Genomic DNA, 72,089 nt, shown 5'->3' with positions numbered 1-72,089 from the left:
TAAAGAGATGTCTATGTAACTATGTATGTATAAAGAAGAAAGAAAAAAAAACCACGGTTAGGTGGTATACAATTATGGACGGACTGCCTGCCGAGTGCAGACACAGAGGTAGCCACAGCCGTGAACTACCGTACTGTACTGTGTCTGCTGCTAATATAGACTGGTTGATAAAGAGATGTCTATGTAACTATGTATGTATAAAGAAGAAAGAAAAAAAAACCACGGTTAGGTGGTATACAATTATGGACGGACTGCCTGCCGAGTGCAGACACAGAGGTAGCCACAGCCGTGAACTACCGTACTGTACTGTGTCTGCTGCTAATATAGACTGGTTGATAAAGAGATGTCGTAGTAGTATGTATGTATAAAGAAGAAAAAAAAACCACGGTTAGGTGGTATACAATTATGGACGGACTGCCTGCCGAGTGCAGACACAGAGGTAGCCACAGCCGTGAACTACCGTACTGTGTCTGCTGCGACTGGATGATAAATGATATAAAAAATATATATATATCACTACTGCAGCCGGACAGGTATATATTATATATTATATAATGACGGACCTGCTGGACACTGTCTGTCAGCAGAATGAGTTTTATTTTTATAGAATAAAAAAAACAACAACACACAAGTGAAGTCACACGACGAGTGTTTAACTTTTTCAGGCAATCACAATATAAGTATACTACTAACTATACTGGTGGTCAGTGTGGTCAGGTCACTGGTCAGTCACACTGGCAGTGGCACTCCTGCAGCAAAAGTGTGCACTGTTTAATTTTAATATAATATTATGTACTCCTGGCTCCTGCTATAACCTATAACTGGCACTGCAGTGCTCCCCAGTCTCCCCCACAATTATAAGCTGTGTGAGCTGAGCAGTCAGACAGATATATAATATATATAGATGATGCAGCACACTGGGCTGAGCCTGAGCAGTGCACACAGATATGGTATGTGACTGAGTCACTGTGTGTATCGCTTTTTTCAGGCAGAGAACGGATATATTAAATAAACTGCACTGTCTGGTGGTCACTCACTATATAATATTATGTACTCCTGGCTCCTGCTATAACCTATAACTGGCACTGCAGTGCTCCCCAGTCTCCCCCACAATTATAAGCTGTGTGAGCTGAGCAGTCAGACAGATATATAATATATATAGATGATGCAGCACACTGGGCTGAGCCTGAGCAGTGCACACAGATATGGTATGTGACTGAGTCACTGTGTGTATCGCTTTTTTCAGGCAGAGAACGGATATATTAAATAAACTGCACTGTCTGGTGGTCACTCACTAGTAAACTCTCTGCACTCTCTACACTTCTACAGTACTCCTCCTAGTCCTAAGCTCCAGTAAATCTCTCTCTTTTATAATCTAAATGGAGAGGACGCCAGCCACGTCCTCTCCCTATCAATCTCAATGCACGTGTGAAAATGGCGGCGACGCGCGGCTCCTTATATAGAATCCGAGTCTCGCGATAGAATCCGACAGCGTCATGATGACGTTCGGGCGCGCTCGGGTTAACCGAGCAAGGCGGGAAGATCCGAGTCGCTCGGACCCGTGAAAAAAACCATGAAGTTCGGGCGGGTTCGGATTCAGAGAAACCGAACACGCTCATCTCTAATTACGATCGCCAGAACGAAGAAAAAACCTCGTAATGCCGTGAGTAAAATTCCTAACTGCATAGCAAATTTACTTGGCGCAGTCGCACTGCGGACATTGCGCATGCACATTAGCGACTAATTGCTCCGTTGCGAGAAAAAAATAACAAGCGAACAACTCGGAATGACCCCCATAGTGTCAATCATTAATAAATGATTGTGTGTGTGTGCACTGCTACTGTCTGTCAGAGGCGTCACTATGCTTGTTACATCCCGTGCAGGTGAAATACCCCATGCTCGTGTTCGAGGTGTGCCACTTAAATTGGGGGTGTGGCCTCGCTGCCCAACCCTTTTATCACCCCGGGTATTCCAGAGATGCTGTTACAGTGCACCACCTGGTTCCTGTCACTGAGGAGTCGGCATTTTGGTGTCACACAGGTGCCGCCCGCACTCACCACACCCCTGTAGTGACGCTAATGCTGTCTATATGCTATTTCTTTTACATGTGCACCGCAGGTTCCTGGATACCAGGGTATGCTGGCACTTGTGGTCAACTAAAATCTCAGGTTCATAAATAGTCAGTGAGTCAGTGCGGACGGATGCAGCTCGGATCAGTAACGCAGCAGAAGGTGTGACGCCCCCTGCGGCATTACCATATTAGTGCTATCACTGCTGCTGTGTGACGCCCCCTGCTGCATTACCATATTAGTGCTATCGCTGCTGCTGTGTGACACCCCCTGCTGCATTACCATATTAGTGCTATCACTGCTGCTGTGTGACGCCCCCTGCGGCATTACCATATTAGAGCTATCACTGCTGCTGTGTGACACCCCCTGCTGCATTACCATATTAGTGCAATCGCTGCTGCTGTGTGACGCCCCCTGCTGCATTACCATATTAGTGCTATCGCTGCTGCTGTGTGACGCCCCCTGCTGCATTACCATATTAGTGCTATCACTGCTGCTGTGTGACGCCCCCTGCGGCATTACCATATTAGTGCTATCACTGCTGCTGTGTGACGCCCCCTGCTGCATTACCATATTAGTGCTATCGCTGCTGCTGTGTGACGCCCCCTGCGGCATTACCATATTAGTGCAATCGCTGCTGCTGTGTGACGCCCCCTGCTGCATTACCATATTAGTGCTATCGCTGCTGCTGTGTGACGCCCCCTGCGGCATTACCATATTAGAGCTATCACTGCTGCTGTGTGACGCCCCCTGCGGCATTACCATATTAGTGCAATCGCTGCTGCTGTGTGACGCCCCCTGCTGTATTACCATATTAGAGCTATCACTGCTGCTGTGTGACGCCCCCTGCGGCATTACCATATTAGTGCTGTCGCTGCTGCTGTGTGACGCCCCCTGCTGCATTACCATATTAGTGCAATCGCTGCTGCTGTGTGACGCCCCCTGCTGCATTACCATATTAGAGCTATCACTGCTGCTGTGTGACGCCCCCTGCGGCATTACCATATTAGTGCAATCGCTGCTGCTGTGTGACGCCCCCTGCTGTATTACCATATTAGAGCTATCACTGCTGCTGTGTGACGCCCCCTGCGGCATTACCATATTAGTGCAATCGCTGCTGCTGTGTGACTCCCCCTGCGGCATTACCATATTAGTGCAATCGCTGCTGCTGTGTGACGCCACCTGCTGCATTACCATATTAGTGCAATCGCTGCTGCTGTGTGACTCCCCCTGCGGCATTACCATATTAGTGCAATCGCTGCTGCTGTGTGACGCCTCCTGCTGCATTACCATATTAGTGCTATCGCTGCTGCTGTGTGACGCACCCTGCTGCATTACCATATTAGAGCTGTCGCTGCTGCTGTGTGACGCCTCCTGCTGCATTACCATATTAGTGCTATCGCTGCTGCTGTGTGACGCCCCCTGCTGCATTACCATATTAGTGCTATCGCTGCTGCTGTGTGACGCCCCCTGCTGCATTACCATATTAGTGCTATCGCTGCTGCTGTGTGACGCCCCCTGCTGCATTACCATATTAGTGCTGTCGCTGCTGCTGTGTGACGCCCCCTGCTGCATTACCATATTAGTGCTGTCGCTGCTGCTGTGTGACGCCTCCTGCTGCATTACCATATTAGTGCTATCGCTGCTGCTGTGTGACGCCCCCTGCTGCATTACCATATTAGTGCTATCGCTGCTGCTGTGTGACGCCCCCTGCTGCATTACCATATTAGAGCTATCGTTGCTGCTGTGTGACGCCCCCTGCTGCATTACCATATTAGTGCTATCGCTGCTGCTGTGTGACGCCCCCTGCTGCATTACCATATTAGTGCAATCGTTGCTGCTGTGTGACGCCCCCTGCTGCATTACCATATTAGTGCAATCGTTGCTGCTGTGTGACGCCTCCTGCTGCATTACCATATTAGTGCTGTCGCTGCTGCTGTGTGACGCCCCCTGCTGCATTACCATATTAGAGCTATCGTTGCTGCTGTGTGACGCCCCCTGCTGCATTACCATATTAGTGCTATCGCTGCTGCTGTGTGACGCCCCCTGCTGCATTACCATATTAGTGCAATCGTTGCTGCTGTGTGACGCCCCCTGCTGCATTACCATATTAGTGCTATCGCTGCTGCTGTGTGACGCCTCCTGCTGCATTACCATATTAGTGCTGTCGCTGCTGCTGTGTGACGCCCCCTGCTGCATTACCATATTAGAGCTATCGCTGCTGCTGTGTGACGCCCCCTGCGGCATTACCATATTAGTGCTATCGCTGCTGCTGTGTGACGCCCCCTGCGGCATTACCATATTAGAGCTATCGCTGCTGCTGTGTGACGCCCCCTGCTGCATTACCATATTAGTGCTATCGCTGCTGCTGTGTGACGCCCCCTGCTGCATTACCATATTAGTGCTGTCGCTGCTGCTGTGTGACGCCCCCTGCTGCATTACCATATTAGTGCTGTCGCTGCTGCTGTGTGACGCCTCCTGCTGCATTACCATATTAGAGCTATCGTTGCTGCTGTGTGACGCCCCCTGCTGCATTACCATATTAGTGCAATCGTTGCTGCTGTGTGACGCCCCCTGCTGCATTACCATATTAGTGCTATCGCTGCTGCTGTGTGACGCCCCCTGCTGCATTACCATATTAGTGCTGTCGCTGCTGCTGTGTGACGCCTCCTGCTGCATTACCATATTAGAGCTATCGTTGCTGCTGTGTGACGCCCCCTGCTGCATTACCATATTAGTGCTATCGCTGCTGCTGTGTGACGCCCCCTGCTGCATTACCATATTAGTGCAATCGTTGCTGCTGTGTGACGCCCCCTGCTGCATTACCATATTAGTGCTATCGCTGCTGCTGTGTGACGCCTCCTGCTGCATTACCATATTAGTGCTGTCGCTGCTGCTGTGTGACGCCCCCTGCTGCATTACCATATTAGAGCTATCGCTGCTGCTGTGTGACGCCCCCTGCTGCATTACCATATTAGTGCTATCGCTGCTGCTGTGTGACGCCCCCTGCGGCATTACCATATTAGAGCTATCGCTGCTGCTGTGTGACGCCCCCTGCTGCATTACCATATTAGTGCTATCGCTGCTGCTGTGTGACGCCCCCTGCTGCATTACCATATTAGTGCTATCGCTGCTGCTGTGTGACACCCCCTGCTGCATTACCATATTAGAGCTATCGCTGCTGCTGTGTGACACCTCCTGCTGCATTACCATAGTAGTGCTATCGCTGCTGCTGTGTGACACCCCCTGCTGCATTACCATATTAGTGCTATCGCTGCTGCTGTGTGACGCCCCCTGCTGCATTACCATATTAGTGCTATCGCTGCTGCTGTGTGACGCCCCCTGCTGCATTACCATATTAGTGCTATCGCTGCTGCTGTGTGACGCCCCCTGCTGCATTACCATATTAGTGCTATCGCTGCTGCTGTGTGACGCCCCCTGCTGCATTACCATATTAGTGCTATCGCTGCTGCTGTGTGACGCCCCCTGCTGCATTACCATATTAGTGCTATCGCTGCTGCTGTGTGACGCCCCCTGCTGCATTACCATATTAGTGCTATCGCTGCTGCTGTGTGACGCCCCCTGCTGCATCACCATATTAGTGCTATCGCTGCTGCTGTGTGACACCCCCTGCTGCATTACCATATTAGTGCTATCGCTGCTGCTGTGTGACGCCCCCTGCTGCATCACCATATTAGAGCTATCGCTGCTGCTGTGTGACGCCCCCTGCTGCATTACCATATTAGTGCTATCGCTGCTGCTGTGTGACGCCCCCTGCTGCATTACCATATTAGAGCCATCGCTGCTGCTGTGTGACGCCCCCTGCTGCATTACCATATTAGTGCAATTGCTGGTGCTGTGTGACGCCCCCTGCTGCATTACCATATTAGTGCTATCGCTGCTGCTGTGTGACGCCCCCTGCTGCATTACCATATTAGTGCTATCGCTGCTGCTGTGTGACGCCCCCTGCTGCATTACCATATTAGTGCAATCGCTGCTGCTGTGTGACGCCCCCTGCTGCATTACCATATTAGTGCTATCGCTGGTGCTGTGTGACGCCCCCTGCTGCATTACCATAGTAGTGCTATCGCTGCTGCTGTGTGACGCCCCCTGCTGCATTACCATATTAGTGCAATCGCTGCTGCTGTGTGATGCCCCCTGCTGCATTACCATATTAGTGCTATCGCTGCTGCTGTGTGACGCCTCCTGCTGCATTACCATATTAGTGCAATCGCTGCTGCTGTGTGACGCCCCCTGCGGCAATACCATATTAGTGCAATCGCTGGTGCTGTGTGACGCCCCCTGCTGCATTACCATATTAGAGCTATCGCTGCTGCTGTGTGACGCCCCCTGCTGCATTACCATATTAGTGCTATCGCTGGTGCTGTGTGACGCCCCCTGCTGCATTACCATATTAGTGCTATCGCTGCTGCTGTGTGACGCCCCCTGCTGCATTACCATATTAGTGCTATCGCTGCTGCTGTGTGACGCCTCCTGCTGCATTACCATATTAGTGCAATCGCTGCTGCTGTGTGACGCCCCCTGCTGCATTACCATATTAGTGCTATCGCTGGTGCTGTGTGACGCCCCCTGCTGCATTACCATATTAGTGCTATCGCTGCTGCTGTGTGACGCCCCCTGCTGCATTACCATATTAGTGCTATCGCTGCTGCTGTGTGACGCCCCCTGCTGCATTACCATATTAGTGCTATCGCTGGTGCTGTGTGACGCCCCCTGCTGCATTACCATATTAGTGCTATCGCTGCTGCTGTGTGACGCCTCCTGCTGCATTACCATATTAGTGCAATCGCTGCTGCTGTGTGACGCCCCCTGCTGCATTACCATATTAGTGCTGTCGCTGCTGCTGTGTGACGCCCCCTGCTGCATTACCATATTAGTGCCATCACTGCTGCTGTGTGACTCCCCCTGCGGCATTACCATATTAGTGCTATCGCTGGTGCTGTGTGACACCCCCTGCTGCATTACCATATTAGTGCTATCGCTGGTGCTGTGTGACGCCCCCTGCTGCATTACCATATTAGTGCTATCGCTGGTGCTGTGTGACGCCCCCTGCTGCATTACCATATTAGTGCTATCGCTGCTGCTGTGTGACGCCTCCTGCTGCATTACCATATTAGTGCAATCGCTGCTGCTGTGTGACGCCCCCTGCGGCATTACCATATTAGTGCCATCACTGCTGCTGTGTGACTCCCCCTGCGGCATTACCATATTAGTGCTATCGCTGGTGCTGTGTGACACCCCCTGCTGCATTACCATATTAGTGCTATCGCTGCTGCTGTGTGACGCCCCCTGCTGCATTACCATATTAGTGCAATCGCTGCTGCTGTGTGACGCCCCCTGCGGCATTACCATATTAGTGCAATCGCTGGTGCTGTGTGACGCCCCCTGCTGCATTACCATATTAGAGCTATCGCTGCTGCTGTGTAACTCCCCCTGCTGCATTACCATATTAGTGCTATCGCTGCTGCTGTGTGACTCCCCCTGCTGCATTACCATATTAGTGCTATCGCTGCTGCTGTGTGACGCCCCCTGCTGCATTACCATATTAGTGCAATCGCTGCTGCTGTGTGACGCCCCCTGCGGCATTACCATATTAGTGCTATCGCTGGTGCTGTGTGACACCCCCTGCTGCATTACCATATTAGTGCTATCGCTGCTGCTGTGTGACGCCTCCTGCTGCATTACCATATTAGTGCAATCGCTGCTGCTGTGTGACGCCCCCTGCGGCATTACCATATTAGTGCAATCGCTGGTGCTGTGTGACGCCCCCTGCTGCATTACCATATTAGAGCTATCGCTGCTGCTGTGTGACGCCCCCTGCTGCATTACCATATTAGTGCAATCGCTGCTGCTGTGTGACGCCCCCTGCTGCATTACCATATTAGTGCAATCGCTGCTGCTGTGTGACGCCCCCTGCGGCATTACCATATTACTGCAATCGCTGCTGCTGTGTGACGCCCCCTGCGGCATTACCATATTAGTGCAATCGCTGCTGCTGTGTGACGCCCCCTGCGGCATTACCATATTAGTGCAATCGCTGGTGCTGTGTGACGCCCCCTGCTGCATTACCATATTAGAGCTATCGCTGCTGCTGTGTGACGCCCCCTGCTGCATTACCATATTAGAGCTATCGCTGCTGCTGTGTGACGCCCCCTGCGGCATTACCATATTAGTGCAATCGCTGGTGCTGTGTGACGCCCCCTGCTGCATTACCATATTAGAGCTATCGCTGCTGCTGTGTGACGCCCCCTGCTGCATTACCATATTAGAGCTATCGCTGCTGCTGTGTGACGCCCCCTGCTGCATTACCATATTAGTGCAATCGCTGGTGCTGTGTGACACCCCCTGCTGCATTACCATATTAGTGCTATCGCTGCTGCTGTGTGACACCCCCTGCTGCATTACCATATTAGTGCTATCGCTGCTGCTGTGTGACGCCCCCTGCGGCATTACCATATTAGTGCTATCGCTGCTGCTGTGTGACGCCTCCTGCTGCATTACCATATTAGTGCAATCGCTGCTGCTGTGTGACGCCCCCTGCGGCATTACCATATTAGTGCAATCGCTGGTGCTGTGTGACGCCCCCTGCTGCATTACCATATTAGAGCTATCGCTGCTGCTGTGTGACGCCCCCTGCTGCATTACCATATTAGTGCAATCGCTGCTGCTGTGTGACGCCCCCTGCGGCATTACCATATTAGTGCAATCGCTGCTGCTGTGTGACGCCCCCTGCGGCATTACCATATTAGTGCAATCGCTGGTGCTGTGTGACGCCCCCTGCTGCATTACCATATTAGAGCTATCGCTGCTGCTGTGTGACGCCCCCTGCTGCATTACCATATTAGAGCTATCGCTGCTGCTGTGTGACGCCCCCTGCGGCATTACCATATTAGTGCAATCGCTGGTGCTGTGTGACGCCCCCTGCTGCATTACCATATTAGAGCTATCGCTGCTGCTGTGTGACGCCCCCTGCTGCATTACCATATTAGAGCTATCGCTGCTGCTGTGTGACGCCCCCTGCTGCATTACCATATTAGTGCAATCGCTGGTGCTGTGTGACGCCCCCTGCTGCATTACCATATTAGTGCTATCGCTTCTGCTGTGTGACGCCCCCTGCTGCATTACTATATTAGTGCTATCGCTGCTGCTGTGTGACGCCCCCTGCTGCATTACCATATTAGTGCAATCGCTGGTGCTGTGTGACGCCCCCTGCTGCATTACCATATTAGTGCAATTGCTGGTGCTGTGTGACACCCCCTGCTGCATTACCATATTAGTGCTATCGCTGCTGCTGTGTGACACCCCCTGCTGCATTACCATATTAGTGCTATCGCTGCTGCTGTGTGACGCCCCCTGCTGCATTACCATATTAGTGCAATCGCTGCTGCTGTGTGACGCCCCCTGCTGCATTACCATATTAGTGCAATCGCTGCTGCTGTGTGACGCCCCCTGCTGCATTACCATATTAGTGCTGTCGCTGCTGCTGTGTGACACCCCCTGCTGCATTACCATATTAGAGCTATCGCTGCTGCTGTGTGACGCCCCCTGCTGCATTACCATATTAGTGCAATCGCTGCTGCTGTGTGACGCCCCCTGCTGCATTACCATATTAGTGCAATCGCTGCTGCTGTGTGACGCCCCCTGCTGCATTACCATATTAGTGCTATCGCTGCTGCTGTGTGACACCCCCTGCTGCATTACCATATTAGTGCTATCGCTGCTGCTGTGTGACGCCCCCTGCGGCATTACCATATTAGTGCTATCGCTGCTGCTGTGTGACGCCTCCTGCTGCATTACCATATTAGTGCAATCGCTGCTGTTGTGTGACGCCCCCTGCGGCATTACCATATTAGTGCAATCGCTGGTGCTGTGTGACGCCCCCTGCTGCATTACCATATTAGAGCTATCGCTGCTGCTGTGTGACGCCCCCTGCTGCATTACCATATTAGTGCAATCGCTGCTGCTGTGTGACGCCCCCTGCGGCATTACCATATTAGTGCAATCGCTGCTGCTGTGTGACGCCCCCTGCGGCATTACCATATTAGTGCAATCGCTGGTGCTGTGTGACGCCCCCTGCTGCATTACCATATTAGTGCAATCGCTGGTGCTGTGTGACGCCCCCTGCTGCATTATCATATTAGTGCTATCGCTGCTGCTGTGTGACGCCCCCTGCTGCATTACCATATTAGTGCTATCGCTGCTGCTGTGTGACGCCCCCTGCGGCATTACCATATTAGTGCAATCGCTGGTGCTGTGTGACGCCCCCTGCTGCATTACCATATTAGAGCTATCGCTGCTGCTGTGTGACGCCCCCTGCTGCATTACCATATTAGAGCTATCGCTGCTGCTGTGTGACGCCCCCTGCTGCATTACCATATTAGTGCAATCGCTGGTGCTGTGTGACACCCCCTGCTGCATTACCATATTAGTGCTATCGCTGCTGCTGTGTGACACCCCCTGCTGCATTACCATATTAGTGCTATCGCTGCTGCTGTGTGACGCCCCCTGCGGCATTACCATATTAGTGCTATCGCTGCTGCTGTGTGACGCCTCCTGCTGCAATACCATATTAGTGCAATCGCTGTGCAATCGCTGCTGTGTGACGCCCCCTGCGGCATTACCATATTAGTGCAATCGCTGCTGTGTGACGCCCCCTGCGGCATTACCATATTAGTGCAATCGCTGGTGCTGTGTGACGCCCCCTGCTTCATTACCATATTAGAGCTATCGCTACTGCTGTGTGACGCCCCCTGCTGCATTACCATATTAGTGCTATCGCTGCTGCTGTGTGACGCCCCCTGCGGCATTACCATATTAGTGCTATCGCTGGTGCTGTGTGACGCCCCCTGCTGCATTACCATATTAGAGCTATCGCTGCTGCTGTGTGACGCCCCCTGCGGCATTACCATATTAGTGCAATCGCTGGTGCTGTGTGACGCCCCCTGCTGCATTACCATATTAGTGCAATCGCTGGTGCTGTGTGACGCCCCCTGCTGCATTATCATATTAGTGCTATCGCTGCTGCTGTGTGACGCCCCCTGCTGCATTACCATATTAGTGCTATCGCTGCTGCTGTGTGACGCCCCCTGCGGCATTACCATATTAGTGCAATCGCTGGTGCTGTGTGACGCCCCCTGCTGCATTACCATATTAGAGCTATCGCTGCTGCTGTGTGACGCCCCCTGCTGCATTACCATATTAGAGCTATCGCTGCTGCTGTGTGACGCCCCCTGCTGCATTACCATATTAGTGCAATCGCTGGTGCTGTGTGACACCCCCTGCTGCATTACCATATTAGTGCTATCGCTGCTGCTGTGTGACACCCCCTGCTGCATTACCATATTAGTGCTATCGCTGCTGCTGTGTGACGCCCCCTGCGGCATTACCATATTAGTGCTATCGCTGCTGCTGTGTGACGCCTCCTGCTGCAATACCATATTAGTGCAATCGCTGTGCAATCGCTGCTGTGTGACGCCCCCTGCGGCATTACCATATTAGTGCAATCGCTGCTGTGTGACGCCCCCTGCGGCATTACCATATTAGTGCAATCGCTGGTGCTGTGTGACGCCCCCTGCTGCATTACCATATTAGAGCTATCGCTACTGCTGTGTGACGCCCTCTGCTGCATTACCATATTAGAGCTATCGCTGCTGCTGTGTGACGCCCCCTGCGGCATTACCATATTAGTGCAATCGCTGGTGCTGTGTGACGCCCCCTGCTGCATTACCATATTAGAGCTATCGCTGCTGCTGTGTGACACCCCCTGCTGCATTACCATATTAGAGCTATCGCTGCTGCTGTGTGACGCCCCCTGCTGCATTACCATATTAGTGCAATCGCTGGTGCTGTGTGACGCCCCCTGCTGCATTACCATATTAGTGCTATCGCTGCTGCTGTGTGACGCCCCCTGCTGCATTACTATATTAGTGCTATCGCTGCTGCTGTGTGACACCCCCTGCTGCATTACCATATTAGTGCAATCGCTGGTGCTGTGTGACGCCCCCTGCTGCATTACCATATTAGTGCAATTGCTGGTGCTGTGTGACACCCCCTGCTGCATTACCATATTAGTGCTATCGCTGCTGCTGTGTGACACCCCCTGCTGCATTACCATATTAGTGCTATCGCTGCTGCTGTGTGACGCCCCCTGCTGCATTACCATATTAGTGCAATCGCTGCTGCTGTGTGACGCCCCCTGCTGCATTACCATATTAGTTCAATTGCTGGTGCTGTGTGACGCCCCCTGCTGCATTACCATATTAGTGCAATTGCTGGTGCTGTGTGACGCCCCCTGCGGCATTACCATAGTAGTGCAATCACTGGTGCTGTGTGACGCCCCCTGCTGCATTACCATATTAGTGCTATCGCTGCTGCTGTGTGACGCCCCCTGCTGCATTACCATATTAGTGCTATCGCTGCTGCTGTGTGACGCCCCCTGCTGCATTACCATATTAGAGCTATCGCTGCTGCTGTGTGACGCCCCCTGCTGCATTACCATATTAGTGCAATTGCTGGTGCTGTGTGACGCCCCCTGCTGCATTACCATATTAGTGCTATCGCTGCTGCTGTGTGACGCCCCCTGCTGCATTACCATATTAGTGCTATCGCTGCTGCTGTGTGACGCCCCCTGCTGCATTACCATATTAGTGCTATCGCTGCTGCTGTGTGACGCCCCCTGCTGCATTACCATATTAGTGCCATCGCTGGCATTACCATATTAGTGCTATCGCTGCTGCTGTGTGACGCCCCCTGCTGCATTACCAATTTAGAGCTATCGCTGCTGCTGTGTGACGCCCCCTGCTGCATTACCATATTAGTGCTATCGCTGCTGCTGTGTGACACCCCCTGCTGCATCACCATATTAGAGCTGTCGCTGCTGCTGTGTGATGTCCCTGCTGCATTACCATATTAGTGCTATCGCTGCTGCTGTGTGACACCCCCTGCTGCATTACCATATTAGAGCTGTCGCTGCTGCTGTGTGATGTCCCTGCTGCATTACCATATTAGAGCTGTCGCTGCTGCTGTGTGACGCCACCCTGCTGCATTACCATATTAGTGCTATCACTGCTGCTGTGTGACGCCCCCTGCTGCATTACCATATTAGAGCTATCGCTGCTGCTGTGTGACGCCCCCTGCTGCATTACCATATTAGTGCTATCGCTGCTGCTGTGTGACACCCCCTGCTGCATTACCATATTAGAGCCATCGCTGCTGCTGTGTGACACCCCCTGCTGCATTACCATATTAGAGCTATCGCTGCTGCTGTGTGACGCCCCCTGTTGCATTACCATATTAGAGCTATCGCTGCTGTTGTGACGCCCCCTGCTGCATTACCATATTAGTGCTATCGCTGCTGCTGTGTGACGTCCCCTGCGGCATTACCATATTAGAGCTATCGCTGCTGCTGTGTGACGCCCCCTGTTGCATTACCATATTAGTGCTATCGCTGCTGCTGTGTGAGGCCTCTGCTGCATTACCATATTAGTGCAATTGCTGGTGCTGTGTGACGCCCCCTGCTGCATTACCATATTAGTGCAATTGCTGGTGCTGTGTGACGCCCCCTGCTGCATTACCATATTAGAGCTATCGCTGCTGCTGTGTGACGCCCCCTGCTGCATCACCATATTAGTGCTATCGCTGCTGCTGTGTGACGCCCCCTGCTGCATTACCATATTAGTGCTGTCGCTGCTGCTGTGTGACACCCCCTGCTGCATTACCATATTAGAGCTATCGCTGCAGCTGTGTGACGCCCCCTGCTGCATTACCATATTAGTGCTATCGCTGCTGCTGTGTGACGCCCCCTGCTGCATTACCATATTAGTGCTATCGCTGCTGCTGTGTGACGCCCCCTGCTGCATTACCATATTAGTGCAATTGCTGGTGCTGTGTGACGCCCCCTGCGGCATTACCATAGTAGTGCAATCGCTGGTGCTGTGTGACGCCCCCTGCTGCATTACCATATTAGTGCTATCGCTGCTGCTGTGTGACGCCCCCTGCTGCATTACCATATTAGTGCTATCGCTGCTGCTGTGTGACGCCCCCTGCTGCATTACCATATTAGAGCTATCGCTGCTGCTGTGTGACGCCCCCTGCTGCATTACCATATTAGTGCAATTGCTGGTGCTGTGTGACACCCCCTGCTGCATTACCATATTAGTGCAATCGCTGGTGCTGTGTGACACCCCCTGCTGCATTACCATATTAGTGCTATCGCTGCTGCTGTGTGACACCCCCTGCTGCATTACCATATTAGTGCTATCGCTGCTGCTGTGTGACGCCCCCTGCGGCATTACCATATTAGTGCTATCGCTGCTGCTGTGTGACGCCTCCTGCTGCATTACCATATTAGTGCAATCGCTGCTGCTGTGTGACGCCCCCTGCGGCATTACCATATTAGTGCAATCGCTGGTGCTGTGTGACGCCCCCTGCTGCATTACCATATTAGAGCTATCGCTGCTGCTGTGTGACGCCCCCTGCTGCATTACCATATTAGTGCAATCGCTGCTGCTGTGTGACGCCCCCTGCGGCATTACCATATTAGTGCAATCGCTGCTGCTGTGTGACGCCCCCTGCGGCATTACCATATTAGTGCAATCGCTGGTGCTGTGTGACGCCCCCTGCTGCATTACCATATTAGAGCTATCGCTGCTGCTGTGTGACGCCCCCTGCTGCATTACCATATTAGAGCTATCGCTGCTGCTGTGTGACGCCCCCTGCGGCATTACCATATTAGTGCAATCGCTGGTGCTGTGTGACGCCCCCTGCTGCATTACCATATTAGAGCTATCGCTGCTGCTGTGTGACGCCCCCTGCTGCATTACCATATTAGAGCTATCGCTGCTGCTGTGTGACGCCCCCTGCTGCATTACCATATTAGTGCAATCGCTGGTGCTGTGTGACGCCCCCTGCTGCATTACCATATTAGTGCTATCGCTTCTGCTGTGTGACGCCCCCTGCTGCATTACTATATTAGTGCTATCGCTGCTGCTGTGTGACGCCCCCTGCTGCATTACCATATTAGTGCAATCGCTGGTGCTGTGTGACGCCCCCTGCTGCATTACCATATTAGTGCAATTGCTGGTGCTGTGTGACACCCCCTGCTGCATTACCATATTAGTGCTATCGCTGCTGCTGTGTGACACCCCCTGCTGCATTACCATATTAGTGCTATCGCTGCTGCTGTGTGACGCCCCCTGCTGCATTACCATATTAGTGCAATCGCTGCTGCTGTGTGACGCCCCCTGCTGCATTACCATATTAGTGCAATCGCTGCTGCTGTGTGACGCCCCCTGCTGCATTACCATATTAGTGCTGTCGCTGCTGCTGTGTGACACCCCCTGCTGCATTACCATATTAGAGCTATCGCTGCTGCTGTGTGACGCCCCCTGCTGCATTACCATATTAGTGCAATCGCTGCTGCTGTGTGACGCCCCCTGCTGCATTACCATATTAGTGCAATCGCTGCTGCTGTGTGACGCCCCCTGCTGCATTACCATATTAGTGCTATCGCTGCTGCTGTGTGACACCCCCTGCTGCATTACCATATTAGTGCTATCGCTGCTGCTGTGTGACGCCCCCTGCGGCATTACCATATTAGTGCTATCGCTGCTGCTGTGTGACGCCTCCTGCTGCATTACCATATTAGTGCAATCGCTGCTGTTGTGTGACGCCCCCTGCGGCATTACCATATTAGTGCAATCGCTGGTGCTGTGTGACGCCCCCTGCTGCATTACCATATTAGAGCTATCGCTGCTGCTGTGTGACGCCCCCTGCTGCATTACCATATTAGTGCAATCGCTGCTGCTGTGTGACGCCCCCTGCGGCATTACCATATTAGTGCAATCGCTGCTGCTGTGTGACGCCCCCTGCGGCATTACCATATTAGTGCAATCGCTGGTGCTGTGTGACGCCCCCTGCTGCATTACCATATTAGTGCAATCGCTGGTGCTGTGTGACGCCCCCTGCTGCATTATCATATTAGTGCTATCGCTGCTGCTGTGTGACGCCCCCTGCTGCATTACCATATTAGTGCTATCGCTGCTGCTGTGTGACGCCCCCTGCGGCATTACCATATTAGTGCAATCGCTGGTGCTGTGTGACGCCCCCTGCTGCATTACCATATTAGAGCTATCGCTGCTGCTGTGTGACGCCCCCTGCTGCATTACCATATTAGAGCTATCGCTGCTGCTGTGTGACGCCCCCTGCTGCATTACCATATTAGTGCAATCGCTGGTGCTGTGTGACACCCCCTGCTGCATTACCATATTAGTGCTATCGCTGCTGCTGTGTGACACCCCCTGCTGCATTACCATATTAGTGCTATCGCTGCTGCTGTGTGACGCCCCCTGCGGCATTACCATATTAGTGCTATCGCTGCTGCTGTGTGACGCCTCCTGCTGCAATACCATATTAGTGCAATCGCTGTGCAATCGCTGCTGTGTGACGCCCCCTGCGGCATTACCATATTAGTGCAATCGCTGCTGTGTGACGCCCCCTGCGGCATTACCATATTAGTGCAATCGCTGGTGCTGTGTGACGCCCCCTGCTTCATTACCATATTAGAGCTATCGCTACTGCTGTGTGACGCCCCCTGCTGCATTACCATATTAGTGCTATCGCTGCTGCTGTGTGACGCCCCCTGCGGCATTACCATATTAGTGCTATCGCTGGTGCTGTGTGACGCCCCCTGCTGCATTACCATATTAGAGCTATCGCTGCTGCTGTGTGACGCCCCCTGCGGCATTACCATATTAGTGCAATCGCTGGTGCTGTGTGACGCCCCCTGCTGCATTACCATATTAGTGCAATCGCTGGTGCTGTGTGACGCCCCCTGCTGCATTATCATATTAGTGCTATCGCTGCTGCTGTGTGACGCCCCCTGCTGCATTACCATATTAGTGCTATCGCTGCTGCTGTGTGACGCCCCCTGCGGCATTACCATATTAGTGCAATCGCTGGTGCTGTGTGACGCCCCCTGCTGCATTACCATATTAGAGCTATCGCTGCTGCTGTGTGACGCCCCCTGCTGCATTACCATATTAGAGCTATCGCTGCTGCTGTGTGACGCCCCCTGCTGCATTACCATATTAGTGCAATCGCTGGTGCTGTGTGACACCCCCTGCTGCATTACCATATTAGTGCTATCGCTGCTGCTGTGTGACACCCCCTGCTGCATTACCATATTAGTGCTATCGCTGCTGCTGTGTGACGCCCCCTGCGGCATTACCATATTAGTGCTATCGCTGCTGCTGTGTGACGCCTCCTGCTGCAATACCATATTAGTGCAATCGCTGTGCAATCGCTGCTGTGTGACGCCCCCTGCGGCATTACCATATTAGTGCAATCGCTGCTGTGTGACGCCCCCTGCGGCATTACCATATTAGTGCAATCGCTGGTGCTGTGTGACGCCCCCTGCTGCATTACCATATTAGAGCTATCGCTACTGCTGTGTGACGCCCTCTGCTGCATTACCATATTAGAGCTATCGCTGCTGCTGTGTGACGCCCCCTGCGGCATTACCATATTAGTGCAATCGCTGGTGCTGTGTGACGCCCCCTGCTGCATTACCATATTAGAGCTATCGCTGCTGCTGTGTGACACCCCCTGCTGCATTACCATATTAGAGCTATCGCTGCTGCTGTGTGACGCCCCCTGCTGCATTACCATATTAGTGCAATCGCTGGTGCTGTGTGACGCCCCCTGCTGCATTACCATATTAGTGCTATCGCTGCTGCTGTGTGACGCCCCCTGCTGCATTACTATATTAGTGCTATCGCTGCTGCTGTGTGACACCCCCTGCTGCATTACCATATTAGTGCAATCGCTGGTGCTGTGTGACGCCCCCTGCTGCATTACCATATTAGTGCAATTGCTGGTGCTGTGTGACACCCCCTGCTGCATTACCATATTAGTGCTATCGCTGCTGCTGTGTGACACCCCCTGCTGCATTACCATATTAGTGCTATCGCTGCTGCTGTGTGACGCCCCCTGCTGCATTACCATATTAGTGCAATCGCTGCTGCTGTGTGACGCCCCCTGCTGCATTACCATATTAGTTCAATTGCTGGTGCTGTGTGACGCCCCCTGCTGCATTACCATATTAGTGCAATTGCTGGTGCTGTGTGACGCCCCCTGCGGCATTACCATAGTAGTGCAATCACTGGTGCTGTGTGACGCCCCCTGCTGCATTACCATATTAGTGCTATCGCTGCTGCTGTGTGACGCCCCCTGCTGCATTACCATATTAGTGCTATCGCTGCTGCTGTGTGACGCCCCCTGCTGCATTACCATATTAGAGCTATCGCTGCTGCTGTGTGACGCCCCCTGCTGCATTACCATATTAGTGCAATTGCTGGTGCTGTGTGACGCCCCCTGCTGCATTACCATATTAGTGCTATCGCTGCTGCTGTGTGACGCCCCCTGCTGCATTACCATATTAGTGCTATCGCTGCTGCTGTGTGACGCCCCCTGCTGCATTACCATATTAGTGCTATCGCTGCTGCTGTGTGACGCCCCCTGCTGCATTACCATATTAGTGCCATCGCTGGCATTACCATATTAGTGCTATCGCTGCTGCTGTGTGACGCCCCCTGCTGCATTACCAATTTAGAGCTATCGCTGCTGCTGTGTGACGCCCCCTGCTGCATTACCATATTAGTGCTATCGCTGCTGCTGTGTGACACCCCCTGCTGCATCACCATATTAGAGCTGTCGCTGCTGCTGTGTGATGTCCCTGCTGCATTACCATATTAGTGCTATCGCTGCTGCTGTGTGACACCCCCTGCTGCATTACCATATTAGAGCTGTCGCTGCTGCTGTGTGATGTCCCTGCTGCATTACCATATTAGAGCTGTCGCTGCTGCTGTGTGACGCCACCCTGCTGCATTACCATATTAGTGCTATCACTGCTGCTGTGTGACGCCCCCTGCTGCATTACCATATTAGAGCTATCGCTGCTGCTGTGTGACGCCCCCTGCTGCATTACCATATTAGTGCTATCGCTGCTGCTGTGTGACACCCCCTGCTGCATTACCATATTAGAGCCATCGCTGCTGCTGTGTGACACCCCCTGCTGCATTACCATATTAGAGCTATCGCTGCTGCTGTGTGACGCCCCCTGTTGCATTACCATATTAGAGCTATCGCTGCTGTTGTGACGCCCCCTGCTGCATTACCATATTAGTGCTATCGCTGCTGCTGTGTGACGTCCCCTGCGGCATTACCATATTAGAGCTATCGCTGCTGCTGTGTGACGCCCCCTGTTGCATTACCATATTAGTGCTATCGCTGCTGCTGTGTGAGGCCTCTGCTGCATTACCATATTAGTGCAATTGCTGGTGCTGTGTGACGCCCCCTGCTGCATTACCATATTAGTGCAATTGCTGGTGCTGTGTGACGCCCCCTGCTGCATTACCATATTAGAGCTATCGCTGCTGCTGTGTGACGCCCCCTGCTGCATCACCATATTAGTGCTATCGCTGCTGCTGTGTGACGCCCCCTGCTGCATTACCATATTAGTGCTGTCGCTGCTGCTGTGTGACACCCCCTGCTGCATTACCATATTAGAGCTATCGCTGCAGCTGTGTGACGCCCCCTGCTGCATTACCATATTAGTGCTATCGCTGCTGCTGTGTGACGCCCCCTGCTGCATTACCATATTAGTGCTATCGCTGCTGCTGTGTGACGCCCCCTGCTGCATTACCATATTAGTGCAATTGCTGGTGCTGTGTGACGCCCCCTGCGGCATTACCATAGTAGTGCAATCGCTGGTGCTGTGTGACGCCCCCTGCTGCATTACCATATTAGTGCTATCGCTGCTGCTGTGTGACGCCCCCTGCTGCATTACCATATTAGTGCTATCGCTGCTGCTGTGTGACGCCCCCTGCTGCATTACCATATTAGAGCTATCGCTGCTGCTGTGTGACGCCCCCTGCTGCATTACCATATTAGTGCAATTGCTGGTGCTGTGTGACACCCCCTGCTGCATTACCATATTAGTGCTATCGCTGCTGCTGTGTGACGCCCCCTGCTGCATTACCATATTAGTGCTATCGCTGCTGCTGTGTGACGCCCCCTGCTGCATTACCATATTAGTGCCATCGCTGGCATTACCATATTAGTGCTATCGCTGCTGCTGTGTGACGCCCCCTGCTGCATTACCATATTAGTGCTATCGCTGCTGCTGTGTGACGCCCCCTGCTGCATTACCATATTAGTGCCATCGCTGGCATTACCATATTAGAGCTATCGCTGCTGCTGATGTGTTACGCCCCCTGCTGCATTACCATATTAGTGCTATCGCTGCTGCTGTGTGACACCCCCTGCTGCATTACCATATTAGAGCTGTCGCTGCTGCTGTGTGATGTCCCTGCTGCATTACCATATTAGTGCTATCGCTGCTGCTGTGTGACACCCCCTGCTGCATCACCATATTAGAGCTGTCGCTGCTGCTGTGTGACGCCACCCTGCTGCATTACCATATTAGTGCTATCGCTGCTGCTGTGTGACACCCCCTGCTGCATTACCATATTAGAGCTATCGCTGCTGCTGTGTGACGCCCCCTGCTGCATTACCATATTAGTGCTATCGCTGCTGCTGTGTGACACCCCCTGCTGCATTACCATATTAGAGCTATCGCTGCTGCTGTGTGACGCCCCCTGCTGCATTACCATATTAGTGCTGTCGCTGCTGCTGTGTGACACCCCCTGCTGCATTACCATATTAGAGCTATCGCTGCTGCTGTGTGACGCCCCCTGTTGCATTACCATATTAGAGCTATCGCTGCTGCTGTGACGCCCCCTGCTGCATTACCATATTAGTGCTATCGCTGCTGCTGTGTGAGGCCTCTGCGGCATTACCATATTAGAGCTGTCGCTGCTGCTGTGTGACGCCCCCTGCTGCATTACCATATTAGTGCTATCGCTGCTGCTGTGTGACGCCCCCTGCTGCATTACCATATTAGTGCTATCGCTGCTGCTGTGTGACGCCCCCTGCTGCATTACCATATAAGCGCTGTCGCTGCTGCTGTGTGACGCCACCCTGCTGCATTACCATATTAGCGCTATCACTGCTGCTGTGTGACGCCTCCTGCTGCATTACCATATTAGAGCTGTCGCTGCTGCTGTGTGACGCCCCCTGCTGCATTACCATATTAGAGCTGTCGCTGCTGCTGTGTGATGCCCCCTGCTGCATTACCATATTAGTGCCATCGCTGCTGCTGTGTGACGCCCCCTGCTGCATTACCATATTAGTGCTATCGCTGCTGCTGTGTGACGCCCACTGCTGCATTACCATATTAGAGCTAACACTGCTGCTGTATGACGCCCCCTGCTGCATTACCATATTAGTGCTATCACTGCTGCTGTGTGACGCCCCCTGCTGCATTACCATATTAGAGCTGTCGCTGCTGCTGTGTGACGCCCCCTGCTGCATTACCATAGTAGTGCTGTCGCTGCTGCTGTGTGACACCCCCTGCTGCATTACCATATTAGAGCTATCGCTGCTGCTGTGTGACGCCCCCTGTTGCATTACCATATTAGAGCTATCGCTGCTGCTGTGTGACGCCCCCTGCTGCATTACCATATTAGAGCTATCGCTGCTGCTGTGTGACGCCCCCTGCGGCATTACCATATTAGAGCTATCGCTGCTGCTGTGTGACGCCCCCTGTTGCATTACCATATTAGTGCTATCGCTGCTGCTGTGTGACGCCCCCTGCTGCATCACCATATTAGAGCTATCGCTGCTGCTGTGTGACGCCCCCTGCGGCATTACCATATTAGTGCTATCGCTGCTGCTGTGTGACACCCCCTGCTGCATTACCATATTAGAGCTATCGCTGCTGCTGTGTGACGCCCCCTGCTGCATTACCATAGTAGTGCTATCGCTGCTGCTGTGTGACACCCCCTGCTGCATTACCATATTAGAGCTGTCGCTGCTGCTGTGTGACGCCCCCTGCTGCATTACCATATTAGTGCCATCACTGCTGCTGTGTGACACCCCCTGCTGCATTACCATATTAGTGCTGTCGCTGCTGCTGTATGACGCCCCCTGCTGCATCACCATATTAGTGCTATCTCTGCTGTGTGACGCCCCCTGCTGCATTACCATATTAGAGCTATCGCTGCTGCTGTGTGACGCCCCCTGCTGCATTACCATAGTAGTGCTATCGCTGCTGCTGTGTGACACCCCCTGCTGCATTACCATATTAGAGCTGTCGCTGCTGCTGTGTGACGCCCCCTGCTGCATTACCATATTAGTGCCATCACTGCTGCTGTGTGACACCCCCTGCTGCATTACCATATTAGTGCTATCGCTGCTGCTGTGTGACACCCCCTGCTGCATTACCATATTAGAGCTATCGCTGCTGCTGTGTGACGCCCCCTGCTGCATTACCATATTAGAGCCATCGCTGCTGCTGTGTGACACCCCCTGCTGCATTACCATAGTAGTGCTATCGCTGCTGCTGTGTGACACCCCCTGCTGCATTACCATATTAGAGCTGTCGCTGCTGCTGTGTGACGCCCCCTGCTGCATTACCATATTAGTGCTATCGCTGCTGCTGTGTGACACCCCCTGCTGCATTACCATATTAGTGCTATCGCTGCTGCTGTGTGACACCCCCTGCTGCATTACCATATTAGAGCTATCGCTGCTGCTGTGTGACGCCACCTGCTGCATTACCATAGTAGTGCTATCGCTGCTGCTGTGTGACGCCCCATGCGGCATTACCATATTAGAGCTATCGCTGCTGCTGTGTGACGCCCCCTGTTGCATTACCATATTAGTGCTATCGCTGCTGCTGTGTGACGCCCCCTGCTGCATCACCATATTAGAGCTATCGCTGCTGCTGTGTGACGCCCCCTGCGGCATTACCATATTAGTGCTATCGCTGCTGCTGTGTGACACCCCCTGCTGCATTACCATATTAGAGCTATCGCTGCTGCTGTGTGACGCCCCCTGCTGCATTACCATAGTAGTGCTATCGCTGCTGCTGTGTGACACCCCCTGCTGCATTACCATATTAGAGCTGTCGCTGCTGCTGTGTGACGCCCCCTGCTGCATTACCATATTAGTGCTATCACTGCTGCTGTGTGACACCCCCTGCTGCATTACCATATTAGTGCTGTCGCTGCTGCTGTGTGACGCCCCCTGCTGCATTACCATATTAGTGCTATCGCTGCTGCTGTGTGACGCCTCCTGCTGCATTACCATATTAGTGCTATCACTGCTGCTGTGTGACACCCCCTGCTGCATTACCATATTAGTGCTGTCGCTGCTGCTGTGTGACGCCCCCTGCTGCATTACCATATTAGTGCTATCGCTGCTGCTGTGTGACACCCCCTGCTGCATTACCATATTAGAGCTATCGCTGCTGCTGTGTGACGCCCCCTGCTGCATTACCATAGTAGTGCTATCGCTGCTGCTGTGTGACACCCCCTGCTGCATTACCATATTAGAGCTGTCGCTGCTGCTGTGTGACGCCCCCTGCTGCATTACCATATTAGTGCTATCGCTGCTGCTGTGTGACACCCCCTGCTGCATTACCATATTAGTGCTATCACTGCTGCTGTGTGACGCCCCCTGCTGCATTACCATATTAGTGCTATCGCTGCTGCTGTGTGACACCCCCTGCTGCATTACCATATTAGAGCTATCGCTGCTGCTGTGTGACGCCACCTGCTGCATTACCATAGTAGTGCTATCGCTGCTGCTGTGTGACGCCCCCTGCGGCATTACCATATTAGAGCTATCGCTGCTGCTGTGTGACGCCCCCTGTTGCATTACCATATTAGTGCTATCGCTGCTGCTGTGTGACGCCCCCTGCTGCATCACCATATTAGAGCTATCGCTGCTGCTGTGTGACGCCCCCTGCGGCATTACCATATTAGTGCTATCGCTGCTGCTGTGTGACACCCCCTGCTGCATTACCATATTAGAGCTATCGCTGCTGCTGTGTGACGCCCCCTGCTGCATTACCATAGTAGTGCTATCGCTGCTGCTGTGTGACACCCCCTGCTGCATTACCATATTAGAGCTGTCGCTGCTGCTGTGTGACGCCCCCTGCTGCATTACCATATTAGTGCCATCATTGCTGCTGTGTGACACCCCCTGCTGCATTACCATATTAGTGCTATCGCTGCTGCTGTGTGACGCCCCCTGCTGCATTACCATATTAGTGCTATCACTGCTGCTGTGTGACGCCCCCTGCTGCATTACCATATTAGTGCTATCGCTGCTGCTGTGTGACGCCCCCTGCTGCATTACCATATTAGTGCCATCATTGCTGCTGTGTGACACCCCCTGCTGCATTACCATATTAGTGCTATCGCTGCTGCTGTGTGACGCCCCCTGCTGCATTACCATATTAGTGCTATCACTGCTGCTGTGTGACACCCCCTGCTGCATTACCATATTAGTGCTGTCGCTGCTGCTGTGTGACGCCCCCTGCTGCATTACCATATTAGTGCTATCGCTGCTGCTGTGTGACACCCCCTGCTGCATTACCATATTAGTGCTGTCGCTGCTGCTGTGTGACGCCCCCTGCTGCATTACCATATTAGTGCCATCATTGCTGCTGTGTGACACCCCCTGCTGCATTACCATATTAGAGCTGTCGCTGCTGCTGTGTGACGCCCCCTGCTGCATTACCATATTAGTGCTATCGCTGCTGCTGTGTGACACCCCCTGCTGCATTACCATATTAGTGCAATCGCTGCTGCTGTGTGACGCCCCCTGCTGCATTACCATATTAGTGCTATCGCTGCTGCTGCGTGACACCTCCTGCTGCATTACCATATTAGTGCTATCGCTGCTGCTGTGTGACACCCCCTGCTGCATTACCATATTAGTGCTGTCGCTGCTGCTGTGTGACGCCCCCTGCTGCATTACCATATTAGTGCTATCGCTGCTGCTGTGTGACACCCCCTGCTGCATTACCATATTAGAGCTATCGCTGCTGCTGTGTGACGCCCCCTGCTGCATTACCATATTAGTGCTATCGCTGCTGCTGTGTGACGCCCCCTGCTGCATTACCATATTAGTGCTATCGCTGCTGCTGTGTGACGCCTCCTGCTGCATTACCATATTAGTGCTATCGCTGCTGCTGTGTGACACCCCCTGCTGCATTACCATATTAGAGCTGTCGCTGCTGCTGCGTGACGCCCCCTGCTGCATTACCATAGTAGTGCTATCGCTGCTGCTGTGTGACACCCCCTGCTGCATTACCATATTAGTGCTATCGCTGCTGCTGTGTGACACCCCCTGCTGCATTACCATATTAGAGCTGTCGCTGCTGCTGTGTGACACCTCCTGCTGCATTACCATAGTAGTGCTATCGCTGCTGCTGCGTGACACCCCCTGCTGCATTACCATATTAGTGCTATCGCTGCTGCTGTGTGACACCCCCTGCTGCATTACCATATTAGTGCTATCGCTGCTGCTGTGTGACACCCCCTGCTGCATTACCATATTAGTGCTATCGCTGCTGCTGTGTGACGCCCCCTGCTGCATTACCATATTAGTGCTATCGCTGCTGCTGTGTGACGCCCCCTGCTGCATTACCATATAAGCGCTGTCGCTGCTGCTGTGTGACGCCACCCTGCTGCATTACCATATTAGCGCTATCACTGCTGCTGTGTGACGCCTCCTGCTGCATTACCATATTAGAGCTGTCGCTGCTGCTGTGTGACGCCCCCTGCTGCATTACCATATTAGAGCTGTCGCTGCTGCTGTGTGATGCCCCCTGCTGCATTACCATATTAGTGCCATCGCTGCTGCTGTGTGACGCCCCCTGCTGCATTACCATATTAGTGCTATCGCTGCTGCTGTGTGACGCCCCCTGCTGCATTACCATATTAGAGCTATCACTGCTGCTGTGTGACGCCCCCTGCTGCATTACCATATTAGTGCTATCACTGCTGCTGTGTGACGCCCCCTGCTGCATTACCATATTAGAGCTGTCGCTGCTGCTGTGTGACGCCCCCTGCTGCATTACCATAGTAGTGCTGTCGCTGCTGCTGTGTGACACCCCCTGCTGCATTACCATATTAGAGCTATCGCTGCTGCTGTGTGACGCCCCCTGTTGCATTACCATATTAGAGCTATCGCTGCTGCTGTGTGACGCCCCCTGCTGCATTACCATATTAGAGCTATCGCTGCTGCTGTGTGACGCCCCCTGCGGCATTACCATATTAGAGCTATCGCTGCTGCTGTGTGACGCCCCCTGTTGCATTACCATATTAGTGCTATCGCTGCTGCTGTGTGACGCCCCCTGCTGCATCACCATATTAGAGCTATCGCTGCTGCTGTGTGACGCCCCCTGCGGCATTACCATATTAGTGCTATCGCTGCTGCTGTGTGACACCCCCTGCTGCATTACCATATTAGAGCTATCGCTGCTGCTGTGTGACGCCCCCTGCTGCATTACCATAGTAGTGCTATCGCTGCTGCTGTGTGACACCCCCTGCTGCATTACCATATTAGAGCTGTCGCTGCTGCTGTGTGACGCCCCCTGCTGCATTACCATATTAGTGCCATCACTGCTGCTGTGTGACACCCCCTGCTGCATTACCATATTAGTGCTGTCGCTGCTGCTGTATGACGCCCCCTGCTGCATCACCATATTAGTGCTATCTCTGCTGTGTGACGCCCCCTGCTGCATTACCATATTAGAGCTATCGCTGCTGCTGTGTGACGCCCCCTGCTGCATTACCATAGTAGTGCTATCGCTGCTGCTGTGTGACACCCCCTGCTGCATTACCATATTAGAGCTGTCGCTGCTGCTGTGTGACGCCCCCTGCTGCATTACCATATTAGTGCCATCACTGCTGCTGTGTGACACCCCCTGCTGCATTACCATATTAGTGCTATCGCTGCTGCTGTGTGACACCCCCTGCTGCATTACCATATTAGAGCTATCGCTGCTGCTGTGTGACGCCCCCTGCTGCATTACCATATTAGAGCCATCGCTGCTGCTGTGTGACACCCCCTGCTGCATTACCATAGTAGTGCTATCGCTGCTGCTGTGTGACACCCCCTGCTGCATTACCATATTAGAGCTGTCGCTGCTGCTGTGTGACGCCCCCTGCTGCATTACCATATTAGTGCTATCGCTGCTGCTGTGTGACACCCCCTGCTGCATTACCATATTAGTGCTATCGCTGCTGCTGTGTGACACCCCCTGCTGCATTACCATATTAGAGCTATCGCTGCTGCTGTGTGACGCCACCTGCTGCATTACCATAGTAGTGCTATCGCTGCTGCTGTGTGACGCCCCATGCGGCATTACCATATTAGAGCTATCGCTGCTGCTGTGTGACGCCCCCTGTTGCATTACCATATTAGTGCTATCGCTGCTGCTGTGTGACGCCCCCTGCTGCATCACCATATTAGAGCTATCGCTGCTGCTGTGTGACGCCCCCTGCGGCATTACCATATTAGTGCTATTGCTGCTGCTGTGTGACACCCCCTGCTGCATTACCATATTAGAGCTATCGCTGCTGCTGTGTGACGCCCCCTGCTGCATTACCATAGTAGTGCTATCGCTGCTGCTGTGTGACACCCCCTGCTGCATTACCATATTAGAGCTGTCGCTGCTGCTGTGTGACGCCCCCTGCTGCATTACCATATTAGTGCTATCACTGCTGCTGTGTGACACCCCCTGCTGCATTACCATATTAGTGCTGTCGCTGCTGCTGTGTGACGCCCCCTGCTGCATTACCATATTAGTGCTATCGCTGCTGCTGTGTGACGCCTCCTGCTGCATTACCATATTAGTGCTATCACTGCTGCTGTGTGACACCCCCTGCTGCATTACCATATTAGAGCTATCGCTGCTGCTGTGTGACGCCCCCTGCTGCATTACCATAGTAGTGCTATCGCTGCTGCTGTGTGACACCCCCTGCTGCATTACCATATTAGAGCTGTCGCTGCTGCTGTGTGACGCCCCCTGCTGCATTACCATATTAGTGCTATCGCTGCTGCTGTGTGACACCCCCTGCTGCATTACCATATTAGTGCTATCACTGCTGCTGTGTGACGCCCCCTGCTGCATTACCATATTAGTGCTATCGCTGCTGCTGTGTGACACCCCCTGCTGCATTACCATATTAGAGCTATCGCTGCTGCTGTGTGACGCCACCTGCTGCATTACCATAGTAGTGCTATCGCTGCTGCTGTGTGACGCCCCCTGCGGCATTACCATATTAGAGCTATCGCTGCTGCTGTGTGACGCCCCCTGTTGCATTACCATATTAGTGCTATCGCTGCTGCTGTGTGACGCCCCCTGCTGCATCACCATATTAGAGCTATCGCTGCTGCTGTGTGACGCCCCCTGCGGCATTACCATATTAGTGCTATCGCTGCTGCTGTGTGACACCCCCTGCTGCATTACCATATTAGAGCTATCGCTGCTGCTGTGTGACGCCCCCTGCTGCATTACCATAGTAGTGCTATCGCTGCTGCTGTGTGACACCCCCTGCTGCATTACCATATTAGAGCTGTCGCTGCTGCTGTGTGACGCCCCCTGCTGCATTACCATATTAGTGCCATCATTGCTGCTGTGTGACACCCCCTGCTGCATTACCATATTAGTGCTGTCGCTGCTGCTGTGTGACGCCCCCTGCTGCATTACCATATTAGTGCTATCGCTGCTGCTGTGTGACACCCCCTGCTGCATTACCATATTAGAGCTATCGCTGCTGCTGTGTGACGCCCCCTGCTGCATTACCATATTAGTGCTATCGCTGCTGCTGTGTGACGCCCCCTGCTGCATTACCATATTAGTGCAATCGCTGGTGCTGTGTGACGCCCCCTGCTGCATTACCATATTAGTGCTATCGCTGCTGCTGTGTGACACCCCCTGCTGCATTACCATATTAGTGCTGTCGCTGCTGCTGTGTGACGCCCCCTGCTGCATTACCATATTAGTGCTATCGCTGCTGCTGTGTGACACCCCCTGCTGCATTACCATATTAGTGCAATCGCTGCTGCTGTGTGACGCCCCCTGCTGCATTACCATATTAGTGCTATCGCTGCTGCTGTGTGACGCCCCCTGCTGCATTACCATATTAGTGCTATCGCTGCTGCTGTGTGACGCCTCCTGCTGCATTACCATATTAGAGCTGTCGCTGCTGCTGTGTGACGCCCCCTGCTGCATTACCATATTAGTGCTATCGCTGCTGCTGTGTGACGCCCCCTGCTGCATTACCATATTAGAGCTGTCGCTGCTGCTGCGTGACGCCCCCTGCTGCATTACCATAGTAGTGCTATCGCTGCTGCTGTGTGACACCCCCTGCTGCATTACCATATTAGAGCTGTCGCTGCTGCTGCGTGACGCCCCCTGCTGCATTACCATAGTAGTGCTATCGCTGCTGCTGTGTGACACCCCCTGCTGCATTACCATATTAGAGCTGTCGCTGCTGCTGCGTGACGCCCCCTGCTGCATTACCATATTAGTGCTATCGCTGCTGCTGTGTGACACCCCCTGCTGCATTACCATATTAGAGCTGTCGCTGCTGCTGCGTGACGCCCCCTGCTGCATTACCATAGTAGTGCTATCGCTGCTGCTGTGTGACACCCCCTGCTGCATTACCATATTAGTGCTATCGCTGCTGCTGTGTGACACCCCCTGCTGCATTACCATATTAGAGCTGTCGCTGCTGCTGTGTGACACCTCCTGCTGCATTACCATAGTAGTGCTATCGCTGCTGCTGTGTGACACCCCCTGCTGCATTACCATATTAGTGCTATCGCTGCTGCTGTGTGGCGCCCCCTGCTGCATTACCATATTAGTGCTATCGCTGCTGCTGTGTGGCGCCCCCTGCGGCATTACCATATTAGTGCTGTCGCTGCTGCTGTGTGACGCCCCCTGCTGCATTACCATAGTAGTGCTATCACTGCTGCTTCTAGGTAAGCAACAGCGATCGCTCCTCAGTCCACATCTGCAACAGGTCCATGAGGCGCCCTCGCTGGATAAAGGCACTTTATAGCGTCGGAGTGTAATTTGCATAATTGTGTTCCTGTGCCATGAACAACATTCAATTTAGGGTTAGACAGATGAACATACGACTCTTGCAAGGGGCGAAAAAATCCCATTACTGCTTCAGACACAATTGTTTAATGACATATCAGAGTAGTCTGTACAAAGAGCTGCTGTAATTACAGCCTATACCGCCGACTGACAGACGGAGAATGTTTTATATAATTCACTTAAATATGTAGACGCAGACATTGAGAGCCACTGTTCAAGAAAACTGTCAATTCACTAGCAGTATCAACATCCTCACTCTGGCTCCTACTAAACGGATATGCTGTGTGTATATATATATGTATATATATATATATATATATATATATATATATATATGTGTATATATATATATATATATATATATATACTGTATATATATATATAGTTAGATATATTTATAAAAATGGAAAAAACAGCACTCAGTGAAAGATATAACCAACAAACAAATGGTGGTGCAAAGTCCAAAAAGTTAATATTGTCACCCACTTTTCCCAGGTAATGAAAAAAAGAATATACCAGCACTCACTTTTAGAGATGAAAAAACCCCGCCCTGTGCTGGTTGAAACAGCTGTCGGGCTGCAGCTGTTGGTCTATATGCAATGGAATCTTTATGAAGAGTAAATAATTGTTTTTTTCTTCTCTAAAAGTAAGTGCTGGTATATTCTCTAAAAGTGAGTGCTGGTATATTTTTTTATTACCTGGTAAAAGTGAGTGTCAAAATAAATATATATATATATATATCCAATGAAAAATAGGAGCACTCACCAGTCTTCTTAATATTCTCATTATTTATTAGCAGCAAGACATCAATAAAGGGGTGTAATCGACGTTTCGGTTCCCAAGTGGAACCTTTGTCAAGATCATGTAGTACAATAAAATGTCCCCTTATAAACCCCAGATTGACCGTCCCCCTAATTAATACAATTGTCTTATATCCAATAATCCACCTACATTAAACACAAATAAAATACATGCACAGACAGTACAACTGACAAACAAAACATGTAAATAAAAGCTGAAATCCATAGATACCGAGTGGACACAAAGTTCACTAATGCTTACTGTATTCAATGTTAATTTGCGGCGTGCGTTCCACTGTGTCTAGGACTTCCGTTCTTTGGAACGCAAGTTCCGGACACCTGACCGGAAGTACTAAAAATCGTCACACAGATCTACCGTTGATTACGTGTTCACAGTGTTCCGGGCTCCATGGAGACCAAACAGCGTGTCTAGCATATAGCTCACACAACATCATAAATAATGTATGCTGGTCTAGTGTAGTCAGCTGGTGGGATATTAACACAGGGAATATTGTAAAAGAAAAGAAAGGAAAGGAAAAATAGTGAACTTAATGTGTCGACTCGGAGGGGTCACATGGAGTCAGCAATATGTGAACCTTAGACAAAATCTAACTATATATACGGTCTAGTTATATATATATTATATATTCTCTGAATTATTATTCATCCATCAAAAGTAAAGTTGTAGTAAAAAAAATAAAAAATAAAAAATAAAAAATCAAATATAAAAAATCAAGAATAAAGACGCGGGTACGGACACAGACCGTCCATCAATAGGAGCCACAGAAAGCAAAAAAATAGAAAATTAAAAAATAAAAAAATAAAAAATAAAAGATTGAAGAAAAAATATGGAGCCAAAAACTTTTTGTATATTTGAAGAATTATTCCAAAAAAATACCATATTGAATGCCCTCATGCAGGCCCTTAGGGCGTATAGTGGCCTGAATGAGGGCATTCAATATGGTATTTTTTTGGAATAATTCTTCAAATATACAAAAAAAATTTGGCTCCATATTTTTTCTTCAATCTTTTATTTTTTATTTTTTATTTTTCATTTTTTTTTACTACAACTTTACTTTTGATGGATGAATAATAATTCAGAGAATATATAATATATATATAACTAGACCGTATATATAGTTAGATTTTGTCTAAGGTTCACATATTGCTGACTCTATGTGACCCCTCCGAGTCGACACATTAAGTTCACTATTTTTCCTTTCCTTTCTTTTCTTTTACAATATTCCCTGTGTTAATATCCCACCAGCTGACTACACTAGACCAGCATACATTATTTATGATGTTGTGTGAGCTATATGCTAGACACGCTGTTTGGTCTCCATGGAGACCGGAACACTGTGAACCCGTAATCAACGGTAGATCTGTGTGACGATTTTTAGTACTTCCGGTCAGGTGTCCGGAACTTGCGTTCCAAAGACCGGAAGTCCTAGACACAGTGGAACGCACGCCGCAAATTAACATTGAATACAGTAAGCATTAGTGAACTTTGTGTCCACTCTGTATCTATGGATTTCAGCTTTTATTTACATGTTTTGTTTGTCAGTTGTACTGTCTGTGCATGTATTTTATTTGTGTTTAATGTAGGTGGATTATTGGATATAAGACAATTGTATTAATTAGGGGGAGGGTCACTCTGGGGTTTATAAGGGGACATTTTATTGTACTACATGATCTTGACAAAGGTTCCACTTGGGAACCGAAACGTCGATTACACCCCTTTATTGATGTCTTGCTGCTAATAAATAATGAGAATATTAAGAAGACTGGTGAGTGCTCCTATTTTTCATTGGATATATTTGCACTAATGGGTCTTGAGGATTCATTATTATATGGAAGTCACCCCAGCATTTGTGGATAAGGCCAGAGTGTGGACTGTTCCTGTGAATATATATATATATATATATATATATATATATATATATATATATATATATATATATATTGGTTGAGGGCACAAGCTAAAAGCAGATCTGCATCTGTGATTCTAGAATGTCACTCGGTGCGACAACAGGAAACAGAACATTAATGGAAGAAGTTGTGAGAAGTAGGTTGATGTGTTGTAAAACAGTAGAAAAATCCAGATATAATCTGAATGCGTCCCATTGCACTTGGCAGGTGCTTCCCATTGGGTAATGCTGGGGCAGGTGGCCAGCCTGAGAGTCATACGCTGATCACACCTGCTTTTGCAGAGTAACTTTGATGGTACTAAACACTTTGCCCAATGCTTCAAACAGCGGGTCGCAGAAGGTGTGGACGCAGAGCGAGCACGTCCGGCCAACGCACTGGATCTCTATCAGGTAGCTCTTGATGCACGGGACCACCGCCCAGATGTGGCAAAAGGAAATAAGAGCAAAGAGGACGCCCCAGATGATGGAAAGGGGTATGCCGATGAGGGAAGAGAGCAGCCGGTAGCACCAGTATTTGGTCACGGTGAAAGTAGTGTAACTGGCTTTCCAGACGCCGTCAAAGCTGTGCGTGCCGTGCGGTTCTGCAATCACATCTTCGAAATCCACCTGCAATAAAGAAAGGGGCATAGACAGGTGATGTCATTCCGTAGCTGCCCAAAATCTAAATCTAAATGACTGATAAAAATTTGATCAATCTATAGAGATATAAGTTTGAGACGTCTTAATGTAAGTAAATAATAATAATCCATGGTTCTATGGCTCTTGGCATTACCCTAGGAGCACCCGTAGCAGAGACGGTAAAAAGGTGACAGGACTATTTTTGTAGTTTATTTAATTCTACGCACTGGAGGTGCAATCCAAATGTTGATCCGATCTTGTCCGTTTGGGTGTTAACGTTCACTCAACACAAGCAACACTTCGGTAATGACGTCATTATGTCATCCCCCTTTTCATCCCCTTAGGGGAGGTTTATTAAAATTCTAACTACGTAGTTTTCCTATTTCCCACCTGAAGAATACCTATGTTACACTTCATCTTCCTAACATATTGGGAAGCAAGAAAATTAGTGATGAGTCAGTTAGTCAGTGAGTGAGTGAGTGAGTGAGTCAGTGAGTGAGTGCTTCTGCATTTATATATATATAGAATATGGAATGTTTAACTTTTCCTGACTTTTGATGTTAGTTATATAATTTTGTTTGAGGCAATTTGTTTGTTTTTTAGACTCCCCTACAGCCTATGCTATAGACCAGTGTTACCTAAGCTTGGTCTTCAGGGACCTGACAATGCACGTTTTACAGATCTCCTCATTATCAGAAGACGTAAAATAATTAACACCACTGGTTGATCTTTTAAAATGTGCCAGCCATTAATTAATAAATACACCCCTGCACCAACAAGGAAACCTGGAAAACATGCACTGCTATGGGTCTCTGATGACTGGATTTGGAAAGCACTGCTATAGATCATCTATAGTGTAATTAGTAATGCTGTAGGAGACCAATGCTACATATATATCCAGGGCCGGTGCTAGGTTCTTCTCCCCCAGGCATCCCAGACTTGCTCCATGGCAGACGGTGCTCGGCCCACATCCAGAAAATAAAACATTCAGTTCAGGCAGGCTGGCACTACTGCATGTCAGGCAGATTACAGCCCCCTACATGGGCTGGCCACACTCGCTCTAATAGCAAGCATTCAGTAATTCCCCTCTAGAAATCCTGAGTTTGTCCCTGTGGTTCAGGGCCGTAACTAGGTGTCTGCGGAGGGGGCACCGCACATAGCGGTTGGCGGCACTTGTCAGTGATCTGTTTTAATTACTTTCACTTGCAGCCAGAGGCGTATCTAGGGTAGGGCGAGTGGGGCACGTGCCCTGGGCGCCTTGGCAGGCCCAGGAGAGGGGGGCGCCGCCAGCGTCCAGGGCATCATGCCCCACTCGCCCCCGTCAACCCTAAATGTGAGGGGAGGAGAGCGCAGCGTCTCTCCCTCCCCTCACCGCCGCTGCCAGCACTAGCAGCGCTGTGTCCGGTCTCCGGCTTTAGCCAATCAGAGCTTGCGGACCGGCTCCTGATTGGCTGCCGGTCCGCGAGCACTGATTGGCTAGCGAACCGGCGCCAGACAGCCGCCGGAGACCTGGAGCGGTGAGGGGAAGGAGAGGTACTGCGCTGCGCTCTCCTCCCCTCACATAGCAACAAGCGGCCAGTGGGTGACGGGGGGGTGGGGGGTGTCCGGCGGCACGGGGGGGGGGGGGGTCCGGCGGCACAGTGGGGCATGTATCTGGCACCAAGTGGGGACTGGCACTGTGGCGCATGTATCTGGCACTGTGGGGCATGTAACTGGCACTGTGGGGCAATGTATCTGGCACTGTGGGGCAATGTATCTGGCACTGTGGGGCAATGTAACTGGCACTGTGGGGCAATGTAACTGGCACTGTGGGGCAATGTATCTGGCACTGTGGGTCATGTAACTGGCACCAAATGGGGCATGTAACTGGCACTGAGTGGGGCCTGGCGCTGTGGGGCATGTATCTGGCACTGGGGCATGTAACTGGCACTGTGGGGCAATGTAACTGGCACTGTGGGGCAATGTATCTGGCACTGTGGGGCAATGTAACTGGCACTGTGGTGCAATGTATCTGGCACTGTGGGTCATGTAACTGACACTGTGGGGCATGTATCTGGCACTGTGGGGCATGTAACTGGCACTGTGGGGCAATGTATCTGGCACTGTGGGGCATGTAACTGGCACTGTGGGGCATGTATCTGGCACTGTGGGGCATGTATCTGGCACTGTGGGGCAATGTATCTGGCACTGTGGGGCAATGTAACTGGCACTGTGGGGCAATGTATCCGGCACTGTGGGGCATGTATCCGGCACTGTGGGGCATTGTATCCGGCACTGTGGGGCAATGTAACTGGCACTGAGTGGGGCATGTATCTGGCACTGAGTGGGGCATGTATCTGGCACTGTGGGGCAATGTATCTGGCACTGTGGGGCATGTATCCGGCACTGTGGGGCAATGTAACTGGCACTGAGTGGGGCATGTATCTGGCACTGAGTGGGGCATGTATCTGGCACTGTGGGGCATGTATCCGGCACTGTGGGGCATTGTATCCGGCACTGTGGGGCAATGTGACTGGCACTGTGGGGCATGTATCTGGCACTGAGTGGGGCATGTATCCGGCACTGTGGGGCAATGTAACTGGCACTGAGTGGGGCATGTATCTGGCACTGAGTGGGGCATGTATCTGGCACTGAGTGGGGCATGTATCTGGCACTGTGGGGCATTGTATCCGGCACTGTGGGGCATTGTATCCGGCACTGTGGGGCAATGTAACTGGCACTGAGTGGGGCATATATCTGGCACTGAGTGGGGCATGTATCCGGCACTGTGGGGCAATGTAACTGGCACTGAGTGGGGCATGTATCTGGCACTGAGTGGGGCATGTATCTGGCACTGTGGGGCATGTATCCGGCACTGTGGGGCAATGTAACTGGCACTGAGTGGGGCATGTATCTGGCACTGAGTGGGGCATGTATCTGGCACTGTGGGGCATGTATCCGGCACTGTGGGGCATTGTATCCGGCACTGTGGGGCAATGTGACTGGCACTGTGGGGCATGTATCTGGCACTGAGTGGGGCATGTATCCGGCACTGTGGGGCAATGTAACTGGCACTGAGTGGGGCATGTATCTGGCACTGAGTGGGGCATGTATCTGGCACTGAGTGGGGCATGTATCTGGCACTGTGGGGCATTGTATCCGGCACTGTGGGGCATTGTATCCGGCACTGTGGGGCAATGTAACTGGCACTGAGTGGGGCATATATCTGGCACTGAGTGGGGCATGTATCTGGCACTGTGGGGCATGTATCTGGCACTGTGGGGCATGTATCCGGCACTGTGGGGCATTGTATCCGGCACTGTGGGGCATGTAACTGGCACTGTGGGGCATGTATCTGGCACTGAGTGGGGCATGTATCTGTCACTGTGTGGCAATGTAACTGGCACTGTGGGGCAATGTAACTGGCACTGAGTGGGGCATGTATCCGGCACTGTGGGGCAATGTATCCAGCACTGTGGGGCAATGTATCCGGCACTGTGGGGCAATGTAACTGGCACTGTGGGGCATGTATCCGGCACTGTGGGGCAATGTAACTGGCACTGTGGGCCGTTTTCAGTGGCCACACCCCTTCTGGAGCGTGGTCACAACCCTTCTGGTGTGTGGCCACGCCCATTTTTTTCGCGCACATGCTTCTTTTTGTGTGTGTGTTGTTTTTTTTTGGGGGGGCGCCATTTTCCATCTTGCCCTGGGCTCCGAAAACCCTAGTTACGCCTCTGCTTGCAGCTCCCCCCTTTTTGAAGCCCAGCATCTCCTGACCGCCCTGTCGCCTATCCTGACCCCTTCTGTCACTAATACCTAATTACCTATACAACATTCATGAACTCAACTTGTGATTTATTTGTTATTCAGTCACACTGTCCTTTATTACATTTCAAGATGCTGGATTCAATCCCATTGCCTGTGTCATTGCAGTCAGACAATCTTTCCATTGAGCTATCTGCCCTTACATAGAAAGGTAGATAATTCTAAGCTAGAGAATTCTAACTATCCCGGCACTCAGCATACCGGCACCGGGATCCCGACAGCCGGTATACCCACAACTATTCTCCCTCTTGGATTGTCCACAACAACCCTACTGGGAGAATAAGCGCGCCACCGTGCCCGCAGCGTGGTAAGTGCAGCGAGCCCGCAAGGGGCTCTTTTGCACTTGCCCCGCTGCCGGCATTCCAATGGTCGGGATCCTGGCGCCGGGATGTATATGATTAGAAACGTTTCTTTGCATTGCTATTAGTGATGTGCACCGGAAATTTTTCGGGTTTTTTGTTTTGGTTTTGGATTCGGTTCCGCGGCCGTGTTTTGGATTCGGACGCGTTTTGGCAAAACCTCCCTGAAAATCTTTTGTCAGATTCGGGTGTGTTTTGGATTCGGGTGGTTTTTTTTTTTTAAAAAACCCTCAAAAACAGCTTAAATCATAGAATTTGGGGGTCATTTTGATCCCATAGTATTATTAACCTCAATAACCATAATTTCCACTCATTTCCAGTCTATTCTGAACACCTCACACCTCACAATATTATTTTTAGTCCTAAAATTTGCACCGAGGTCGCTGGATGACTAAGCTTAGCGACCCAAGTGGCCGACACAAACACCTGGCCCATCTAGGAGTGGCACTGCAGTGTCAGACAGGATGGCACTTCAAAAAATAGTCCCCAAACAGCACATGATGCAAAGAAAAATTAAAGAAAAAAGAGGTGCAAGATGGAATTGTCCTTGGGCCCTCCCACCCACCCTTATGTTGTATAAACAGGACATGCACACTTTAACAAACCCATCATTTCAGTGACAGGGTCTGCCACACGACTGTGACTGAAATGACTGGTTGGTTTGGGCCCCCACCAAAAAAGAAGCAATCAATCTCTCCTTGCACAAACTGGCTCTACAGAGGCAAGATGTCCACCTCCTCCTCATCCTCCGATTCCTCACCCCTTTCACTGTGTACATCCTCCTCCTCACAGATTATTAATTCGTCCCCACTGGAATCCACCATCTCAGGTCCCTGTGTACTTTCTGGAGGCAATTGCTGGTGAATATCTCCACGGAGGAATTGATTATAATTCATTTTGATAAACATCATCTTATCCACATTTTCTGGAAGTAACCTCGTACGCCGATTGCTGACAAGGTGAGCGGCAGCACTAAACACTCTTTCGGAGTACACACTGGAGGGAGGGCAACTTAGGTAGAATAAAGCCAGTTTGTGCAAGGGCCTCCAAATTGCCTCTTTTTCCTGCCAGTATACGTACAGACTGTCTGACGTGCCTACTTGGATGCGGTCACTCATATAATATTCCACCATTCTTTCAATGGTGACAGAATCATATGCAGTGACAATAGACGACATGTCAGTAATCGTTGGCAGGTCCTTCAGTCCGGACCAGATGTCAGCACTCGCTCCAGACTGCCCTGCATCACCGCCAGCGGGTGGGTTCGGAATTCTTAGCCTTTTCCTCGCAGGCCCAGTTGCGGGAGAATGTGAAGGAGGAGCTGTTGACGGGTCACGTTCCGCTTGACTTGACAAGTGTCTCACCAGCAGGTCTTTGCACCTCTGCAGACTTGTGTCTGCCAGAAAGAGAGATACAACGTAGGCTTTAAACCTAGGATTGAGCACGGTGGCCAAAGTGTAGTGCTCTGATTTCAACAGATTGATCACCCGTGAATCCTGGTTAAGCGAATTAAGGGCTCCATCCACAAGTCCCACATGTCTAGCGGAATCGCTCCGTTTTAGCTCCTCCTTCAATCTCTCCAGCTGCTTCTGCAAAAGCCTGATGAGGGGAATGACCTGACTCAGGCTGGCAGTATCTGAACTGACTTCACGTGTGGCAAGTTCAAAAGGTTGCAGAACCTTGCACAACGTTGAAATCATTCTCCACTGCGCTTGAGTCAGGTGCATTCCCCCTCCTTTGCCTATATCGTAGGCAGATGTATAGGCTTGAATGGCCTTTTGCTGCTCTGCAATCCTCTGAAGCATATAGAGGGTTGAATTCCACCTCGTTACCACCTCTTGCTTCAGATGATGGCGGGTCAGGTTCAGGAGTGTTTGCTGGTGCTCCAGTCTTCGGCACGCGGTGGCTGAATGCCGAAAGTGGCCCGCAATTCTTGGGGCCACCGACAGCATCTCTTGCACGCCCCTGTCATTTTTAAAAAAATTCTGCACCACCAAATTAAATGTATGTGCAAAACATGGGACGTGCTGGAATTTGCCCACATGTAATGCACGCACAATATTGGTGGCGTTGTCCGATGTCACAAATCCCCAGGATAGTCCAATTGGGGTTAGCCATTCTGCGATGATGTTCCTCAGTTTCCGTAAGAGGTTGTCAGCTGTGTGCCTCTTATGGAAAGTGGTGATAAAAAGCGTAGCCTGCCTAGGAACGAGTTGGCGTTTGCGATATGCTGCTACTGGTGCCGCCGCTGCTGTTCTTGCTGCGGGAGGCAATACATCTACCCAGTGGGATGTCACAGTCATATAGTCCTGAGTCTGCCCTGCTCCACTTGGCCACATGTCCGTGGTTAAGTGGACATTGGGTACAACTGCATTTTTTAGGACACTGGTGTCTCTTTTTCTGAGGTCTGTGTACATTCTCGGTATCGCCTGCCTAGAGAAATGGAACCTAGATGGTATTTGGTACCTGGGACACAGTACCTCAATCAATTGTCTAATTCCCTGTGGATTAACGGTGGATACCAGACACACGTTTAACACCACCGCAGCTGCCAAGGCCTGAGTTATCCGCTTTGCAGCAGGATGACTGCTGTGATATTTAATCTTCCTCGCAAAGGACTGTTGGACAGTCACTTGCTTACTGGAAGTAGTACAAGTGGTCTTCCGACTTCCCCTCTGGGATGACGATCGACTCCCAGCAGCAACAACAGCAGCGCCAGCAGCAGTAGGCGTTACACTCAAGGATGCATCGGAGGAATCCCAGGCAGGAGAGGACTCGTCAGACTTGCCAGTGACATGGCCTGCAGGACTATTGGCTTTCCTGTCTAAGGAGGAAATTGACACTGAGGGAGTTGGTGGTGTGGTTTGCAGGAGCTTGGTTACAAGAGGAAGGGATTTAGTTGTCAGTGGACTGCTTCCGCTGTCACCCAAAGTTTTTGAACTTGTCAATGACTTCTGATGAATGCGCTCCAGGTGACGTATAAGGGAGGATGTTCCTAGATGGTTAACTTCCTTACCCCTACTTATTACAGCTTGACAAAGGCAACACACGGCTTGACACCTGTTGTCCGCATTTCTGTTAAAATAATTCCACACCGAAGAGGGGATTTTTTTTGTAATTTGACCAGGCATGTCAATGGCCATATTCGTCCCATGGACAACAGGTGTCTCCCCGGGTGCCTGACTTAAACAAACCACCTCACCATCAGAATCCTCCTTGTCAATTTCCTCCTCAGCGCCAGCAACACCCATATCCTCATCCTGGTGTACTTCAACAATGACATCTTCAATTTGACTATCAGGAACTGGACTGTGGGTGCTCCTTCCAGCACTTGCAGGGGGCATGCAAATGGTGGAAGGCGCCACCTCTTCCCGTCCAGTGTTGGGACGGTCAGGCATTGCAACCGACACAATTGGACTCTCCTTGTGGATTTGTGATTTAGAAGAACGCACAGTTCTTTGCTTTGTTTTGCCAGCTTAAGTCTTTTAATTTTTCTAGCGAGAGGATGAGTGCTTCCATCCTCATGTGAAGCTGAACCACTAGCCATGAACATAGGCCTTGGCCTCAGCCGTTCCTTGCCACTCCTATCGTAAATGGCATATTGGCAAGTTTACGATTCTCCTCAGACGCTTTTAATTTAGATTTTTGGGTCATTTTACTGAACTTTTGTTTTTTGGATTTTACATGCTTTCTACTATGACATTGGGTATCGGCCTTGGCAGACGACGTTGATGGCATTTCATCATCTCAGCCATGACTAGTGGCAGCAGCTTCAGCACGAGGTGGAAGTGGATCTTGATCTTTCCCTATTTTACCCTCCACATTTTTGTTCTCCATTTTTTAATGTGTGGAATTATATGCCAGTAATATATCAATAGCAATGGCCTACTGTACCGTACTGCTATATATATACTGGTGGTCAGCAAAATTCTGCACGGTCCTCCTACTATATACTGAGCACAACTACAATGCAGCACAGGTATGGATGGATAGTATACTTGACGACACAGAGGTAGAGCAATGGACTACTGTACCATACTGCTATATATATATATATATACTGGTGGTCAGCAAAATTCTGCACTGTCCTAATACTATATACTGCGCACAACTACAATGCAGCACAGGTATGGATGGATAGTATACTTGATGACACAGAGGTAGAGCAATGGACTACTGTACCGTACTGCTATATATATACTGGTGGTCAGCAGAATTCTGCACTGTCCTCCTACTATATACTGCGCACAACTAAAAAGCAGCACAGGTATGGATGGATAGTATACTTGACAACACAGAGGTAGAGCAATGAACTACTGTACCGTACTGCTATATATATACTGGTGGTCAGCAAAATTCTGCACTGTCCTCCTACTATATACTGCGCACAACTACAATGCAGCACAGGTATGGATGGATAGTATACTTGACGACACAGAGGTAGAGCAATGGACTACTGTACCGTACTGCTATATATATACTGGTGGTCAGCAAAATTCTGCACTGCCCTCCTACTATATACTGCGCACAACTAAAATGCAGCACAGGTATGGATGGATAGTATACTTGACGACAAAGAGGTAGAGCAATGGACTACTGTACCGTACTGCTATATATATACTGGTGGTCAGCAAAATTCTGCACTGTCCTCCTACTATATACTGCGCACAACTAAAATGCAGGACAGGTATGGATGGATAGTATACTTGACGACACAGCGGTAGAGCAATGAACTACTGTACCGTACTGCTATATATATACTGGTGGTCAGCAAAATTCTGCACTGTCCTCCTACTATATACTGCGCACAACTACAATGCAGCACAGGTATGGATGGATAGTATACTTGATGACAAAGAGGTAGAGCAATAGACTACTGTACCGTACTGCTATATATATACTGGTGGTCAGCAAAATTCTGCACTGTCCTCCTACTATATACTGCGCACAACTACAGTGCAGCACAGGTATGGATGGATAATATACTTGACGACACAGAGGTAGAGCAATGAACTACTGTACCGTACTGCTATATATATACTGGTGGTCAGCAAAATTCTGCACTGTCCTCCTACTATATACTGCGCACAACTACAATGCAGCACAGGTATGGATGGATAGTATACTTGACGACACAGAGGTAGAGCAATGGACTACTGTACCGTACTGCTATATATATATACTGGTGGTCAGCAAAATTCTGCACTGCCCTCCTACTATATACTGCGCACAACTAAAATGCAGCACAGGTATGGATGGATAGTATACTTGACGACAAAGAGGTAGAGCAATGGACTACTGTACCGTACTGCTATATATATACTGGTGGTCAGCAAAATTCTGCACTGTCCTCCTACTATATACTGCGCACAACTAAAATGCAGGACAGGTATGGATGGATAGTATACTTGACGACACAGCGGTAGAGCAATGAACTACTGTACTGTACTGCTATATATATACTGGTGGTCAGCAAAATTCTGCACTGTCCTCCTACTATATACTGCGCACAACTACAATGCAGCACAGGTATGGATGGATAGTATACTTGATGACAAAGAGGTAGAGCAATAGACTACTGTACCGTACTGCTATATATATACTGGTGGTCAGCAAAATTCTGCACTGTCCTCCTACTATATACTGCGCACAACTACAGTGCAGCACAGGTATGGATGGATAATATACTTGACGACACAGAGGTAGAGCAATGAACTACTGTACCGTACTGCTATATATATACTGGTGGTCAGCAAAATTCTGCACTGTCCTCCTACTATATACTGCGCACAACTAAAATGCAGCACAGGTGTGGATGGATAGTATACTTGACGACACAGCGGTAGAGCAATGAACTACTGTACCGTACTGCTATATATATACTGGTGGTCAGCAAAATTCTGCACTGTCCTCCTACTATATACTGCGCACAACTACAATGCAGCACAGGTATGGATGGATAGTATACTTGATGACACAGAGGTAGAGCAATAGACTACTGTACCGTACTGCTATATATATACTGGTGGTCAGCAAAATTCTGCACTGTCCTCCTACTATATACTGCGCACAACTAAAATGCAGCACAGGTGTGGATGGATAGTATACTTGACGACAGAGAGGTAGAGCAATGGACTACTGTATTATTTATTATTTATTACCAGTTATTTATATAGCGCACACATATTCCGCAGCGCTTTACAGAGAATATTTGGCCATTCACATCAGTCCCTGCCCCAGTGGAGCTTACAATCTATATTCCCTATCACATTTACACACAGACACAATCACACTAGGGTTAATTTTGTTGAGAGCCAATTAACCTACCAGTATATTTTTGGATTGTGGGAGGAAACCGGAGTACCCGGAGGAAACCCACGCAAGTATGGGGAGAATATACAAACTCCACACAGTTAGGGCCATCGTGGGAATCGAACCCATAACCTCAGTGCTGTGAGGCAGTAATGCTAACCATTACACCATCCGTACTGCCACCGTACTGCTATAAATATACTGGTGGTCAGCTAAATTCTGCACCGTCCTCCTACTATATACTGCGCACAACTACAATGCAGCACAGATATGGAGCGTTTTTCAGGCAGAGAATGTAGATATTTGCAGCACACTGAGCACAGATATTTGCAGCACATTGAGCACAGATATTTGCAGCACACTGAACACAGAAACTGAGAGAATGCAGCCACGTCCTCTCGCTATCATCTCCAATGCACGAGTGAAAATGGCAGCGACGCGCGGCTCCTTATATAGAATACGAATCTCGCGAGAATCCGACAGCGGGATGATGACGATCGTGCGCGCTCGGGTTAACCGAGCTCGGAACCGTGTAAAATAGGTGAATTTCGGGGGGGGTTCGTATCTTGACGAACCGAACCCGCTCATCTCTAGTTGTTATGAGTATTATGGGGTCTATTTACTAAGCTTTGGATGGAGATAAAGTGGACCGAGATAAAGTACCAGCCAATCAGCATCTAACTGCCATGTCACAGGCTGGGCTTGAAAAATGACAGTTAGGAGCTGATTGGCTGGTACTTTATCTCTGTTGGATTTATTTCCATCCAAAGCTTAGTAAATAGACCCCTATGTTTGGCAACGCGGAGATTGTTTTTGTATCCAGACATGTGTTAGTCAGTAAATGCTGCCTGATGCGTTGCGGAATTATTAACTCGGTTGTTAATGCGGTATCGTTTGCATTCCTCTTACTATTCTGTACCAATGCCATTGTTTGTATCTGCTTGTGTTCACCTAGTGTTATTATGGTAACCATGGTGATGGGAGCACTATGATGACGGATAACGTCTGACGTCACAGGGTGAGCGCCGCCCGGATTCCGGACACCGCTGATCACAGGGTGATATATAATGTTGGAAGGCGTATCATAGCATGAGCTATCTCTGGGATCAATCTCGTCATGCCCCTTCCCCACAATGCATGCGCCTTATGGGAGGGGGGTGCCAATTCTCTCTCTGGCACAGGGCACCAAAAAGTCTAGTTACGGCTCTGCTGTGGTTATATGGCCGATAGAGCTGAAATGGTGCGTTCCCTCTATATAAACAAGATATATAGGTTGTGTAACTCACAGTTCCCCTTTGGATCCTACGGTATTTATCTATAATTTCAGTAAGAAATACGTTAATTATATGCCGCCTCTATAGGCAGGCAGGAATGTATAATATACTGTATATATAATAGACTTTTGGGGTGATATACTCAGCCACTCTGGTAATATCGTTCAAAGGGAATTGTTAGTGACTGAGGGAAATGAAAGGGCTTTTCCTCTCCAGCACAAGTGTAAGACCTTCCCAATATGCTCTTTGAAGCATCTGTCATGGTGGCTTTTTTAACTCTTCCCCGGAGTGACAACCGTGCATTGCCCCATGTGTGTTGGTGATCACTCTGGCAGCTAATTGGGATATAGCCAAAGTGTTCACGTTGTGGGAAAACTTTACGCCACTTTTTACCTGTGCACAGCAGACATCCCGTCTGTAAGCCATGTGATAGCAGATCTTTACTAGTCACCCAACTACAAGCTATTCACAGATGAGTGAGCTTCCTCCTCCCCTGTCCAACTGAAAGACCCTCCTCTGGGACCAGCATTCTGATCAGTCTGGCTAACATGCTAATTACTGCCACGCCCCCTTACATCATCCCTCTCCTACATTAATGCTATAGCCCGGTGAGCAGTGCTGGGGTGGAGCAGGCAGCTGGCATTGGGAGGGGCTGATGGCTGCTCATTAGGTTATGCAATAACCTAATGATTGTATTAGAAAACAGAGGGGGTATAGATTTTTTTTGGTCTGTTTTTTATTCTAGGCTTCTTACCAGTTACTTATATATTGCACACACGTTACGCAGCGCTTTGCAGAGAATATTTAGTCATTCACATCAGCTCCTGCCCCAGCGGAGCTTACACTCTATGGTGGTCATTCCGAGTTGTTCGCTCGCTAGCAGTTTTTTGCAGCCGTACAAACGCTATGCCGCCGCCCACTGGGAGTGTATTTTAGCTCAGCAGAAGTGCGAACGAAAGGATCGCAGAGCGGCGGCAAACTTTTTTTGTGCAGTTTTAGAGTAGCTCCAGACCTACTCAGCGCTTGCGATCACTTCAGACTGTTCAGTTCCTGTTTTGACGACACGAACACGCCCTGCGTTCACCCAGCCAGGCCTGCGTTTTTCCTGGCACACCTGCGTTTTTCCGAACACTCCCTGAAAACGGTCAGTTGACACCCAGAAACGCCCCCTTCCTGTCAATCACTCTGCGGCCAGCAGTGCGACTGAAAAGCATCGCTAGACCTTGTGTGAAACTACATGGATTGTTGCATTTGTACGACGCGCGTCTGCATTGCGCCGTATACGCATGCGCAGAAGTGCCGTTTTTTTGCCTAATCGCTGCACAGCGAACTAATGCAGCTAGCGATCAACTCGGAATGACCCCCTATATTCCATACTACATGTGCACACATATATTTGGGTTGGGGCTGCGAGACCAGTGGTCGGGATCCCGGAGGTCTGCATACCGACCCTGGGATCCCGACCGCAGAATGCTGGGTGGGGGCAAGCGCAGCAGAGCCCCCTTGCGGGCACATGATGAGTTACTGCTGGATGTTCGTATTCAACTGCAGACATAGGGGGAAATTTACTAAGCTCCCGATTTTGACCGAGATGGTGTTTTTTCTTCAAAGTGTCATCTCGGGAATTTACTAAACTCAAATCACGGCAGTGATGAGGGCATTCGTATTTTTTTGGAAGTCAAAGAAAAAAATTACGAATGAATACACCATCGGTCAAATACGCCTGTTATTTGGTAGAACTCGGTAATTTACTAAAAAGTGTAATTCACAAACACTGCCGGCAATAGCCAAACACTGCCGTGCAAAAATACAATTCGTAAAAAAAAGCTAAAATAAAACAGACCTGCTTTTTTTTACCGTGTTCTGAAAGGCATGCACGGATCCATGAGATCCGTGCATGTTTATCAGTGGGAAGGGGTTGGATTGTGTTAAATTTGCAGGAAAAAAATGCGTGGGGGCCCCCCCACTAAACAAAACCAGCCTCGGGCTCTTTGAGCCGGTCCTGGTTCACAAAATATGGGGGGAAAAATGACCGGGGTTCCCCCATATTTCATAAACCAGCACCGGGCTCTGCACCTGGTCCTGGTTCCAAAAATACGGGGGACAAAAAGCGTAGGGGTCCCACGTATTTTTGAAACCAGCACCGGGCTCCACTAGTCAGGTACATAATGCCACAGCCGGGGGACACTTTTATATTGGTCCCTGCGGCCCTGGCATTACATACCCAACTAGTCACCCCTGGCCGGGGTACCCTGGAGGAGTGGGAACCCCTTAAATCAAGGGGTCCCCCCCCTCCAGCCACCCAAGGGCAGGGGTGAAGCCCGAGGCTGTCCCCCCCATCCAAGGGCGGCGGATGGGGGGCTGATAGCCTTTTGTGAAAATGAGAAAATTGTTTTTAGTAGCAGTACTACAAGTCCCAGCAAGACGTTGCGGTCAGCGGTGAGGTTATTTTCGGTCAACCGCTGACCGCAAAGTTCCCACCATTGGCTACAATGGAGCGCATAGGCGCTACATTGTATCTGTGCCGTGTGCAGCCTGACAGACACTACAGGAGCACACAGCCACGACGTGGCGCTCCCTGATTGGCTGAAGGGACCCTCTTTGACAGGAGTCAGAGGGGGTCCTGGCAGTCGGAGAAAGGGGTCCCATGTGTAAACATGGGACCCCTTTCAGTGCTTGGTCGGGTTTCCGTTTTATTTTTTTGCCAAGTACGTGGATTATAAAAAGGAAAGAAGATACCCTGGATTATGTGAGTATAATTTTTTTCACAGGTACCCCTAGGATTCTACATGGAGAAGAGGACCGAGCCACGTGTGAACATAGGTAAGTATGTATGTATGGTGGTGTGCATGTATGTAATAAAATTTTACTTTCACGGTGTGTGTGTCCTGTTTTTTTGGGGGTATTTTTTTAGTAGTAGTACTACAGGTACCAGCGGGCCCGGTTTTCCACCGCATGCTGGTACTTGTGGTTCTCCAAGTACCAGCTTGCGGGGGAGGCTTGCTGGGACTTGTAGTACTGCTACTAAAAACAATATTCTCATTTTCACAAAAGGCTATCAGCCCACCATCCGCCGCCCTTGGATGGGGGGGACAGCCTCGGGCTTCACCCCTGGCCCTTGGGTGGCTGGAAAAGGGGACCCCTTGATTTAAGGGGTTCCCACTCCTCCAGGGTACCCCGGCCAGGGGTGACTAGTTGGGTATGTAATGCCAGGGCCGCAGGGACCAATATAAAAGTGTCCCCCAGCTGTGGCATTATGTACCTGACTAGTGGAGCCCGGTGCTGGTTTCATAAATACGGGGGACCCCTACGCTTTTTGTCCTCCGTATTTTTGGAACCAGGACCAGGCGCAGAGCCCGGTGCTGGTTTATGAAATATGGGGGAACCCCGGTCATTTCCCCCCCCCCATATTTTGTGAACCAGGACCGGCTCATAGAGCCCGAGGCTGGTTTTGTTTAGGGGGGGGGGGACCCCACGCATTTTTTTGGGGGATTTTTAACAATGTTCTTTTTTTTACGAAAGGTGCACAATGAAGCCCAGCACGGATCTCACAGATCCGGCCGAGATTCATTGTGTTAATGTCGGCAGTGTTTTACAATTCACTCCCGTAAAACACTGCCAAAAAATACGAATGACATCGACATCGGAAAATTCGAAAATGCAGAATACGACAGCTTAGTAAATTAGTCGTAATAAATTCAAAAAGTTGCAATTTTACACTTTCGATGTCATTCGTGTTTGAACTTTAACCTCATTCGGAAAAATATGAATTTTAGTAAATTTACCCCATAGTCTAACAATCTGCAGAATATAGAGTCCAGTGTGGACCTGACTCAGGGTCCAGAAACTAATTATAGGCTAGACACGGTGGCGGTTCTAGGGGTGGCCGAGCAGGGCAACAGCCCGGAGCGAGGCGGTCTAAGGGCGCAGCCACAGTCACCCCACCTGCACCCACCCACTCTCGCCTGCTGCCAGCCTATGTCCTGTCCACAGTCACCGTCCCTGCTGTCCGGGAGCAGGAAGAGGATGGCTGAGATCTCCCTATGGCCCAGCTCCCTTCTATCTGCAATGCACTTATAATACCTTCTGTAAAAAGTATTTAATACATGTCCCCACTGCAGTAGGTCAGTGGCCATTTTCTTGTATACTAGTCCGGCAGCAATATGTTCCCTGGCCGTTTAGTTAGGTTTGGAGTGGCGGCCATTTCCCCTTGGTCTGAGCTCTGCCTTCCTTCTATCATTCCCACAAGGAAGCAGAAGAACAGAAAGCATCAGTTGCTGTATCTGTCAGCAGGTAACAATGATATTATTATTACTAGGTGCTTCATCGCGCCCTACGGGCGCTCTTCACACCGTCGCAAGGGGCTACGCCCCCTTAACCCTTGCATGCCTTTCTGGGGTTTAATATTTGTATTATATGGAGTATTACCTGCATTCCTTTGTTAGTGGTTAAATATTGCACAATGAAAGGGCGTGCAATGGTGAAGGAGGCGCAGCCCCTTGCGACGGCGTGAACAGCACCTGCAGGGCACGATGTACAGAATGTAGCGGGTGCGGGGGGGACTGCGGATGGTGTCTGTAGATGCTGCGGGTGGAGGGGAGGCAGAAGTGGGGGTGGGGCCCGGATGGGGAAGGTTCGGGAGGTGCTGCGCGTGGGGGAGGGGCAGAGGAGTGGGAGATGCAGATGGGGGAGGGGTCCGGAGGCACTGCAGGTGGGGGAGGGGCAGGGGTGCCACGGGTGGGAGAGGGGCAGGTGTGGGGATGTTGTGGATGGGTGAAGGGTTCCGGAGGTGCTGTGGGATGGGTGTGCCGGGGGTTGGGTAGGGGACCGCAGGCACCATGGGTAGGGTAGGGGCAGGTACGGGTGTTGCGGCGGATGGGAAAGGAGGTCCGGAGGTGCTGCAGGTGGTGGAGGGGCAGGTGCGGGGGTGCCATTGGTGGGGGAGGGGTGGGTGAGGGGGGGACCGCTGATGGAGGAGGGTGTCTGCAGATGCTGCGGGTGGAGGGGGGCAGGTGTGGGGGGAGACGTATAAGGGGGGTGAATGGTGGAAGGGGCCTGGAGGTGCTGTGGGTGGTGAAGGGGTGGAGGAGTGGGAGCCACGGGTGGTGTAGGGGGTCTGGAGGCACAGCATGTGGGGGAGGGGTGGAGTGCCGCATGTGGTGGAGGGGAAGGTGCGGAGGTGTAGTGCATTGGGGAGAGTTCTGGAGGCGCTGCGGGTACTGTACATGCCATAAAAGGTAGTTGGAGGGTATGCAGTAACAGGGCCAGGACAGGGGTGACAGGGTCAGTACAGGGTTGACGGGGCCAGGACAGGGGTGACGGTGCCAGGACAGGGGTGACGGGGCCAGGACAGGGGTGACGGGGCCAGGACAGGGGTGACAGGGCCAGGACAGAAATTATAGGGACAGGATAGGGGTGACAGGGCCAGGTTAGGGGCGGCAGGACCAGGACAGGGGTGACGGGGCCAGTATAGGGTTGACAGGGCAAGCACAGGGGTGACAGGGCCAGGATAGGGGTAACAGGGCCAGCATAAGGGTGACGGGGCCAGGATAAGGGTGACAGGGCCAGGATAAGGGTGAAAGGGCCAGAATAAGGGTGGCAGGGCAAGGCCAGGGGTGACAGGGACATGACAGAACACAGGGCACGGGAGAGATTGGTATTAGGGACAAAACAGTGGTGACAGACAGATGTGTCTTACCGGAGTCACTGCTGCTGGCTGCTGCTGTTCCATTCCAACCTTTTTGGATCTGCTGCTGCTGGAGACTTGGCATGGCTGACTCTCTCAGGCTGGAGTCCTGCTTTCTCTGCCAGTCCGCATCCCTCCCCCCCCCCTCAGTCACACACCGCAGACCTCGCGCAGCTGCCGGGCACTGTGGTAAGGTGAGACTGGAAATGACTGGTTAGCCCCCAGGAGATGCTGCTGCTGGAGGGAGGAGGGGGTCATAGCATGCACGTGGCGCGGACCTCCCGGCTTCCGGGCACTGTGGTAAGGGGAGACTGGGAGTGACTGGTTAGCCCCCAGGAGACGCTGCGGCTGGAGAGAGGAGTGGGTCAGAGCCTGCAAGCAGCTCGGATTTCTGCAGCGCTACCCGCCAGCTAAAGTGTGTGAATGAGCTGGGCGCACTCCACTGCGGGTGGCAGCGCTGCAGCTAGCGGTGGGGTTGCCGGGGCTGGAGATAACAGAGGCAGTATGGAACCTGCACAGCGGCAGGTGCCCCACTAAACTGCAGCTAAGAAGCGTGGAGTGTGTCAGAAAGTGACGCTCCTCCGCACCAGAGAGACCCTGCTGAGTATGCCGATGTGGGGGGTCAAGCACACAGTGAGCCGGTGCCCGTCTGTCTGTACGGCATACCCCCTCACACACCCCCATACCTCCCAACTGTCCCGATTTTCGCGGGACAGTCTCATATTTGGGGTCTGTCCCACTGTCCCACCCGCGGGTCGCAGTGTCCGGCGGTGGGGGGGGGGGGGCAGTTGGAAAGCTCCTGTACTCGCTGTTCTGCTTAGCAGAGCAGCGGTGAATAGTGGAGACAGAGGGAGAGGGGGCATCAGGGGGTACGGATTACGGGGGGGGGTTCCAGCAGCAGAGTCGGATTAAGGGGGGGGGGGCAGGGGATACGTACCGTTGGCCCCACAGTTTTTGGGGGCCCCCCGGCTGGAGTAGCTCTGTCCCAGCTCAGAAGCTCCCCCCGTCCTGCCAGCAACAGCGGCAGCATTGTGCTACAGTCAGCACACGCTGCTGCATATTGGCAGGTCTGTGGTGTTGCAGGGAGGCAGCAGTCTCCCTGCTTTCTTCTCCCTGTGCGGGTGTGTAGGGGGAGCGACCACGTCCTCTGGATTTAGCCCTAGCTGAGGGGCCAAAATCCCATAAAAAAAATAAAAATAAAAACCGGAATTTGCATAAGGGGCGTGGCCGCGCGGGCCGCGATTAGGCCACGCCCCCAACCCACAGCAGGCACAGCAATGAGATAGGGCTCCACTGTCTCAAGTGCCCTGTGCCCCCCGGACTCATAATCAGCCCCTGGGGGCATGCCAGCAGCTCACAGAGCGCTGGGCAAGTCCCCTCACTGACGAAAACGGGGGCCCTCCCGTGAAGCCACGCTCCCTTTTCGCCGAGTGTGTTTCCCTCCTTCTGCCTGGAGAAAGCTCCTGCAGAAAGCTGGGAGGTATGCAGCCCTGCCTGTGCCATGCCCAATGCCCATGCTATCTGCTTCTGCTCCTAGTCTCCTGTAGATTTGGCCAGATCTCTGTGACTCATTTGAATAACTCCGCCCACTGTTGTGACTCCGCCCAGCGTTAGCAAATGAATCACAAGGTCACAGAATAGGGCTATTATATAGGACACAGGTTCTCAAACTCGGTCCTCAGGACCCCACACAGTGCATGTTTTGCAGGTCACCTGTAGATTTTTTAAATGTGACAGTTGGTGATACACAGTGCAGCTGCTGGGTGACATGGAAAACGTGAACTGTGTGGGGTCCTGAGGACCGAGTTTGAGAACCACTGATATAGGAGATTATTATTATTATTATTATTATTATTATTATTATCAGTGCCGTAACTAGGCATTTTAGCGCTGTGTGCAAGAAACGACAGTGGCGCCCCCCATGTAAGATAGGGGCAGTGCGCGCCGTAGGCGTGAATTTTTTATAGGGGCGTGGCTTCACGGGGAAGGGGCGTGGCCACAAAATAATAGCAATTCATACTACGGTGCACAGTAGTCTACATTATTCAAATTACGCTGCACAGTAGCACCACTACACCAGGTAGAGCCCCTTTTATACATTACAGCAGACAGCGTCACCCTTTTTACACATTACAGCAGACAGTCCCCCTTTTTACACATTGCGACAGCCAGTCCCCCTTTTTACACACTGCGGCAGCCAGGCCCCCTTTTTACACATTGCGGCAGCCAGTCCCCCTTTTTACACATTGCGGCAGCCAGGCCCCTTTTGTCCCCCTTTTTACACATTGCGGCAGCCAGTCCCCCTTTTTACACATTGCGGCAGCCAGTCCCCCTTTTTACACATTGCGGCAGCCAGGCCCCCTTTTTCCACATTGCGGCAGCCATCCCCCTTTTTACACATTGCGGCAGACGGTGACCCCGAGAGAGAGAGAGAGAAAGAGAGATATACTTACCATCTCCCTGCTGGCAGTCAGGCTCCTCGTGCAGCTCCCTCGGTGCAGGCAGTGAGGTGAGAAGGAGGAGGAGGGAGGGGGAGCAGGAAGCCGCAGCAGCGCTATGTCATTGGTAGTAAGCGCCGCTGCAGCATCCCCCTCTCCTTCCGTATTGGCTGCCCGGCGCTGCTGTGGATGCTGGGATGGAGGAACCGCATCCCAGCATCCACAGCAGCGCCGGGCAGCCAATACAGAAGGAGAGGGGGATGCTGCAGCGGCGCTTACTACCAATAACATAGCGCTGCTGCGGCTCCCTGCTCCCCCTCCCTCCTCCTCCTTCTCCGCTGCCCGGCGCTGGTCCTCTTCTCCCTCCACAGCGCGGCGCACGGCGCACACAGCACACAGCAGAGGCGGCATGTAATGAGTCAATTTGACTCATTACATGCCGCTGGCCGTGCGCCCTTAGGGCAACTGCGCTGTGTGCCAAGCCCACTTGGCACACACGTAGTTACGGCCCTGATTATTATTATTCTATAGGCTGAGCAGGCTCTGGTGTAAGGTTGCTGTACTACAAAACCGGATCAGGCACTGCATAGTGCATACCCTCCAACATTGTACACGTAAAAACCGGTACAATCAAGGAAAGGGGGCGTGGCCGCGGGTAAAGGGAGTGTGGCCACGCCCCCTTTCCTATACTTTCAATGGAGATGCAGTGAGTCAAAAATCGGTACAAAGCCCTTTTTGGCCGGTACAGACCTTAAAAAAACGGTACTGTACCGGCCAAAAAGGTACAGTTGGAGGGTCTGGCACTGATGTCTTGTTATAGCATACCTCCCAACATGACCCTCTCCAGGAGGAACAGAATGTTCTGCTCCTGGACTTACCTCTTAATTTATGATTGCTATCACCTGTGATGAAACACCTTTCTCATCCGTTAACCTGTTCAAAACAGGTGCCGGCAATAATATATTGAGAGAAAAGTCCAGGAGCAGAGCATTGTGTCCCTCCTGGAGTGGGTCATGTTGGGAGGTATGATTATAGTACAGCCGGAGAAGACTTTGGTGCAGCATGGGTTACACTGTAGTGTCCTATTACTATAATACAGGGGGTGCAGACTCCATTGTTACTATAATACATGTGGCTACCTACTAATCAGGGAAAACGGCTGTGTTAGCACGCTTGCTCAGAGAGTGACGCTGGCCTGCTGCAGTGTTGGTTTTTATTTTTATTTTTTTATTGAATAAGTAAATAGTTAAATACAGCTACTTCCATAATGGCTCTACTGTGGTGTAACATATACAAGAGGCTCTACTATGGCATAATGTGTATAAGCGCCTTTACTGTGGTGCATTATGCTTATTGGCTCTACCATGTGTCATAACGTGTATGAGGGGCACTACTGTGTGGCGTAACGTGTATAAGGGGCTTTAATTTGTGGCGTAACGTGTATAAGGGGCACTACTGTCTGGTGTACTGAGAATAACGGACACTACTGTGTGGTGTAATGTGAATTAGTACTTTTCTGGCCCACACCTCTTCCCCATGAAGCCATCTCCAGGTAAACTCTGTAGACAGTAACCAATGGCTACGATGGTCCTGTGAAGATGGAATTTAAGGGTGCTGCTTTTGCGATCGAAAAAGGGGTATCGCAGCAGACATTTCCGATATCTTAATATTTGCGGGTACAACACGTAAACATGTAAACGGGGCGTTAGGGTTAGTCGTCCGTTGCTGTTAGGTAAAAAAAAGCAAGAAAGGACTTTCTCCGATATTGTTCAGTTTAGTGAAAGCGACGATTCCCTCTTTGTATTCTCATCCACGGCCGATGTTACAGCAGTTAGAGTAATTATTATAATATTCACGAAGGCGACTCCGCACACAGAGAACTCGCAGAGCATCAGTCATTACCAGATTGCTGCTCTTATTAATTCTCAAGATTTCATCTCATTCCATTACCCTTATCTCATTGGCTCAGAAGCGGCTTTGCGCAAACAGCTGTGCATAGGCTGCAAGTATAGGGTTAAAGTCAAGACCCCTTCACCACATGAAATCTAATTTACAGCATGTTTATGCACAAGCTTCGGGAAGTTATCAGAAAACATAATAACCGCGTTCAGTCAGTCTGTGATTCATTCAGATTTAGAGCCTGAAATGGGGACACGCTCACACTCTATCTACACTGGTGTATTTATAATGGGTGCAGTGTGTGCGGTGCATACGGGCCCCCGGGGTACAGTGGGGCCCACACCCTGCACCCATTATCCCGCGGCAAAGCAGCATTGCTCCAGAAATCACTGGGAAAATGGTGTGGTGCCATTTTCCCAGTCTTTTTGCACATGTGCAGTAGGAAAATCACTGGGAAAATGGCCACAGCGCCATTTTCCCAGAGATCTGCACATACGCTCTAGACTATGGGACACCACTAGGGACCCTAGAGCCCAGAGTCACAGCGCCGCCACCGGTTAGAGAGGAGAAGGCCTCCTCCTCTCTAGATACGCCCGTCTATCCATCCATCTATTCATCCATCCATCTCATACTTGCCTACACTTCCAGAACGGCCGTGCGGCTCCCAAATCTCGGATGGTGCTTGCAGCTACCCATTTCCAGTAAAGTGGGTGGTACGGTGGCAATGGCATTCACACTGAATCACTGCATGGAAGCAACATCCCCAGTTTTACAATGGCGGTTTCCTCAGCAGTATATAGCGGGGCTGGGGCAGCACCTCGCCCCTCACACTATCCACTTATGCCGTGCCACGGCTCCCGCTGTGCCGACCTGGCTCCCCCCTCATATCCATCTATCTGTCTCTCTCACATACCTATCTATCGTCCAAACGTTTGCAGTAAAATGGAGGTGTGCCCTCACAATTTAGGCATGTGGCCAGATCTGTGTATGGCCTGGCGTGACTGAGGGGTCTATTCCTGAATCAGTGAAAAGAGTGGGGAAGTGAGCCAGTGGAGAAGTTGCCCATGGCAACCAATCAGTGATGAGGTAACATTTAAAAATTGCATTCTATAAAATTATACAGAGCAGCTGATTGGTTGCCATGGGCAACTTCTCCACAATTATTATTAACTAGGTGCTTCATCGCGCCCTACGGGCGCTCTTCACACCGTTGCAAGGGGCTACGCCCCCTTAACCCTTGCATGCCTTTCTGGGGTTCAATATTTGTATTATATGGAGTATTACCTGCATTCCTTTGTTAGTGGTTAAATATTGCACAATGAAAGGGCGTGCGATGGTGACGGAGGCGCAGCCCCTTGCGACGGCGTGAACAGCACCTGCAGGGCCCGATGTACAGAATGTAGCGGGTGCGGGGGGGACTGCGGATGGTGTCTGTAGATGCTGCGGGTGGAGGGGAGGCAGAAGTGGGGGTGGGGCCCGGATGGGGAAGGTTCGGGAGGTGCTGCGCGTGGGGGAGGGGTAGAGGAGTGGGGGATGCAGATGGGGGAGGGGTCCGGAGGCACTGAAGGTGGGGGAGGGGCAGGGGTGCCACGGGTGGGAGAGGGGCAGGTGTGGGGATGTTGTGGATGGATGAAGGGTTCCGGAGGTGCTGTGGGATGGGAAGGGACGGGAGTGCCGGGGGTGGGGTAGGGGACCGCAGGCACCATGGGTAGGGTAGGGGCAGGTACGGGTGTTGCGGCGGATGGGAAAGGAGGTCCGGAGGTGCTGCAGGTGGTGGAGGGGCAGGTGCGGGGGTGCCATTGGTGGGGGAGGGGTGGGGGAGGGGGGGACCGCTGATGGAGGAGGGTGTCTGCAGATGCTGCGGGTGGAGGGGGGCAGGTGTGGGGGGAGACATATAAGATATAAGGGGGGTGAATGGTGGAAGGGGCCTGGAGGTGCTGTGGGTGGTGAAGGGGTGGAGGAGTGGGAGCCACGGGTGGTGTAGGGGGTCTGGAGGCACAGCATGTGGGGGAGGGGTGGAGTGCCGCATGTGGTGGAGGGGAAGGTGCGGAGGTGTGGTGCATTGGGGAGAGGTCTGGAGGCGCTGCGGGTACTGTATATGCCATAAAAGGTAGTTGGAGGGTATGCAGTAACAGGGCCAGGACAGGGGTGACAGGGTCAGTACAGGGTTGACGGGGCCAGGACAGGGGTGACAGGGTCAGAACAGGGGTGACGGTGCCAGGACAGGGGTGACGGGGCCAGGACAGGGGTGACGGGGCCAGGACAGGGGTGACGGGGCCAGGACAGAAATGATAGGGACAGGATAAGGGTGACAGGGCCAGGATAAGGGTGAAAGGGCCAGGATAAGGGTGGCAGGGCAAGGCCAGGGGTGACAGGGACATGACAGAACACAGGGCAAGGGAGAGATTGGTATTAGGGACAAAACAGTGGTGACAGACAGATGTGTCTTACCGGAGTCACTGCTGCTGGCTGCTGCTGTTCCACTCCAACCTGTTGGGATCTGCTGCTGCTGGAGACTTGGCATGGCTGACTCTCTCAGGCTGGATTCCTGCTTCCTCTGCCCGTCCGCATCCCTCCCCCCCCTCCTCAGTCACACACCGCAGACCTTGCGCAGCTGCCGGGCACTGTGGTAAGGTGAGACTGGAAATGACTGGTTAGCCCCCAGGAGATGCTGCGGCTGGAGGGAGGAGGGGGTCATAGCATGCACGTGGCGCGGACCTCACGGCTTCCGGGCACTGTGGTAAGGGGAGACTGGGAGTGACTGGTTAGCTCCCAGGAGACGCTGCGGCTGGAGGGAGGAGTGGGTCAGAGCCTGCAAGCAGCTCGGATTTCTGTAGCGCTACCCGCCAGCTAAAGTGTGTGAAGGAGCTGGGCGCACTCCACTGCGGGTGGCAGCGCTGCAGCTAGCGGTGGGGTTGCCGGGGCTGGAGATAACAGAGGCAGTATGGAACCTGCACAGCGGCAGGTGCCTCACTAAACTGCAGCTAAGAAGTGTGGAGTGTGCTAGAAAGTGACGCTCCTCCGCACCAGAGAGACCCTGCTGAGTATGCCGATGTGGGGGGTCAAGCACACAGTGAGCCGGTGCCCGTCTGTCTGTACGGCATACTCCCTCACACACCCCCATACCTCCCAAATGTCCCGATTTTCGCGGGACAGTCCCATTTTTTGGGGTCTGTCCCGCTGTCCCACCCGCGGGTCGCAGTGTCCGGCGGTGGGGGGGGGGGGGGGGGGGGGCAGTTGGAAAGCTCCTGTACTCGCTGTTCTGCTTAGCAGAGCAGCGGTGAATAGTGGAGACAGAGGGAGAGGGGGCATCAGGGGGTACGGATTAATGGGGGGTCCAGCAGCAGAGCCGGATTAAGGTGGGGGGGGGGCAGGGGATACGTACCGTTGGCCCCACAGTTTTAGGGGGCCCCTCCGGCTGGAGTAGCTCTGTTCCAGCTCAGAAGCTCCCCCCCCCCGTCCTGCCAGCAACAGCGGCAGCATTTGTGCTACAGTCAGCACACTCTGCTGCATATTGGCAGGTCTGTGGTGTTGCAGGGAGGCAGCAGCCTCCCTGCTTTCTTCTCCCTGTGCGGGTGTGTAGGGGGGAGCGACCACCTTCTCTGGATTTAGCCCTAGCTGAGGGGCCAAAATCCCATCAAAAAAATAAAAATAGAAATTTGCATAAGGGGGCGTGGCCACGCGGGCCGCGATTAGGCCACGCCCCTAACCCACAGCAGGCACAGCAATGAGATAGGGCTCCCCTGTCACAAGTGCCCTGGGCCCCCCGGACTCATAATCAGCCCCTGGGAGCATGCCAGCAGCTCACAGAGCGCTGGGCATGCCCCCTCACTGACGAAAACGGGGCCCTCCCATGAAGCCACGCCCCCTTTTTGCCGAGTGTGTTTCCCTCCTTCTGCCTGGAGAAAGCTCCTGCAGAAAGCTGGGAGGTATGCAGCCCTGTCTGTGACATGCCCAATGTCCATGCTATCTGCTTCTGCTCCTAGTCTCCTGTAGATTTGGCCAGATCTCTGTGACTCATTTGACTAACTCCGCCCAGTATTGTAACTCCGCCCAGCGTTAGCAAATGAATCACAAGGTCACAGAATAAGGCTATTATATAGGAGATTTCATACAGAAGTGACACGGCGTGCATGCGCCGATGGGGACGGGGTTACGGGGACAGAGGATAAAGATATATCAGGAGTAATGCGTCCCTTCATCTACACAACTTCCAAATACACTAATATAGCAACCAGGGTGTCAGGGTACAGCGTGTGTGACAATGAGGGGCTTAGTGCAAGAATGTGGGGTAACAGCGAAAGGTTTAATAACTACAGAATATACGCTACAGAGGCTGCATCAGAGCTTAAATGTAAATGCACAAATGATTCATATTTTCAAGCATATACTGTACATATTAATTATATGGAATCCCCCCGCCCAACACCCCACCCCGTTTACACGGGCTTCCACCAGATGCTCAAGATTCCTCTCACAGTCCAGAAATAACACCGGCCGGCTAAAGTTAGCGTGGGTGGTAGAGAATTAGACTGGAAGCTCCACTGGGGCAGGGATTGATGTGAAAGATGAAGCATCCTACGTTTAGCGCTACGTGATACGTGTGCTCTATATAGACACAGGGTAAAAATAAAAGGTTAATAATATCCTACGTACGATGACTCCATACAGAGGCACACTAATATCAGCTCAAATAAACGTGTAACACACCAGTCAGATGTGAGGCCTGGTCTCTGCAAAATACATGATCGTTTTCATGCTGACTCATGTTACTACTATTGGCTGAAGGATTTAAAGGTTTTGAAATAACCCAAAGAGCTTACAGTCTGTTTTGACTAGAACAAACGGCACAGGACGAGTGCAGCCTCGCTGCGTCACTTTGGGACTATTTCATGTTGCAAATGCAACACATCGGCCGACTATACGCAAGAACGAGGAACATCGACTGCTAGGGTAGCCTTATGGTCATGCAGATTGGCCGCGGCAGTAGCGAGGCTGGCGCCATGTTTCTCTATGTTCATGACTGCAACTGATGGCAGATACACGCCCCGAAAACGGCCGTGTCATGCTTGCGTTTTTGCTACTATTCCCCGGCCCTTCCCGTCAATCAGTCTACGATAAAAAATTTTAGTGCGAGGACGATCACAAAAGACACTTTGGGCGGGATATACTACAGGGAAAATGCGATAAAACCCCCGTTTTCGGGGTTTTATTGCATTTTCGTATGTACTAACAGCCGACTGCTGCGTTTTCACTGCACAGGGTATCACCATCTTTGGATGGCGATAACCTATAGAAGCCTATGGGCTTCTTATTGCCAGCAACCGCAACCCGCCGCAGAAGCCGACACCCTCCCCCCCCCCCCTCCCTATGGCATACCTTCCTCCAGGAAGCCTGGACCCGGACAGTAATCTCCTTCTCCTCCTAGTAACGCAGCCGGAGGTCCTTCCGGCTGCAGGGGGGAGGAAGAAGCGCCGGGGATAGCCTTCTGCCTGCTTCCCAGGGAGCAGGTGAAGAGCCCAGGGATTGTGATATTGATCGCATATATCAACATCGCTGCAATCGGCAGCGAGGGCGACGATGTATGTTAATACATCCCGCCTTTTGAAACCTGCGCAGTGCAATCCCTACGCATGCGCAGTCTGTAGATGATCGCTCACTTGCGAGAACATCGGCGATTGCGTGCAAACATGAATGAGGCCCTTTATGTGCAGAACTGCAGCAAATATTCACTAAGGGGCTTCTTCAATGCCTATTGGATCTTCTCCGACAGAGAGGATCCGACAATGCAGTATTCAATTTGCCGGCATTTCCGACAGGTTTTGCCCGTTTTCGACAATGCTGATCCGACTTTTTTTTAAGTCAAATCAGCATTGTCGAAAATGGGCCAAAAACCTGTCGGAAATGGCCACAAATTCGACAAAATACGTGGATCCGTGGCAAGTCGGAAAAATGGCAACTCAGTTGAATAGGTTGAATCCTGATTAAACCTAAAAAAGTCGGAAACTGCCGTCTTTCTGACTTGACGGAAATCCTGACTGGAATTGAATATTTCCCTGGAAACACCTCTGTAAAATCAGTCTGCACCGTCAGTACATCCACTGGAGGTTAGTAAATTCATCAATTTAGCAGCCTTCGTATTTATTAAAATATAATTGTGTTAAAATATCCTTTTTCGGGAGGGAACCCTGCAAAATGCAAGCAGCCCGTTACTGATAGCAACAGCAACCCCCGTGGGGGATGGTATATTGGGAAATTTACCAAGCTCCAGATGCCTCTATGGGCTACCTATCGCAGATTTTACCAGGAGATAGCCGCTCATGAATGCGCTGTCTTATGGCTGTACACGTGCAAAATGCCGCCAGGGACCCCCAGCTTATATTAAGGTGATCGCTAATGCCATTACTTTACATTACAGATTGCCGGGAAAGGCTTCTATAGGTCCCCCTGTCCCTGCATGTGGGGGACATTTACTAAGCAGTGATAAGAGCGGAGAAGTGAGCCAGTGGAGAAGTTGCCCATGGCAACCAATCAGCACTGAAGTAACATCTATAATTTGCATACTATAAAATTATACAGAGCTGCTGATTGGTTGATGGGGAAATTTCTCCACTGGCTCACTTCTCCACTCTTATCACTGCTTAGTAAATGGCCCCCTTTAATGCATAAATCTGTTGTTCTCTGTCTTCATGTCTTAGGCCTAGATTTATCAAGCCTTGGAGAGTGATAAATGACACGGTGATAAAGTACCGACCAATCAGCTCCTGACTGCCATGTTACAGGCTGTGTTTGAAAAATGACAGTTAGGAGCTGATTGGTTTGAACTTTATCATTCTCCAACCTGGCCTGTGGCTGATTCCTAGGGCCTGGGGGCCAGACCACCAGCCATGATATAGTCCAACTCCAACTGTCCAATGCAAACGATTGCAGCCACGGAGATCCTGCTCCAACTGTGTCTCCCTATAATACCGGGTGCAATTGTGAAGCAAGCAGAAGTCTGATGCTGCAAAGTTGCATTAGTGCTGGGGGTCTGCACCGTTGCAGCGACAAGTGGAATAAGACAAGTCCATAGGACTAGGCCTGACGTGTATAGTGCTGCGCAGCTACCTCTAGGTTGGTAATGATGACATAAGTGGTCTGCAGGTGAAAATTGGACTTAATTAATGATATTTTTAGGTTAATGAATGCAGCAGCCAGACCCAGGGCACACAACACGCCAGGAATGTATAAATATTAATATACCCAATTATTCAATGAATGCTAATCATCCTTAAACTGACCACTAATACAAGCAAATACGCCAGACCTTGATGACATCTTCATTAATCCGCTTGGGGTCTCTGTCCACCAGGTCGATTTCTTTGGTGAGAATGTCCTTGGAGATGCGGTCTTCATAGTACGACTGTTCCTCAGCCATGACTTACCCCACAGGCACCGTGCAGCCAGTCACTGCCCCTTGCGTGTGGGTTCTGGAGTCGTAGAGGTGTCTGCTGGCCGGGGGTGGCTGAGTCTTGGTGGTATGTCTCTGACAGCTGAACCCTCTCTGGAAGCCAGAGGACAGCTGCATGACAGAGCCAGCTCGCTGGCAATCTGACTGCACGACATTTCTCAGCTGAAACCGAGCCCCTGGATCACTTTAGGACACGCAGATAATAGGCGGTGGGGGACATTTGTGAGGATGCACTAAACATAAAATGTGCCGTAACCCAGGGTAACCAATGCTTTTTTTTTTTTTGCATAAACTTGTCATTGGACATTTTCCATACACTCACAATACTCTAAGTGGTAATGTCATAGTTTGTGTGATTTGGGTGTTGGCGAAATCACAGCGACCAATATTTTAAAGGGGATCATTGAAAAAGCATCTTTGGATTATGATCTTTTGGGGCATATTTATTTAAAAAATATTTACACAGTTCCCCACCATTGGACACTGTGGCCTAGCGATGGGACAGTGCCCGAAATGCAGCCTTTACACGATGGATATGTATAAAGATGAGACAAGTTTTACTTCCATCTCTGGATGGCGTTATGTCTGCTCGCACTTGTGAAAAGCACAGAAGAGACACTTCTCTTCCTGCCGTTTCCCAGAGTGCACTACTGTCACGGGTCCCTTGCACCTGTTCTGTGCACACACAGATAGGCACATTTGCATTGGAAGTCATTACTAAGGAGCATTATAACAATGCATGGCCTGTCCCGGCAATGCATAGTTATATAAATGAGGCCTTATCGAGAGCACGAAGCCAGAGTGAGAGCGCCCATATTTCTGTATTGAAGTGAATCATTTGTTTTATTTTTTTTATTGTGTAATTTTTATTGGAAATTTTAAAAGTTACACCCAGACATTAAAGAGGCATATGAATTGTAAGGCAAACATGAGGAATAATACAGGAGGGCATAAACAGTGTATAAATGACAAAATAAAGATTAGCCACCAAGCCATCGGACATGAGAAACGGAACAATAGCAGGATATAGTAAAAACAATGACCTACAGAATACCCAAAATCAAACACTGATAACTTAATCGCCACCTGAAGGCGCCATTCGGGTGTACACATGAGAGAACCAGATTTATAATGGGGCATAGGTGACATACCATAAATGAAAATATAAATAACTCACATCCATCAGAATATCAAAACAAAAAGCCTCACATTCCCCCCACCCCATATACCCTAACCTACAAACAAAACAAATACACAAAATAAAATAAAGACACCCAAAGCAAACCTCCCATAACCCTGTATAACCTAACCCCAACCTAGGCATACCTGGATCCCCATAAGAACCCCACCCCTAACTACACTACACCTAAATGCCTAACATCCCTCCACCCCCCAACCCCATAACACAGGATAAGTATACCGTATAATTGACAGGGGCAGCTAAAATAAATGGCCATAAACTAAGTGGAGCAGGTTATACCCGCAGAATAGTAAAGTAGTATACAAATACTGAGGTAGCTGAGCTTAAAGACAGAATATAAATATAAGGAGAGAGAATTGACAGCATAGGAAAGGAATGAGTTAAACATCTTGTGAGGGGTGGACCTAGATGGAAGGAAAGTACAGCCCTTGGGAAAAGGGGAGGGTTAGTATATATAGGGAAGGACAGGCCATTTTGTTTCTCTCTTGTTGGTGAATTGCCTTCCCGCCCTCCCGCCCTGTTGGTAGAGGTTCTGACACGGAGTGCCTTGGCATTGAATTGTTGGCTGGTTTTATCGTTGGCTATTTATTGGCGGAAAAGAACGGCAGTTTGTAGTTGTATGGTAAGCTGTAGTGATTTACAGTTTGATGTGGTTTAGGTGCACTCACCTCCATCGACTTATTGGCCGCTCGACCACCCGACCGGGAGGCAGCGGTATGGGCACCCATCAGGGTGGGTAGTCACTGTGGGGGTTGAGCTAGCACCTATTACCGTTTTGATAGTTTGTAGTTAAATTAAGATGGTTTTGATTTTAGCATTTTAAGGTTAGCATCAGTTTAATAGAGCCGTTCTTTTTTCTGCCACCATATGCCGGCTGAATCGGCATTTTAACAAAGTTTTCATTTACAGGTTTGCTATGGTTAGGGTCAAATAAATAGCTAGCAATTTTTCTGCCAAATTCAAGTCTCCGTGTCTTTATTTCTTGGTATTAGAGGTAACGAATGCTTTACTTAGAAGGAAGGGGTCCACCAAATGTCACTAGGATGTTTAATGGCTGTGGAACTAAATCAAGCGACCACAAACTAATTATGGCAAGCTTCTCCGACAAAATGGTAAAAAGTGCACACGTTCTTAGATACAAGGAGCTGGAAAACAGACATAATACTGATGTAACACTATATAAAGGGCCATACACCAGTTAGAACAGGATTCTCTCGGAAAGTAAGTGTTGCATACAAATATTTAGCTATAATGAGCACGAGGATGGCAGAACAACAAAAGTGTAGCTACAGGATAAGCACACGATATACTGTAAATGACAGGGGCAATTAAATAAAAGACCATAAACTAAATAGAAGAACAGGTTATACCCATAGAATAGTAAAGTATTATGCAAATACCACGATAACTGAGTGTAAAGAACAGACATAGGGGGTCATTCCGAGTTGTTCGCTCGCAAGCTACTTTTAGCAGCTTTGCACACGCTAAGCCGCCGCCTACTGGGAGTGAATCCTAGCTTATCAAAATTGCGAACGAAAGATTAGCAGAATTGCGAATAGAAATTTCTTAGCAGTTTCTGAGTAGCTCCAGACTTACTCGGCATCTGCGATTAGCTCAGTGCTTGTCGTTCCTGGTTTGACGTCACAAACACACCCAGCGTTCGCCCAGACACTCCTCCGTTTCTCCAGCCACTCCCGCGTTTTTCCCAGAAACGGTAGCGTTTTTTCACACACTCCCATAAAACGGCCAGTTTCCGCCCAGAAACACCCACTTCCTGTCAATCACATTCCGATCACCAGAACGAAGAAAAAACCTTGTAATGCCGTGAGTAAAATTCCTTTACTTGGCGCAGTCGCACTGCGGACATTGCGCATGCGCATTAGCGACTATTCGCTCCGTTGCGAGAAAAAAATAACGAGCGAACAATTCGGAATGACCCCCATAATGTAAAGAGAAGTGGCTGCGGCATTAAAAATGACCACTACCTATATATGGGAAGTTGCTCTTGCAAAATAGTGAAAAATTAACATACAGTAGTGTGACAGGACGGTACCGTACGAAAGCACTCGCCGCTTTCGCGTCCCGTTGACTGCGCACAGATTGGAAGGTCAAGCCGCACGAGGCCTGACCACATAGGGGATTCCCGCTTACCGTCAGTAACCGCCTGTTACTGACTCCACCCACTGCGCTGTGGGCGGGTTCTCGCTGCCACCACCAAACTCCTAACCTGCCGTGGCGTTTGGAACCACGGTTCTGCTCTGTATGTGCCGACGCACTGCTTTACCACCGCTGTGTGGTGCTGACGAATCCCCACTAGCCACTTGCTAGGCCTCTACCGGTAGCTGGCGGAAGGCGGAGCTTGGAGACGTCAGGTGCTTCCCTGGACAGCCGGAGAACGGGGCTAGGTTTGGCCTAACCCTGTAGGTCACAAGATGAAGCAGTCTTCTTGAGGCAAAGGTGTTTATTGCTCAAATAACCTTTAAAAAGGCTCCTCCCTATTGCTAGGGGCAACAGCATACAATCAAGATGTTTTCAGCAGAAGAAGATGTTACAATACACACTCCTATGGGCCAACTGCCCTTCTTTTATCCCTCTCCAAGACCCCTTACCACAGGGGGTAAGCCCGCCCTGTGGTGCACAACCAATCAATGTTTACCCATGAGCTGTGCATGCTCTGGTCTCATGCACACCTAACATTGTTCCCTATGGACAGTGGGGAGTGGTCGGTCTCCTTTATCTCTCCCCTCTGGGAGAGTAGGATACTCCCACGGTGCCGTTCAGTCTGGCTGGGGGGAGGTTTTCCCTCCTAAATCTGACTTCCAGAAATCTGCCCGGGACCCCTCTCACTGCCCGCAGCCTGGATTTGGGCTCCAGAGCTGGGCAGCCGGGCTCCCCGGTCCAGGTTTCTTGGCACTACGGCTGATCTCCATGGAGCTCCAAGAAACCACTCAGCTTGTTTCATAGCTAAGCTGCTTCTCTTTCTCCCTGTACCCTTTGGAAATGTGAGGCTGGATGGGAAAGCATTCCGTTTTTGGGGACAAGGTCTGGGAGAATCCATCAGCCTGCACAGCCATGGATTCCCCCCTCCTGGGACACACAATCAAGTAAGTGCATTTTACCTTTACATACATTACACTTAAATCACACTGTACATTTCCCCTTTTAAATATACACTGAGCCTGTGCCCTGCACAGACTCTACATACTCAGGCACTGCAGTGCCTTACAACACACTGTAGGTCATTATTTAACTGCTGTGCCCAGCGCTCAGCGCTGGGCTTCCCTAGCCCTGCAGCCTGGCTGCTAGGGCTCTCTCTCAGTGCTGGAGGTATGGGGCTGGCTTCCCCCATCCTCCAGCCTGCCTTCCTGCCTCTGGGGTTCCAGGGAGCTGGCTCTCCCTGTCCCCCCAGTGTGGCACTAACCAGTGGCCTCGCCGCACGCAGCGGCGCACCCCCCTGTACCGAAGTCCGGCGGCCCGGGACACTTGTCCTGGCCGCCGTGACCCTGGCTTGTTTCAGCGCTGAGGCGCCGGGAGCGTAGCTCCCGGACCCCAGCGCTTCACCATCATGCTCGGCAGCCTAATGTCCCCCACACCGCTAGGGAGCCGGCTAGCCCGGTCCCCCATGAGCGGCGCTGAGTATTTAGCCTCGCCGCAGCGTCCGGCGGGGAGCCGGGCTGCGGCGCACCCCCCTCGCCAGCTAGCAGCCCGGGACGTCCGTCCCGGCTGCTGTGGCTGGCCACCCGTGCTGGGCTGAGGCGCCGGGAGCAGAGCTCCCGGCCCCCAGCGGCGGCTCTCACAGAGAACACTGCAGCGGGAGCCGAGCTCCCAGCCGCAGCGCTCACCCTTCTCCCCGGCGCGCACACTCCAGTGCGCCCGGGGCTACACTGACCGCTGCCGGGAGCGGAGCTCCCGGACTCCGGCGGTCAGCGGCTGCCTCCTCTCCCCCGGCGCGCACACACTGCTGAGCGCGCCGGGGGCTGTCCTCCCTGCCGTGGTCTCCGGAGGGGTCCGGGACCACGGCACAGTTTAGAATACCTTTTTTTTTTACATTAATAAAACACGGCGCCTAGCGCCCACAATACATTTTTAAATCTGGCGCCAAGCGCCCATTGTCTTTGCAAATGGCGCCGGGCACTAGGGGTTTAACCCCTTCAGTGCCAAAGCGGCCATTTGCCTCATGGCTGGGGCTCTCCGGCCACAAGTAGGTTTAGATACACTGAACCGGAAAACAGACGAATGTCTATATAAGTGACAATAACACTAAATAAATGGCCTTAAACATTAGAGCAGAATTCTCCTGGAAAATAATTAGTTGTATGCAAATAATTATTTAGAATGAGCAGAAGAACAGCAGAACAACAACACAACTGGAGCTTTGAAAGGAAATACAAACAATATGAAATTACGCAGTAGCTAACGAGAATCAGTATACAGAGCAGAGCACAGTAATGCTGGTTTCAGATCGCAAATGCCGGATCCCACCCGGTAAGAGAAACGTGTCCTTACCGGGTGGGATCCGGCATTTGCGCTCCTTTGCTGACTTTCCGACCCGGCAACATACCAGGTCGGTTGCCATAGCAGCGGGGGGCGCAGCAGGGGCGGGGGTGGAGGCGGCGCCGGGAGATGAGCTCATCTCCTGCGCCGCCTCTGCCTATGCTGTGAATGGGAGCCGTGTCGCATCGGAACGGCTCCCATTCACACTGCACCTGACCCGGTATTCAACCCGGTAATAACCCTTCTTTTTTACCGGGTTGAATTACCGGGTCAGGCGACCCGCTAATTCAGCAAAGGACCTTTCACATCGCACACTGACCCGTTTCGACACGGCAATATGCCGTGTCGATACCGGGTTATTTGTGCCATGTGAAAGGGGCATTAGGGTCTCAGCAACCAGTGAAATGGTTCCCAGTACCAAGGTGAGCAAAATCAGTCCGGAGGATAAGTCCACCCTGGAACAAAGTAATCCAGCCAAATGACAGTCCCTCGAGAGTGGGCAGAAGGATAAACTGGGCCCTCAGCCGTCACACACAGCTGTGTCAAAATAAACGTATAGGGACAAGTGGCATCTGAAGAAAACCGGATTAGGGACAAAAATCTCCATCTACGGGTTACACCGAACCACTGTTCCAAATAAATATTAGAGCGGAAAGCCATTCCCTCTCGCGGACTGCCAGCAAAGTTACGTCGCCATTCTCCCTCTTCATCGGATAAGTGACTCTGTGTGACTGCAGATTGAATCTTCACACGGACCATGGAATCACCATTGAAGAAACAGAGACTGCTGGAGGATCCACACGCGCCATCACCAGCCGTAGTTCACGTGAATATGCGTAAGGTCATCCCTCAGCTCCTCCAGTCTATTAGTAATTCGTTGCTCGGAAGAGCCCACAGCGGTAAGCACCTGCTGTAGTGTAATAGTAAGTGGTGCAGATAAAGTCTAAGGGGCCCTGAGAGCTGCTGCACTGAATCAGGATAAAAGGACATAGAAGCAAAGCTATCCTGCTCACCAGCTACAGAGTTGTGGTAGAATTCGCACATTATGACAAAGCTGGAGACAGGGAACAGAAATCCACAGGATACTGCCACCAAAACCTCTGGAGAGCACACTGGCCCATACTTGCTGACTTCTAGGCTGCTCTCACCGGGAGAGAGCAGCCAGGTCGGCTCAGCAGGGGGGCGGGCAGTGAGGTTACGTCCAGAGGGAGGCGGGCCAGAGGCGAGACGTGGTGGAGGCGGGATGGGGGCATGGCTGCAGAAATCGCGTCATGTAAGCCACGCCCCCCGCTGTGTAATGCCACTATTACCGGCATTATACAGCAGGGGGCGTGGCTATGATGACGCGATTCAACAAGAATCGCATCATCTCCTGCCCGGACCGCCCACTTTACTCGCTAAGTGGACGGCCGGGCAGAGAGGACCCCTGTGATCGGGAGACCTGCCTGCTCTTCCGTGGGGCCGGGAGGGTCACCTGATTTTTGGGAGCCTCCCGGCCATTCCGGGAGAGTAGGCAAGTATGCACTGGCCCCAGCAGCTGAGTGAGAGCAGAGTCTGCCTCAGGATCTAGTCACAGACTTCACCAGCCAGTAAGTTAGGACTCTTGGCACCGAGGATCCCCAAATTCACACTGCAGGAGCTGAGAGGGGTACTGCACTCCTGCAGAAATTTTCAGCCACAGAACACCAGGGAAACAGGAGATAGATCAGGATATTAGCAGGAGCTCTGGCAGGAAGCTGCCTACACCGTGCTGTGTCAAGCCACGCCCCCGAAGTGAATCATTTTTACTAAATAGATCCCAAATGTTGCTTATACATCACAGAGCTAAGGGCCTAATTCAGACCCGATCACTGTTTTGCGAATTTGCAAGGCTGACGATTATCGTACGATTATCGGCCCTCATTCCAAGTTGATCGCTCGCTAGCTACTTTTAGCAGCCGTGCAAACGCATAGTCGCCGCCCACGGGGAGTGTATTTTCGCTTTGCAGGAGTGTGAACGCCTGTGCAGCCGAGCGCCTGCAAACACATTTTGCGCAGAACAAGACCAGCCCTGTAGTTACTGATCCTGTGCGATGATTGCTGCGACGAGTGACACGGTAATGACGTCAGATACCCACGCCTGTGTTTTCCAAAACACTCCCAGAAAACGGTCAGTTGACACCCAGAAACTCCCACTTCCTGTCAATCTCCTTGCGATCAGCTGTGCGACTGAAAGCGTCACTAGAACCTGTGCAAAACCACGATGCTCTTTGTACCCATACAACGCACGTGCGCATTGCGGTGCATACGCATGCGCAGTTTTGACTTTTTTTTTAACTGATCGCTACGCAGCGACCAACGGCAGCTAGCGATCAACTCGGAATGACCCCCATCCGGCGTACGGATTGTATTGCACACGCGCGAGGCCAAACTGCTAAATAAATCCAGCGACTTTTTTCGATTGCTAGGCGAACATAAGTTGATTGACAGGAAGCGGATGTTTGGTGGGTGGTAACTGAGCGTTTTCTGGGAGTCTCAGGAAGAACGCAGGTGTTCCCAAGCGTTGTCAGGGAGGGTGTGTGACGTCGGCTCCGGCCCCGATCAGCCTGTTTGTATCGAACTGTAGGAGTCAGTCCTGGGCTGCGCACACACTGCACAGACTGGAAAAATCATTTGCTGGTGAGTGACTTGCGAACGGATTTGCAGCTGGCTGGCGTTCTCAGAGATTTTCGCACTGCATACGCAGACTTGCACAGGGTTTTCAGTCTGTCTGGGTGGCGACACTCCGATCGCAAACCTCTGCAAATTTGCAGATGAGCGCTCAGGTCTGAATTAGACCCTAGAAGTGTTTAGTACAAGGCTTCAGCACAGAAAAAGTTTCACACTAGAGCAAAAAACTTTTAATTCCACTTTCAAGGAGCTTTGGCTGTGAGCTGAATGAAAGTCTCGCCCCTCGCTCACATGTAATCTTTCACAGCTCCTGAGCTGGGAACGGTCCCAGGATAAATATTGCCTTTCAATCCCAGATTATTCATTCTCTCCGGATAAATGATGTGGTGGGAGGTGGACGCGGGCCAGCAGAGGTGGGAATCCATGCAGACTGCGCTTGGAATGCGGTTAGTATATCTAGTAGAGACATTTTCTGCCCCCTGAATTGAGCAAAGACAAAAGGCTGAAATGATGTAGCTGGCACACGGATAGGGCCTGGAGCAGTTCTGTGTCAGGGCTGTTTTTCTACAGGCAGCTGGCATTGGACTCGGAAGCAGCCAAAAAGTTGTTGGACGTGGTAAGAAAAGGCTGATATACATGGACACGCCAGTGTTAGAATACAAAATACGTGTCTACTCTGGTGAGAAAGGAAAGGGAACATAGATTTATGGCGGGGAACGTAAGAGCCTATTTGTGTAACACAATTATTATGCAGATAATATAATGTAGACTATCACCCAAAGGAAAAGATTTCCTAACCCCAATGTAACGTGATTGAACATGGCTAATTGTCAGAGTCTATTACATGGCTCTAAATATTTTCTGTATAATTATGTGCGGACTTATTTATGATATATGGTCTCTGTGTTTGAAAAATGACAGGAGCTGGTTGGTTTGTACTTTATCTCCCCAAGGCTTAGTAAATAGACCCCTGAGTCTGCAGTGGCGCTCTGCCTCCATGTACGGCTGTGGTGCCAGGAGCCAAGCTCCCGGCCCTCAGTGGCCCGCACACAGCCCTGAA

At 51.1% G+C, this 72,089-nt stretch overlaps 1 protein-coding gene across 1 annotated transcript; it reads right to left on the bottom strand.

Moving 5' to 3' along the window:
• Positions 1-32,847: 32,847 nt before the first annotated feature.
• Positions 32,848-62,769, bottom strand: CAV3 (caveolin 3). The gene is made up of 2 exons (XM_063938854.1): positions 62,542-62,769; positions 32,848-33,451 (listed from the first exon to the last, which is right to left on the bottom strand). The coding sequence occupies exons 1-2, from the start codon at positions 62,650-62,652 to the stop codon at positions 33,110-33,112; spliced, it is 453 nt and encodes a 150-aa protein (XP_063794924.1). The 5' UTR covers positions 62,653-62,769; the 3' UTR covers positions 32,848-33,109.
• Between the last annotated feature and the right edge of the window lie 9,320 nt (positions 62,770-72,089).

Source organism: Pseudophryne corroboree, chromosome 9 (assembly GCF_028390025.1).
Source record: "Pseudophryne corroboree isolate aPseCor3 chromosome 9, aPseCor3.hap2, whole genome shotgun sequence".
Lineage (NCBI taxonomy): Eukaryota > Metazoa > Chordata > Amphibia > Anura > Myobatrachidae > Pseudophryne > Pseudophryne corroboree.
Note: the sequence above shows the minus strand (reverse complement) of the source record. Positions and strands in the feature narration are given on the sequence as shown.

Excerpts from the sequence above, each read along its gene's own strand:
- CAV3 (XM_063938854.1), bottom strand. The coding sequence starts at position 62,652 with ATGGCTGAGGAACAGTCGTACTATGAAGACCGCATCTCCAAGGACATT. Across the intron at positions 33,452-62,541 it reads TTAATGAAGATGTCATCAAG|GTGGATTTCGAAGATGTGAT; the intron begins GTCTGGCGTATT and ends TCTTTATTGCAG.